This window comes from Equus przewalskii, chromosome 30 (assembly GCF_037783145.1).
Source record: "Equus przewalskii isolate Varuska chromosome 30, EquPr2, whole genome shotgun sequence".
In the NCBI taxonomy this organism is placed as follows: Eukaryota; Metazoa; Chordata; class Mammalia; order Perissodactyla; family Equidae; genus Equus; species Equus przewalskii.
The window spans coordinates 3,908,018-3,980,106 of record NC_091860.1 but is presented as its reverse complement, the minus strand read 5'-3'; the positions used below and the strand labels follow the sequence as shown (position 1 = coordinate 3,980,106).

Sequence of the window (72,089 nt, the reverse complement as noted above, 5' to 3'; positions counted from 1 at the left end):
GTGAAATGGATGTCTTAGCAATTAAAAGCTTAATGTCAGGCACTTACATTACATCCCTCCTAACAAATCTAAGAACAAGACTTAAAAGTATCAAACTGTTTACAAGGAACTAAACTGCAACCCTTTAGCTCAAGAATACTTCAAGATTAAAAAAATCCAGCACCCAAAACGGTAAAATTCACAAACTCCAGCATCCAAAAATAGACCCACACAAATATGCCCAACTGGCATTTAACAAAGGTGCAAAAGCAATTCCACAGAGGAAAGTTACCTTTTCAAAAATGGCATGGAGCAACTGGAAATCTATAGGCACAAATACAACACTTCATTTAAACATCATGTTATACATAAATTAGCTCAAAATGAATCACAGCTTTAAATGCAAAATGTAAAACTGTAGGAGAAAATCTTTAGGACTTAGAACAAGGCAAAGTGTTCTGAGGTTTGACATCAGAAGCATGTTTGTAAGTGGAAAAAATTGTTAAACTTGGCCTCATCAAAATTAAAAACTTTTGTTCTTCAAAAGACTCTATATGAAGAGAATGAAAAGATAAGCTACAAGCTGAGGGAACATATTTGCCAACCACATATTCGAAAAAGGACTTGTATCTAGAATATATACAGAACTCTGAAAACTCAAGAATGATAAAAAATCTGATTAGAATGTGGGAAAAAGACAGGAAAACATGTTTCATCAAGAACACACAGATGGCGGGCCGGCCCAGTGGCGCAGTGGTTAAGTTCGCACGTTCCGTTTCTCGGCAGCCTGGGGTTGGCTGGTTCAGATCCCAGGTGCAGACATGGCACCGCCTGGCAAAAGCCATGTTGTGGTAGGCGTCCCACGTATAAAGTAGAGGAAGATGGGCATGGATGTTAGCTCAGGGCCAGTCTTCCTCAGCAAAAAGAGGAGGATTGGCAGTAGTTAGCTCAGGGTTAATCTTCCTCAAAAAAAAGAACACATAGATGGCAAATAAGCATGTGAAAAGGTGTTCAACATCATTTCTACTAGGGGAATACAAATAAAAACCACAATGAGATATCAATATACATGTATGAGAATGGCTAAATGAAAATAATAATAACATCAAATGCTGGGGAGGGGAAGAAACAATCACTCATATTTTGCTGGTTGGTATGCAAAAGAGCACAGCCACTATGAAAAGTACTGTCACAGCTTCTGACACAAATTAAACGTGGATTTCCCATATGACCAGCAATTGGAGTCTTGGGCATGTCTTCCAGAGGAATGAAAACTTACATCTTCATAAAAATCTGTACATTAATATTAATAGCAATTGTGTTTATAATATCCCCAAACTGGAAACAATCAATATGTCCTTTAATATGAGTGCTTAAACAAACTACACCATACCCTACCATGGAATACTAGTCAGCAATAAAAAATAATAAACGATTGATAAACACAACTTATATGGAACTCAAGAGAATGATGATAAGAGAAAGGGCAAATATCAAAAGGTTATATACTGTATGATTCTATTTGTAAACATCATGAAATAAGACTATAGAGATCAAGAACAGATTAGTGGTTGGCAGGGTACAGGGGAAAGTGTGGTCAGTGTGGCTATAAATGGGCAGCATGAGAGCACCTCATGGTGATGAATTATTTCTGTATCTTGACTGGGGTTGTGATTGCACAAATCTACACACATGATAAAACTGCACAGAACCATTCACAGACACACACACAAATAAGTACACACAAAACTGGTGAAATCTGAATAAGCTCTATGGTTGTACTAAGTTCAACTCCTTGATTTTTGGTATTGTACCAGTTATATAAGAGGTCATCTTTAGGGGAAACTGGATGAAGAGTGCATGGGACCTCCCTGAATACATGTTTGCAACTTTCAATGAATCTATAACTATTTCAAAATAAAAAGCATTTTTAAAATGTAAACTGTATGACAAAAATAACATAAAGGCAGGGAGGGCAGAAATGGAAATATGTTTTTAAAGAATACACAGAGATCTAATATCTTTTGAAAACAGATTGTGTCCAGATGCATATTTATAAATCTTTAAGCAACCAAAAAACTGAAAACCAAGTTAGAGCTAATAATCCATTAAAGAGATAAAATGGAATAAAAAATATTCAATTAATCAAGACAATGCAGAAAAAAGGAAAAAGGATAAGATGGGACACATACAAAATAAATACAAAATGAAAGGCTAAAACCTACCTTACCAATAATCACATTAAGTATGACACTTGTCCTCCCAATCTGTTTATTTTTTTCAAGAATGTCTTGGCTATTTGGGGACCTTTGCAATTTCATATTAATTTGAGGATTGACTTTTCCATTCCTGCAAAAAACATCAGTGGGATTTTGATAGGAGTTGCATTGAATCTGCAGATCACTTTGGGTGGTACTGATGTTGTAACACCATTAAACCTTACAATCCATGAACACAGATGTCTTTCCATTTACTGGTGTGTTCTTTAATTCCTTTCGGCAATGTTTTGTGATTTTCAGTGTACAAGTCTCCTTGATTAAGTTTATTCTTAAGTACTTTATCATTTTTGATGCTATTGTAAATGGAATTGCTATCTTAATTTCCTTTTCAGATTGCTCATTGCTGGTGTTTATAAACACTGCTTAGTTTTGAGTGATCTTGAAACACAACTTCACTGAATTAATTTATTAGCTCTTGTAGTTTTCTAGTGGGTTCTTCGGGATTTTCTATATATATAGAATCAGGTCATCTATGAGCAGATAGTTTATTATTCCTTTCCCATTTAGATACCTTTTCTTTTTTTTTTTTTTTTGTACACTTTTATCTGGCTGAAACTTCCAATACACAGTTGAATAGCAGTGGTTAAAACGAGCATTCTTGTCTTGTTACTGATCTTAGGAGAAAACTTTGTCTTTCATCATTGAGGATGATGTTAGCTGTGATTTATTGATAAATATTCTTTATTATGTTGAGAATTTTCCCTCCTATTCCGTTTTCTGAGTGTTTTTATCATGAAAGGGTGTTGCATCTTGTCAAATACCCTTTCTACTTCAATTTACCTAATCTTGTGGTAATTTTACTAATCATGTTTTTCCCCTTGATTCTACTAAAATGGGTTATTACATTAATTTTTGTGTGTGTGGAACCACTTTTGCCTTCTTGGGATAAATCACATTTGATCATGGAAACAATCCTTTTAATAGGCTTTTGGTTCTGGTTTGCTAGTATTTTGTTGAGGATTTTTATATCTATATTCATAAGGGTTATGGGTCTACAATATTTTTTCTTGTGATGACGTTACCAGACTTTGGTACCAGGGTAATGCCGGACTCTAAGAATGAGTTAGAAAGTGTTCCTTCCACTTCTATTTTTTGGAAGATTTTGAGAAAGATCAGTGTTAATTTTTCTATAAATATTTGGTAGAATTCACCAGTGATGCATCTGGTCCTGGACTTTTCTTTGTTGGAAAGTTTTGATTACTGATTCAATCTCTTAACTGGTTATGGGTCTGTTCAAATTCTCTATTTCTTCTTGAATCTGTTTAATTAATGTTTATAAGAATTTATCCATTTCATTTAGGTTACCTAATTTGTTGGTATATAATTGTTCAAAGTATCTTCTTACAATAATTTTTATTTCTGTAAAGTTGATACTAATATCTCCCCTTGTGTCATTTCTTTTTTTCTTTGTCATTCTATCTAAAGTTTTTGTTGACCTTGTTCAAAGAATGAACTTTTTATTTCATTGATTCTGTTTTTCTGTTCTTATTTATCTCTGCTCTAATCTTTACTATATCCTTCCTTCTGCTAGATTTGAGTTCAGTTTGCTCTTCTTTTTCTAGTTTTTCAAGGTATAAAGTTAGGTGATTGATTTGAGATTACTCTTTTTTGATATAGGTGTTTATAGGTATAAACTTATCTCTGTGTACTGCCTAGCTGCATCCCATAAGTTTTGGTATGTGGGTTTTTCATTTTCATCAATGCCTAAGTACTTTCTAATTTCCCTTATTTCTTCTTTGACCCCTTGGTGTTTAAAAGTGTGCTGTTTCACAGGTATAAGAAAGTGCCCCTTGCCCTGCCCGGCACCCCAGTCCTGTGACCGCTCAGAGCTCTATACAGATAGAGAAGCAGAGGCTGGGGGAAGCACAGGTGAAGGAGAGCACTCTTCCTGCTGGTGCTCCAGATTGGCCGCCAGCCAGAGCGGCACACAGAGAGAAAAGCAGTCAGTGGTCGGAGCTGGGGTGCCCCTAACCATGCTGGGCCAAGAATAAACAGTCCCTGATCGCCACTCAGCTGCAGCACGTAGCAGCTATGACCAGATAACACCACCATGCGGAGGCAAAAACCCACACCACCAAGCAGTATGAGAAAGTATGTTAAATCTCCAGACCAGAAGGAAAATGACAAGTACCCAGAAACCAACCCTGAAGACACATAAATCCATAAGCTAAAAGAAAAAGAATTCAAAATAGCTATCATTAAAAAACTCAATGAGTTACAAGAAAACATAGAAAGACAAATTAACGAGTTCAGGAGTTTCTTCGCAAAAGAGATTGAAACTATAAAGAAGAAACAATCAGAATCGTTGGAGATGAAAAACACAATGGATGAGATAAGGACAAATCTGGACTCACTAAACAGCAGAACTGACAGTATGGAGGACAAATTAGCAATTTAGAGGGCAATACCATAGAAATGCTTCAGAGGGAAAAGAGAGAACTAAGACTAAAAAGAAATGAAGAAGCTCTCAGAAAAGTATCTGACTTAATTAGGAAATACAACATAAGGATTATAGGTATTCCAGAGAGGGGAAGAGGAGAATGGAGGAGAAAGCTTGTTCAAAGGAATAACAGTGGAGAACTTCCCAAACCTGGGGAGAAGATGGAAATCCACATGGAAGAGGCTATCAGATCTCCTAACTATGTCAATATAAAACGACCTACTTCAAGGCATATCGTAGTAAAGCTGGCAAAAGTCAATGACAAAGAAAAAATATTAAGGGCACCAAGGCAGAAGAAATTAACTTATGAAGGAACCCTTCTCAGGCTTTCACCAGATTTCTCAGCAGAAAGCTTACAGGCTAGGAGATAGTGGAATGATATATTCAAAATCCTGAAAGACAAAAACTTTCAGCCAAGAATACTTTATCCAGCAAAATCTCCTTCAGATATGATGGAGAAATAAAAACTTTCCCAAATAAACAAAAGCTAAAGGAGTTCATCACCACAAGACCCCCCCACTACAAGAAATCCTCAAGAAGGGCCTGCATACCTGAAAAGAAAAAAAAATAGGAAAGGGGCTACAAAGCCCTGAGCAAGGTGATGAACAGGTAGGCAATAATCAGAAAATGGCAGCTCTCTATCAGATCAAGTTGGTAAACACTTAACTTTTACATCAAGGATGAAGAAAAGGAGAACACTAAAATGAAAATAATCTCATCATTTTAATCACAAACTGACAACACAAGAAGGAACAAGATGTGATAAAAATAACATAGAGGGGGAAGAGGAAAGGGATGAAATCAGTACATTATAAGGAAATAAGAGGCTATCAGAAACTGGACTATCTCATCTATCAGGTTTTTTATACAAACCTAATGGTAACTACTAAACAAATCATTAGAACAGAGATATATATAAACAAGGAGAAAATGAAGAAAACCAACATAGAAAACTACCTAATCAAATTGGTATTTCGAAATACACAGGACAGTAAACAAAGGAAATGCAGAAGAACCAGAAAATGTGCAATAAGATGGCAGTATTAAGCCCTCATATATCAATAATCACTCTAAATGTAAATGGGTTGAATTCTACAATCAAAAAACAGAGAGTGGCAAGATGGACTAAAGAACAAGATCCAACAATATGCTGCCTCCAGGAAACATATATCAGCTCTAAAGACAAGCATAGGCTCAGAGTGAAGACAATACTCCAAGCTAATGGCAAACAAAAGAAAGCAGGTGTTGCCATACTTATATCAGACAAAGTAGACTTCAAGATAAAACGGGTAAAGAGAGACATAGAGGGGCAGTATATAATGATACAAGGGACTCTCCACCAAGAAGACATAACACTTATAAACATATATGCACCCAACACAGGGGCACCAAAGGACATAAAGCAACTATTAACAAACCTAAAAGGGGATATTATCAATAACACGATAAGAGTAGGGGACCTCAACACACCACTTACATCAATGGACAGATCATCCAGAGAAAAAGCCAACAAGGAAATAGTGGATTTAAGTGAAACACTTGATAAGATGGACTTAATAGATATATAGAGAGCATTCCATCCAAAAAAAGCAGAATATACATTCTTCTCAAGCACACATGGAACATTCTCAAGGATAAACCATATATTGGAAAACAAGGCAAACCTCAATATATTTAAGAAGATTGAAATCATATCTACTATCTTTTCCGACCATAATGCTATGAAACTAGAAATCAATTAGAAGAAAAAAGCTGGGAAGAGAACAAGTACATGGAGACTAAACAACATGCTGCTGAAAACCAATGGGTCATGGAAGAAATAAAGGGAGGAAAAAAAAATTTTGGGAGACAAATGAGAACGAAAACACACCATACCAACTCATATGGGATGCAGCAAAAGCGGTCCTAAGAAGGAAATGTATACCATTACAGGCACATGTTAACAAACAAGAGAAAGCTCAAATAAACAATCTTAAACTACACCTAACAGAATTAGAAAAAGAAGAACAAACAAAGCCCAAACTCAGCGGGAGGGAAATAAAAAAATTAGAGCAGAAATAAATGAAATTGAAACAAAAAAAGAGTGTAGAAAGGATCAATGAAACAAGGAGCTGGTTCTTTGAGAAGATAAACAAAACTGACAAACTCTTAGCCAGGTTCATTAAGAAAAAAAGCAAGAGGGCTCAATAAAATTAGAAATGAAAGAGGAGAAATTAGAATAGATACCACAGAAATACAAAAGATTATAAGAGAATATTATAATCAGACTTCAGAATCAGAATCAGAATTCTCTTATATATAAGAGAATATTATAATCAGAAAGCAGATGGGATCTCTGGAGAATTATAACAAACATTCAAAGATTTATTACCTATGCTTCCCAAACCATTCCAAAAAAATTGAGGAAGACAGAAATATTCCTAACACATTCTATAAGGCCAACATCACCCTGATACCAAGCTAGACAAGGACAACACCATAAAGGAAAATTACAGGCCAATACTGCTGATGAACATAGATGCAAAAATCCTCAACAAAACATCGGCAACCTGATTAAACGTATTAAAAAGATCATAAACCATGATCAAGTGGGATTCATACCAGGGACACAGGAATGGTTCAACATCCGCAAATCAATCAGTGTGATACACCACATTAACAAAATCCAAGTGATAATCTCAATAGACTCAGAGAAAGCATTTGACAAGATCCAACATCCATTCATGATAAAAAAAAAAAACTCTCAATAAAATGGGTATAGAAGGAAAGTACCTCAACATAATAAAGGCCATATATGACAAACCCACAGCCAACATCATACTCAATGGGGAAAAACTGAAAGTCATCCTTGAGAACAGGAACAAAATAAAGGTACCCATTCTCACCACTTTTATTCGACATACTACAGGAGGCTTTAGCTAGAGCAATTAGGCAAGAAAAAGAAATAAAAGAAATCCAAATAGGCAATTAAGAAATGAAACTCTCGCTGTTTGCAGACGACATGATTTTATATACAGAAAACCCTAAAGAATCCATCAGAAAGCTATTAGAAGAAATCAACAACCACAGCAAAGTTGCAGGGTACAAAGTCAACTTACAAAAATCAGTGGCATTTCTATACTCTAATAACGAAATAATTGAACAAGCACTCAAGAATACAATCCCATTTACAATTGCAACAAGAAGAATAAAATATCTAGGAATAAATTTAACCAAGGAGGTGAAAGACCTATACAAGGAAAACTATAAGACATTAGGGAAAGAAATCGTTAATGCATAAAGACATGGAAAGATATTCCACGAACATGGAACAGAAGAATAAACATAGTTAAAACATCCACACTACCTAAAGTAATCTACAGATTAAATGCAATCCCTATCAGAATCCCAATGACATTCTTCACAGAAATAAAACAAAGAATCTTAAAATTCATATGGGGCAACAAAACCCCCAAATACCCAAAGCAATCCTGAGAAACAAGAACAAAGCTGGTGGCATCGCAATCCCTGACTTCAAAATATATCACAAAGCTCTAGTAATCAAAACAGCATGGTACTGGTACAAAAATAGGCACATAGATCAAGGGAACAGAATTGAAAGCCCAGAAATAAAACCACACATCTACGGACAGCTAATCATTGACAAAGAAGCCAAGAACATACAACGGAGAAAGGAAAGCCTCTTCAATAAATGGTACTGGGAAAACTGGATAGCCACATGTAACAGAATGAAAGTAGACCATTATCTTTCTCCACATACAAAAATAGACCCAAAATGGACCAAAGAATTGAAGGTAAGACCTGAAGCCATAAATCTTCTGGAAGAAAATATAGGCAGTACACTCTTTGACATCAGACTTAAAAGGATCTTTTTGAATACCATGTCTACTCAGACAAGGGAAACAAAAGAAAAAATAAAGAAGTGGGACTTCATCAGACTAAACAGCGTCTGAAAGGCAAAGGAAACCAAGATCAAAATGAAAAAACAACCCAGCAAGTGGGGGAAAATATATGCAAATCTTATATCCAACAAGGGATTAATCTTCGTAATATATAAAGAACTCACACAAATGAACTACAAAAAAAAAAAAAAAAACCCACCCAATCAGAAAGTAGGCAAAGGATATGAGCAGACATTTTTCCAAAGATGATATACAGATGGCCAATAGGCACATGAAAAGATACTCAACATCTCTAATCATCAGGGCAATGCAAATCAAAACTACACTTAGATATCATCTTACACCCATTAGAATGTCTATAATCACCAAGACAAAAATCAGCCAATGTTGGAAAGGGTGAGGAGAAAAGGGAACCCTCATACACTGCTGGTGGGAATGCAAACTGGTGCAGCCACTGTGGAAACTATTATGGAGATTTCTGAAAAAATTAAAAATAGAAATACCATATGACCCAGCTATCCCACTACTGGGTATTTATCCAAAGAAACTGAAATCAACAATACATAGAAACTTATGCACCCCCATGTTCATTGCAGCATTATTCATGATAGCCAAGACATGGAAGCAACCCAAATGCTCATCGACTGATGACTGGATAAAGAGGACGTGGTGTGTGTGTGTGTGTATATATATAACACACACACACACAATGGAATACTACTCAACCATAAAAAGACAAAATTGCCCCATTTGCAACCACATGGATGGACCCTGAAGGCATTATGTTAAGAGAAATAAGCCAGACAAAGACCAACACTGTATGATTTCCACTCGTGGAATATAAACAAACTTATGGACAAAGAGAACAATTTAGTGGTTACCATGGGGAAGGGAGGTGAAGGATAGGCAGAAGGGGTAAAGGAGCACACAACAGTATCTGACAAGCATTAACGTACAACTGAAATTTCAGTGTTATAAACTATTGACACGCCCCCCCCCAAAAATGAATGGAAAAAAAGTGTGCTGTTTAATTTCCACATATTTGCGAATTTTCCAGTTTTCCTTTTATTATTTTTAGCTTCATTCCATTGTGGTCAGAGAAAATACTTTGCATGATTTCATTCATTTTGCATAATATTAAGATTTGTTTTGTGATGTCACATACAGTGTATCCTGGATAATGTTTCACGTGCACTTGAAAAGAATATATATTCTGCTGTTATTGGGTAGAATGTTCTATATATATGACGTCTACTGGGTGTATAGTGTCATTTAAGTTCTCCATTTCTTTACTGGTCTTCTGTCTAGATGTTCTATTCATTATTCAAATTGGGATATTATTGTACAACTGTCCATTTCTCCCTTCAATTCTGTCAATGTTTGCTCCATATATTTTGGGGATCCGTTACTGGTATACATATGTTTATAACTGTTATGTCTTCTTGATTAATGGACACTTTTTTCAATATATAATGTCCTTCTTTGTCCCCTGTAACAGTTTTTGAATTAAAGCCTATTTTGTCTGGTATTAGTGGTCACCTGTGCTCCCTTTTGGTTACTGTTTGATTGGAATATCTTTTCTCATCCTTTCACTTTCACCTATTTCTTTCTCTGGATTTAAAGTAACTTCTTTTGTAGAGAGCATATAGTTGGTTATGGATTATGTTTTTTGTTTTATTTTTATCCATTCTGCCAATCTCTGCATTTTGATTCATAGTTTAATACACTGACATTTAAAGTAATTAATGACAAGGAAGGACTTACTTTTGCCATTTAGCTATTTTTCTCTGCATGTCTTAGAATTATTTGTCACTCATTTTCTCCATTACTGCCTTCTTTTGTGTTTAGTTGACCTTTTTGTATTGAACCATTTTGATTCCCTTCTCATTTCCACTTGAGCATTTAAAATACAGAAAGAGGGGCTGGCCCAATGGCCAAGCGGTTAAGTTCACACGCTCCACTTTGGCGGCCAAGGGTTTCACCAGTTTGGATCCTGGGTGTGGACATGGCACAGCTTATCAGGCCATGCTGAAGTGGCGTCCCACATGCCACTAGAAGGACCCACAACTAGAATACACAACTATGTACTGGGGGACTTTGGGGAGAAGGAAAAAGTTTTTAAATTTAAAATAAAATATAAAGAAAGAGAGGTTATCATGGATATTACATCTAATATCTTAAATTTATAACAATCTAATTTGAATTGATGTAACTTCAACAGCATACAAAAACTGCTTCTACACAGCTCTACCCTCCACCTTTATTGTCACAGATTATATCTTTATATATTGTGTGCTCAATAACATATATAATTATTTGTATGCATGTCTTTTAATCTAGATAACAAAAAGTGGAGTTACCACCCCAAAATACAGTAATACTGATATTTATATTTTGCCCATGTTTACCTTTACCAGAGATCTTTATCTCTTCATACACTCTTCCTCATCAACTAAATAAAAAAACATTTTAGTGACAAAGTTCTATGTGGCTTCGATCAAAACTAATTATCAGTCTCTCAGACTGTAGTTTGAAACAGCCAGCTTCAAATCTAAAATTATTCAAATGTCAATGCCCCTAAAGTCAGCATGAGAAATGAACTCTATACAATTCCTCTACCTTCTAAAAAAAGAATTTCTATTGTCAGAAAATCTGTTTATAAGTTGTAATATAAAATCTAAAAATTCACTATACTTCAGCCTCAAGGACATATGTCAGGAAAAAAAAGTCATATATACATAGAAAGTAGACTTCATTCCTATAGTATTTTTAGAAAACCTCATTATAAAAGCAAACTTGTAGAGCAGAAATACGTAATTCAATTCAACTGATTATGCCTAAGGCACAAGGAAACGAGCTGAAGCAGGAACATGGGTGGTGGGTGATGGAAAATGAAGCGGATGAAATGGGGTAATAAATGAACAAGATAATTTTTCTCATGGAGCTCACAAATTAGTAAAAATGTATCATTCTCAACTGAAAAATGATTTAGTCTAAGCTAGGAAATACGTTTAAGTGGAATAAAAAGGATACTAATATTTTTAAATGGGAGGAGCACTGTAAATGTGAAAGGCTGGTAAAGTTGAAACTTTTTTTTTTTTTTTTTTTAAAGATTTTATTTTTTCCTTTTTCTCCCCAAAGCCCCCCAGTACATAGCTGTATATTCTTCGTTGTGGGTCCCTCTAGTTGTGGCATGTGGGACGCCGCCTCAGCGTGGTCTGATGAGCAGTGCCATGTCTGCGCCCAGGATTCGAACCAACGAAACACTGGGCCGCCTGCAGCGGAGCGCGCGAACTTAACCACTCGGCCACGGGGCCAGCCCCTAAAGTTGAAACTTTTAACACAGTCCTCTCCCCGACATCATTCTGATATTTGTTGTATGCTCTAGGAAGGAATATATTTCTTTTAATAAGCTTTACACAAGTATTTTTATCAATATATATACTTTCTAACATAAATAAATCAAAAACCTAAGGAAAATCTTATTTTCCTTATCAAAAAAGTAACAATGCCCTATCTGTACCTTGAGTAAAATGATACAATTCCAGCTTCTAACGAACAGCTCTAAGATGATATTCACAAAGAGTTAACTCTGCTCAATGCAGGGATGAGACCCATCTCCTAGTCTGGGGGAGGGGAGGTGCGTGGAATGAGGATTTATACAACATTATTTAGAGAGTCCAAAGATAGTCTGAAAGTCTGCTTTACCATATAACTTTCCTTATTGGCCCTAGCACATCTTTTCTTCTTCTTTTTTCTTTTTTTAAGAAATACATTTTAGCTTCTTAAGTGAAATACCCATCAACCAGAATGTTTTTTGTCAACCTCTTTAAGCTATAAAAATTTCATGCACACAAATTGACAAAAGATATCAATACAGAGCAAAAACATCCAATTTAAATATTTTAGGCAGTTTTATTTAATAAATAACTTCAGTAAACAGCATTGTAAAAAGTGAACTGTTAAAATTAAAAGGCACTTAAAACAAGGATGTGACTGGTATGAAACAAAATGGGCAGCTCTGACAGTGAGAAGTAACTATACAGCGGTCTATTACGGCACTGCCTGAAAGTAAGAGTCACTTAAGTGAGAGCTGTTGCGTAAGCCACAGTACAACTTCACACGTTCACTAAGAGGCGAATTTACAGAAAAAACATCAAAGAAAAAAAGTGATTAAAAAAAGCCTTACCCCCAAATTGCAAACAAATACATTAAATGATTAGAAGAGGTGGTAAAAAGCACCAGGCTTCAAACAAAATAAAATGAATAAAACAAATTCACCCAAAGGTCCCCAATTCAGCAAGTACTATGGAAATTAAGGCCTTTATGTAAATAATGCTAAATCAAGGACTTTTTTGCAGAAAATTTCCCAATACTTTTCCTGAAGGCTTGAATTTATAAAAAGAAGGCATAAAAGTTACCAAGATTAAGTAACTCTCAAAATGGCACACAGGTTTTAAAGCTATGGTTTCCCTTTCTAACTCTCTGACTTTGTCCCATGGCCTCTGTAGATCAAATATTTCAAAACTATTTTACACCAGTAACTCCCGACACTTGTCTTTCAGATATGTCATCAGTCATGTCTACTAGGCAAATAGCAAAGTAATAAATTTAAAACAATTCTAAACTAGCTAGCAGAAATTTACTGTGGATTCTGTATAACTGAAAACTGACATATCTGTAAAGCTAAAGATCAGTTTTAATACATGATTAATAGAAACTCTCATCATACTCATTATTTTAACTACTGCCCTTCCATCACTGTAGACACACCACTCGATCCAATAAGAACTTGATTTCAACAGCCCAGGAGTAAAAGGTCAAAAAGGCACCACGTGACCTTATGATGAGGACAACCATCCTGTCTCAAGTCTCTGGTCAGTCCCTGGCATTGATGATAACATTGTTTTCAAAATAATAACAAATTTTTAAAATTATACATATTGTACACTTTCAAAACTGGCACATGAGTAACCCCATGGCGGTACAGCCCTACAGCTACCTTACTGTGACTAGGAAAAGTACTGCTTTGCATTCAGTGTTGTGAAATTTGCATAGCGAGTGCTCATTTTCCCTCGTACTTCGGATTGACAACAGTTGTCACAGCACTCTTATAAATAGGATTTTCACCCTAAAAAAAAAGTGAGAAAAATGCCCAGTTACTCTACTAAAATCATGTAATATTATTTCATAAAACAATCCTGAAAGTTAGTCATTTTCATAAGTCATTTCCATTTTATCTGTCCAGATATCACACTCAATTTTTTTAAAGGCATTAATATAAGTTTACACAAAAATGAAAGCTTTGCTCTACAAACAATCTAAAGGTGCCCCTGTAGTCTGGCGTTATTCATTCTTGAGCCCTTTCTTCATTGGATTTAAGAAAGTCCTCCACAGCAGAGAATGTGCTGTTACGGTTTCTCTCCTTTGAACTAGTTTTGAATGCCTGTTTTAAGGAAGAATACCTCTCCTGAAGAATTAGCTTTTCTGCCATCAACTGCCTGATTCTTAAGCCTTTATTGCACACAGAAGGTGCTTGATAATTACTGGGAACCCTTGGCTTTCATCTCTGTGAGGCAGGTGTTCTCTTGAGGCTCTTCCACAAAAGTTAGTGACTTAGAGAGTTCTTGGGTAAGGCTGTCAGCGTCACTGAAGGCACTGTGGAGTCCGCCAAGTCATCACATGGCCAAATTTGCTTAGCATGTTAACAAAAATAATTACTATTCTTCATGAAATAATTGTTATCCTTCAATATCATATTGGTGAAATGTTTAATTTTTATTGGGATACTATATTTTAGTAAAGAGTACTGAAATCAAACCTAGTAAATGACTCCAAAACATAACCACAGAGATCTTTCAAGATCCACAAATATACTGACAGGGATGTTTTCAAGTAGAAAAATAACACACAACCCCACACTACCAGTTTCTTAAAAAATTCTCTTATGCTAGGTGCTACATTTAAATATCTGCTACAGCTTTCTTTTGTCTCCTGTTTTTATAAACTGAAAATAGACCAGGGCCAAATAATCCTGTATCAGAGGAAATTACAGTGAGTACAAATCAAATAAATATTAAATAAAAACTTAAATCATTAAGTTTTTAGGCAAAAATTAAGATTTTGAAATGCTGTTTAGGTTTATATCTCACTATAGAACCATTTGCAGTGATTTTTAAAAATATACAAAGCATATAAACTAATTTTTGCTTTTAAATTTTATTCACACTTCATCGCAGATTCTGTTTGGATCTGGCTTTCACTGCCACAATTTCTGCTCTCTAGAAGGGTACCGTTTGGTGGATGACAAATATTAACATAAATTTAGGCACTTGGATGTAGTACAATATAGAATTATGTACATAATATGGAAACAGTGTAAGAAAAAAGGAAGTGACTCTGGGATGATTAGAAATATTTTCATAGACTATAGATAAAATATTGAAAGGTTAATAGAAACATATGCAAAGTCAAAGTTCATACGCAAAGTCAAGGTGTAGGGAAAAGAATGGCACATTTATGTAGAAATATATACAGTTCAGAAGTCTTCTAGGGGGCATGTGTGAGTGCGTGTTTTGAGGTGTGGGGAAGGAAGAGGAGAGAAGAAAGAGGCCAGTGCCAAGTCACCAACCGTCCTGTGTGCCATGCTAAAAAGACTGGAAATCACTGAGGGGAAGCATAGTACATGAGGGCTGGGTCCTGAAGACACAAAATAAACCACTGTGACTTCACCTCAGCAGGTAGTCTGAATACCAATGAAAACATGACAACATGCCTTAGTGCTCCCTCACTCCACCCCACCCCACAAAATACAACTTGACCAGTCATTTCAGAAACATGGAAGAACTCAGGATCCCTCAGACACAAACATTATATAATCTGGATGATAAAAATCATATAGGATATCAACTTCTGAGTTCTAACCCCAAATGGAGCTAATACATTATTATACGGACATTACAGCAGACATTTTATAATGGACAAAGGAAACTGGATCCTAGCAATTGATTCTTGACCAGTTATATAGTACACATAAGTTACACTCTTTATTTCCATCTTCCTATCTGCATATGAGGCTAGTACTGCCCATTCTTTCAAATATGCCTGGAAAACAAATTACCGTTTAAATTAAGCTTCTTTAAAATAATGTATTAAATACATCTAATATTTAAGACTTAAGAAGTGTAAGGGAAGTACAAAAAAACTCAGAAGACAAAAAACAAAAGAGAAAAACACCTAAGTCACTGATGAGTCCAAAGTACAATTTTCATGGCAGAACTTACCTTTGGAGAAAAGTTTGCCTTTTCATATACACAAACATTTACACTTATTATTTCAAAGTCCATCCAAACAAAAGCTGAACATGCAAGGTTAGAGGTAAAATTAAACTATCCATGTTAGGCACCATTTTAAACGGAGGTAAACTACAGTAACCCATATTAGTTTCCATCGTTCAGAGTGCAACCCCACCCCATCCCAAAAAAAAGCAAAGCCTATTTAAAGGAAGAGAACAGGGTTATATTCAGAAATGAAGTCCTCAGTACTCAGTAAAATGTCATCCCTGTGCTCACAGTGGAATGGCTGACAGTAGTGGCTACAGAATCATCTCTCTAATGTAATATAAATAGATACACAATGCACAACTGTGGAAGACCAGGGATTCACATTTAAATTTGCCTAACAGCAGGGGAGGATAAACTAGACAATTTTTTCAATCGACTTTAACAACCATAAAGTCGATAATTTGATTTTTTTAAATGTACCCACATGGTAGTCTTATGTGCTGAAAGAATTAACAGTGCTTGCCCATTATCTGAAATATGTTAATGACATAATTAATTGATGGGCAAACCTTGGTCCCATATCAGAAAAGTCCTCTACTGGCCATGATTTGTTTTAATTTCCTGATGGTCGTTCATTAATTTCTATTGTTTATTTCTACTTTAATTTTTCTTGAGAAAACATCTAATAACCTGTAGCCATTACTTTGCCTGGATTTCACTAAGGAATAAAGAAATTTTTACTAAACTTTTTCTTCTTGAATTATCCAAAATTTTTATTTTAGCTAAAGAAGTAACATTTTATCCAAAAATTAAGTTAACAATGTAAACATTGTTTCACGATTAATTATTGATAATTCCCTTCAAAGTATAATTTAAAGTACAGCAAAGGTGAAAATTTCACCTTTTCGTAGGACGCAGAAATTTCTCTCATATGAGAAGTAACCATATGGAATTGTCAATTTTGACTGTTTTTGACCTACCAAAAAAAGAAAGAAAAAAATCCCAGCAAATCACTTTCTTTCTAAAAGTGATATTCTGGACAGTACTAGGTGAGAAAGAGAAGATGCGTCCAGTCTGAGACCAACACAAAGTGTAGCAGCCTGCCCATTACGGAGCTGACTAGGATTTTCTGCCATCAAATATAACTTTGCCATTTCGAAAGTCTTAAAATCTTAGAAACAAAAGAAAAATCTGACAAGTAATGGTTTCTAATGTTATGGGTACTTCCTATATCTCTTAAAAATATTAAACATTCCTGTATTTTAAGATCTCATTAGTTATTATTTTATAAGTACACTCCCATTGGAATCAATAAGCAAAACTGTGGGGCTGGTTTCCACGCAATAAAGTGATTTCCCTGTTACAGTGCTTGCCCAGAGCAGCAGGGTCACTCTAAGTTACTACAAACGTCAAAAAGCTGTAATTCTCAGGAGGAGTGAGCCACTCTCCCCGACGGAGTCTCCTGAAGGCATGTGGTAGCTACGGCAAATGGCAGGTAAGACGCGGATCCCAGCCCAGCTGCTGGGTCTGAATCCCAGCTCCTCCACCGACCAGCCATGTGAACTGGTCAAGTCACCGAACCTTCTGGGCCTCACTCCTCTCACGTGAGAAATAAGGATAAAAGTAGCTGGGAAAGGAAAGACAAGTTCTGGATCCACCAGTCAGGAGGATGTGCTCTAATCATGACCTTTTTATCAGTGAGTTTTAGGGGCTTACATGATTATATTAAAATACGCTAGAAGCACATCATGACAATTCAGACATAAGGAAGAATCCTGTCCACTACTGATAAGAGAGAAAATAATAAGTTTGTCATGTAGGTAAAACATACATTCTCCAAAATAACTTATCCTAGCTTAAAGAATATGATAAGTAAGCCTTATTACAACTATGAAATTTTCAACTAAGTTTTTATTTAAAACTGTAATAGCATTTTTCTTTTTAAAGTCTTTCTTATCTTTAAAAAAGTTCAATGTTAGCTTTGAACATGAGAACCACTCAATAACTAAAAAGAAAAAAACATGTATAAATAAAAGGCCTTCTGGTTTTTAACGGTATTTCAAGTTACAATCAACAAACTAAGGATCTCAAAATATGTCTAGAACTAATAACAATAATATTGTTGTTATATATTGTATACTATATAAATGTTACATCAAGTTACATTTTTCTATTTTGCAATTTAGATTTGACATTCACTTTCCACTATTTAACCCTAAAATTTACATATAGAAATTATTATATAAGGATAATACCACCTAAGGCATAAGGCTGTAGTGAGGGTGATAGCTGACAGGGTGATGTCATACACTGCAGTTCATTAGCCAAAGCAACCACGGCACACGACAGATAGAGGGCTATGGACGGCCTGTGAAAGAGGAAACGCTGACGTGCTGGGCGTGACGGCCTCACGACGTGGCAGAGCTGGGATTTGACCGGGGGCCTGTCTGACCACAAAGCACATTCTCTTTTCCCTACAGCACAGCTGCTGCTTCTGTATCATAAAGCTTATTTTAAAGCACTTCTTAAACACTAACTAACACACAAAAAGAAAAGCTGTAATACAGCCATATAAATAAAGCCAGACTTTTAAAAGAACAGCAACAGTGGTAGAGGACACACAGTGCAGTAAAAAGGGATAACAGCTCACATGCAAAGACGGAAATGAAAGGAAATACGAACGGCTACTTAGAGACCAGCTTTACGTCCATAGTTTGGATTCTTGAAATTATTAATAGGACTCTTGTAAATCGGATTTTCTTGCTAAAGTAAAAGAAATAGTTTCTAATGATTTCATCAGAAAAAAAATTGACATGTATAGTGTTTAAACACTGTAAAAGAATTTTTACTATTTCTACAGTTCAGAAATTTACTAATTTTTTAAAAAACCCAAGTAAAATGCAAATGATTACAATTCATTTACAACTTAAAAATACTGAAGACTGTCACTGCCTTCTTGTGTCAAAAGATGAATACACGAGGGCCAATACTCGCCCGTCTGACTCTTTTCAAAGCATTTCAAAGCAGTAAATGCTAGCACAAATTTTCAGTAATTTATAGCTTTAAAATTTTTTATAAAGCAAGGTTTATTGAGTTATAATTTGCAGAAAGTAAATTATACCCTTTTTAAGTATAGAGTTCCATGAATTCTCAAATGTATAAACACGCCCACAATTAAGATCATCCCAAGAAGACCCCTCGTGCCCCTTCCCCCACTCCAGCCCCCAGAAACCACTGATCTGACTTCTGCCCCTACAGTTTTGCCTTTTCCAAAATGTCACATAAATGGAATCATACAGCATGTAGCCTTTTAAGTCTGGCTGCTTTCCACTCAAGGTTCTTTGTTGGGGAAAAAAAAGAAGCTTTCCATTGACCAGTCTGCTACACAGATAATGCTATTTGGGATTCTATTTTACATGAGATGAAAAGGCAAAAGAGTAGATTTAAGATAAAAATTATTAAAGAAATAAAAACAGTGACCACAGTAACCAAAAGACACATTCTTATAATGTTTTGTTTTAATGGGATGTATTTAAGATGTTTTCAGTTTTTCACTAAATCCAAGTTCTCTGAATAATGAACTTTAAAATAGTTAAAGAGGACTGTAACAATCGGTTTTAGAGTTAACAAATCTTAGAAGTATTACATTTACTTTACGAACCACCTTACTTTTTAGATGTTTTGCAACTTACCGTGTCCCATTTGGCATTCATTTTTTCCTTCTCAAATTTGGCAAATTCCCTTCTGTCATGAATTATCATTAAAAGCTTCCAAATCAGCAGCAATGCAAGGCCAATAAGAACAATTCCAGCAACCACACCAGCTACAATTGGAATGATGTCTGGACCAGTGGGGCACTCTGTCAATAAGGAGGAAAGAATGAGCACACAAGGGATTAATATGTGCAAATTACAGCCCAAACTACAGAGAGCTGGGCAGTCTCATAAAACCATATCGGAAAAAAAATACAAGACAAGTGAATGTACACTCTCAAAGACGCTAGAACTAACAAGTGAGTTTATAAGAGCACAGGATTACAGTCAATAAACAAAAAGCATATGTATCTCCATATGTTATATGGAAATTTATTTTTACATAATGGAAATTTAAATTTAGAAAATAGCATCTTCTACTATAGCATCAAAAATCAGGAATACTTATGCATAATCTAACAAAACATGTGCAATACTAAACACTGATGAAAGAAATCAAAGAAGATCTGAGTAAATGGAGAGAGATTTCATGTTCATGTATTGGAAGACTCAATATTGTTAAGCTGTCAAATTCTCCCCCAGTTTGATAGATAAACTCAATGCAATCTCCATCAAAATCCTAGCAGGAGTTTTGTAGATATCAGCAAGTTAATTTTAAAATTTACAAGGAAGGAAGAGAACCAGAAAAGTGTTTCAAAAACACTCTTAGAAAAGAACAAAGTTGCACAACTCACATTACCAGATTTCAAGACCAGCTATAAAGCGACAGTAATTGAGAAGAGTGGTACTGGCTAGAGGACAGACGCGCAGATTAAGGGAACAGGATAAAGAGTCAGAAATAGGTCCACACACATCAGGTCATCTGATGTTCAACAAAGGTGGAGAAAGTTCAGTCTTTCAACAAATGGTACTAGAACTACTGGACATCCACAAGCAAAGAACTGCACCTCACTCCATATGCTACCATTAACTCAAAATGGGTTATAGACCTAAATGAAAAATCAGAAACTATAAAACTTCTAGAAGAAAACACAGGAGAAAAATTCTTATGAGTCTGTGTTAGGCAAAGCATTCTTAAATACAATAGTAAAAGCAAGATCCATAAAAGAAAAACTTGGTAAAGTGTAGTTCATCAAAATTAAAGGTTATGGTCCTCAAAAAATACTATTAAGAAAATGAAAGACAAGGAAGCACAGACTATGAGATAATATTTGCAAAACACTTATCTGAAAATGCAAAACAGGACAGAGATTTTGAAAACGTTTGGCTGTCTCTTAGAAAGCTAAATATATGCTTACTATATGTCCCCCAAATCCACTCCAAATATCTATCCAAAAGAAAAGAAAACGTACATTCTCACAAAAACCTATATACAAATGTAGAAAATTTCAAAGAATATACAAAAAAGCACCTCAAAAAACCAAGATAAAAATATTGTCTCTTCTGAGAGGCTGAACAATTCACATTTTATAATATATTTTAACCAATTACCTTTCTCAGAGTCCACACCTAACTCATGCTCAGATTTAAATACTGCCAACAACGCCCTGGTTCATACGGGAACCTGCTGAGTGCAGACACGTTCTGAGAGCTTTTCTGTGGATTACCGCACTCAGTCTTCAAACTCTCCAATGATAACACCTAACACTTGCTTTCTCTTTTCATTTCTTACTTAGTTAGTTAAATACTATTTTACGCTTTGAGAGATCAAAAATATCCCAACTTGGACCTAAAGTAACCAAGCTGGATATTAGGGAAACTGCCAATAGGCCCAAGTAGTAGAAACAAGACATAAAATGAAAAACATTTTGAAATGATCAAACCTGGAGTCTCCACAACGTGAACAATGGCCTCATTGTTCCCATTCACTGAATACGTGAAATAGAACCAGCAGTCATCCACATCCTTCTCCTTACAGTGAGACAGGGGATCAACCTGGCCTGGCTGAGGTAACTTGTCCCGATTTTCAACCTTGGTAATGTTGAAATGTGAACATTCCTGGGCGCATGTGTCTTTCTTTTCTCCTTTATTAAAGGCTCTGCACTGAACACATTCTCTGTTAAAACAAAAATTATTACACTTCAAATTTATTACCTAAAATAAATATATGCTTAAAGGTTATTGCATGTGCTACACTCAAAATGTGACCAAATGAAACCAAGAGCTATGAAAGATCTGAATAAATGGAGAGGAGAAGTACACTACATTTCTAGATGGGAAAACTAAATATAAAGATACTAGTTTCCCAAGTGAAATAATAGGTTTATTACACTTTAAACTAAAATTACAAAAAAGAAAGAAATGAGTAGTAAAATAAAATAGTCAGCCCTGGTGGTCAAGATCTGGCACTCTCGTGGCCACGGCCTGGGTTCTTGTCCCAGTCAGAGAGCCACACCACCCGTCAGTTGGGTGTCATACTGTGGTGGCTGCATGTGGCTGGGATACTGAAAGCTCTGCCACCAGGATTTCAAACACCGGCAGGGTCCCCCATGGTGGACAGGTTTCAGTGGAGCTTCCAGACTGAGACAGACTAGGAAGAGGGACCTGGCCACCCACTTCCAAAAACCACAGCCATGAAAACCCCGTGAATAGCAGTGGAGCACGTATCATAGACAGCCCGGAAGGTGAGAGGATGATGCAGAAAGGAGGGCAGGGTTCTGCTCTGCTGTCCACACAGTGCTAGGAGTCAGAATCCACTCTATGGCGCTAACAACAAATAAAACTACCCCTATCAGATATTACATACACAGAACATCAAACCAAAATAACGTAAACAATGTGTTGCTGGTACAATAACAGTCCTTTCAAGGTGCAGACCTTCAATTTTTCTTAGTTTAGTCAAAAGATAGTAATTAAGCAATTGGTAATGCTAATTTAACAAAGGTTACCACATGGATTCAATTATATAGCAAATTCAGATCAAAATAATGGTACCAGTCTCATATAACACATTTCAATATCATGCGACAGATGGTAACTACTGAGACAGAGTTTTAAGGTGCAGGCTTCAGTGTGGCAGATATCTGGTTTACAGTGTAACCAAATGTCAGCACTGCTCCAGTGGTAGCGATAATACATTGTTAGGTGAACAGCCAGCAAATACCAACTATTGCAAGCAATTAGAAAATACTTACTTATGCTCAGCACAGACACCAAGGCACGTCTGACACATCTCACAGGTTGGCCCCTGAAACTTGGGATCTGTGCACTTGCAGGCCCCACACTCACAGATGCCCCGGCCATTGCAGATCTGGCCGTTGGTGGCCATGCATGAAGTAGTGTCCAGAGAACAGTCACACGCACTGCCAGTGTAGTTGGGGTTGCATTCGCACACACGACACTTGCAAACACCATTTCCTGCAATTAAAAATATCATTTCTCATAACAGTGGTAAAAATAGAAAATCACAGTACTGATTTAGAAGTAAAAATAAGCAATAACGTGGAAGAAAGTGTATCAAAGGGATGGACTGATCCTCAGCGCTGCCCTTTTTCTACGTATTCTCCAAGCAAACAACATTTTTTATGGTATTAGATGGGATCATATTTTATAACCATTTTCAGACCCCTTTCTCACCTCCGCAAATTAAGCCATTGGATCTATCACAGTTGAAATTATCACACTCGCAGAATTTGCCAGAATAAATTTCATTTGTATTATCCCTCTTCCTACAAACACACTGTCCACAGACACACTCTCCATTGTTACTGCAGATTTCTGAACTGTTTTCCTTCCGGCAGTAAGCATCCATATCCTCACTGTTCACTTCGTCTGTGCTACATTCACAGTGTCTGCCAACACGCCCCTCGTTGCACCTAAAGAAAGAGTCCAAAATTTCAATCACATAAAATAAAAATAATTTAAAACAAGTCATGCTGTGAGAAAGACTGGGAGAGAAAATAAGACTATGAACAATCCCTTCAAACGACAATTATATTACATGGAGTGTTCATGCCACACATCACAGACGTACAAAAGTGTACACACACACACCAGTCATTCAAGTTCATGTGGAATATATGCAAGGGGCTTGGAAAACAATCTTCTGATCAAGATGAAAATATAATCTGGCAATGAACAGGTGGACAAAACATTGGAAACATAGGCTAAACTTATTTTTAGAGTACGTTAATTACATGCAATTGTACTGGAGATGATTTCACTTAAAAAGAAAAAAAGAGTATGGTAGCTATGTTTTCAAATAATATGCTATTATATTTGCTATTATAGGTGAAGTATCTCTAAATTTAAAGGAACGGTCCAACTGTTAGTCTAAAAAAGTGTACAATAAATATACCCCAAAAAGTGTATAGAAGTTGAAGAAAAACATAGTGAGCATTAACATTTGAAAATATAATTAACACACTGTTTAAAAATAAATTTATCCGATGAGTCCAGACTTTTCAGACACACTGTCTATTTTTATAACACCTCACGCTCACAGACACTGGCTCACTAATTCTGGTAAATACACAGCAGGAATGAAGGCAAAACACTTTCAAGACAATCATTTTGGTTAAAAGATGTTTTACTAAAAATGGATCTAAATGACTCAGTCAAGATACGTACAACATAGAGAGTAAAAATGTAACATTTTAATTGTTATTTGGAATAGACAGCTAATAACCGATGGCAAAATGTAGTCATTTATTTTTCTCATGATTAAAGACCCTTCAAAGTCTAGTCATTTGGGGCTAACATTTAGATCAAAATACTCTCCCCTCCTCCTATCCCTTTAAGGAGAAAGCTGTATTCAGAGTATCTTTAGTTTTACTTTTTAATTGACAGTAACCAGAACGTGAAAATAAAATTTAAAATAATTTGATTAAAGTTTTGTGAGTAGTAGATTCTATGTTCTGAAAATAGTTTTCTTTTTAATTTTACAAAATAACTTATTTTTAAAAAATTATTACAATGTACATGTGGTATAAGGTGAACATCCTTTATTACTTCCTAATCCATTTCCCAGATAAAATCACCATTATAAATTTGATATATCTTTCCAAAACATCTTTCTACAGACATATTTTACATAAGCTCATTTAGCTCTAGAGAATTCAGATTGCTATTATATGAGAGAAAATCTCAAATGCTACCTCAACAGTTAGTTAAATATACGTCTTGGATGGCTACAAAAGTTTTTGAGTAAACAGCAGTTTTCTTAGGGAAAAAAGGCAGGGAAGAACTTTCTATAAATATCACACACAAGATCATCAAATTGATTTTGTGGTGAGCCACAACTGCTGGAACAAATGATTTATTTGTTCCAAATAGAAAGATTTTCTCTGGATGTCCCAAAAGATGGCCTGCCCGTCAGTGTCCAAGCCCACGCGCCCCTCCGTGCTCCTGCAGCCTCACGCACCTGCAGGCCCCACACTCGAACGTGCCGTTGCCCTCGTGACACCGGGGGCTGCTGGGGACGCCCTCGCTCTGGCACTCACACTCACAGATGAACTGAAGCACAACCTCCACCTCTTCAGTGAAGCCCAGAGGCTTGATTTTAATGGTTTCAGAATTCTTATTTGGACATTTATTTGAAGTTATGCTGATTTCAAACTGAACCTTGAAGGAAAAAACCAAGAAAGTATGCAATTTAAATGTACTAAAAAGTATTCTGAAAAGCTATTCATTTCTTCTACTGTTTCCCAAATTACAAACTAAGTCGCTTAAAACAAGTCATTTTTTTCCTTCAGAAAATGTTTATACAACATACCTCATCTCCAATGGAAATATTGGAGCATTTCCTTCCATTTTCCCCTGTTCCATTTACCCCATTCTTGCAGTAAGATTTGTAATTTATTGTTACTCCTTCTGGCAATTTACTGTTTTCCAAGATGACTTCTGAGGAAAGGGACTAAAAGAAAGACTAATTTATACAAAAAAAGGCAAGCAAAGTACTACTACAAAATAAGCTGAATGCATAAAACCAGTGGGTAAAATGAAGTGTTAAGAAAACAATATGATTTACATAATATTTGAAGCCAAATCCTGAGTGACAAGAAAACACAGAACCCAGAGAAACAGGCTCTAATTAACAAGGATCAATTCTTCAAAATAATGTACATGATTGAAAAAGTTAAGAGCATTTGTGTTTTAATTACTGGGCTAAAACATTACTGATCACACAGCGGAGGCCATATGAGGAATCCTGAGAACTCAGAACAAACATGCTCCCTGCGCTCTGGAGACCTGGCTCTGCTCCCACCATGTCCAGCTGACGAGCTGAGGTCAACAATCCACCACACAATCTGGGAACAACATGCTTCGGAGCCACTGTAGCCCCGGGCAAAAAACAAATCCCAAATCCCAAGTAGGAAGGATTGAGGCGAGTGCTTTTTCAGGATGAGACCACTGCGGACACATGGAGAAAGCTGCAGCAGCGAGCTCTCTCTGTCCACTAATCTCGTGGATGGGAGTTAGGAAAACATTAAGATATTCTGTTAAGAGGGAGAACAGCTATGGGGAAGACATGGAACAACTGGAATCTTGAAAATCTCTGTAAAAACCTCTCTCTTTCAAGTATGATCTTTCTAAAACATTTTGGGAACCCCTGACATGAGGTAAAAAATATCTAAAATTCAACCTGTCAAAGGGTTGAGGGGTGGAGGCAGTGTACGCAGCATAAAATGGTTACCACAATATTACAAATGCTACAGATTACTTGAAATGATTATTAACCAATGCTTAATGAGTATCACTAAAGGTACTCTGAATTAAGCTCCAGATGGAGAACACAATTCCTCTTTAATTTCAATTCAACTTCCTTCCATGTGCGGGGAGAAAAAATCTTACAAATCTTTTTAAAATACATAAGTCATAGATATATATATATATATATATATACACATTTGCATATATTTTATGGTACATGTACACGAGCATGTGTGTACCTCTTGAGAATAGAAAACCATATCCTCTACATATATGGCAAGAGAATTGGCAAGAAACCTTTTCCAGCACAATTCATCAAAATAGATGAATCTATAAGACACTTTGGACAGGAAAAAAAAGATTGAGGTAATCCTTAATCTAAACGTAAGTTATGTTTCACACTTGCTTTCCAACAAGGAGACCTATTGCTTAGTGACATTCAAACAGATATTTAGAAATTTTCTCCATATGCCTTTATCTCATTTTTGCTTTGTTTAGGCTAAGCAAATAATTATGCTTTTGTAAGAAAAGATAAGAGTTTTTCCTCCAGATATATAGGATTTAAGTTTCATGTTGTCCTCTGGGCTTGCGTATCAATGGAGTTTTACTTTTTCAACAGGTTGTTGTCCAGAACAGATCTTATTTAAAATGTACTCACATTGTATGCATCAATGATCAACTGAATTACATTGCTGGAATTAGCAGATAATGTTCCTACTGCTGACTTAGGGATCAAATTTTTCAGTTCCTGCAATTAAAAGATAAAACATACAAAATACAAATATATTCATTCAACCAATTAGCATCTACCAAGTATCTAATATTTATTTAAGTACCAGTTCCCTATACGTTTCCTAAATAACTTAAGGAATCAGATCTAAGAAAGACTAGTTTTATAATATGTGATTAAAATGTAACATAAATCACTTTCATAAAATCCAGTCTGTCTAACTGATGCCATTGTCCCATATTTCAATTCAAACATGATTCTGCCTCTAATGACTAAACAAAAGGGTCTAGAAATTTATTCCTCTTTTTATCTCACCACATATATTTACCTTGTAAACAGGCTGAAATTCTTCAGTAACTGCAAAAATCGTCTGTATGTTATTTTCACTTAGTTTCTGGACAAGGTGAGCAATAGAAGGATAATCCTACGAAATTAAGTAGTCAAATTTAGTTATGTAAGTACATCCAATCCATTCCAGTTTTTCAGTATGTGCTACAGGCTGTCAGGTTGGCTCCGACTCCTGGCCACCCTATGAATGAGGGATGTCCACAATGTCCTGTCCTCAACAGCCCTGCTCAGCTTCTGTAGACTCAGGTCTATGGCTTCCTTTACGGGCTCATCCATCTCATATTTGCTCTTCCTCTTTTCCTGCTGCATCTGCTTTTCCCAGCATCACTGTCATTTCCAAAGACTCCTGCCTTCTCATGATGTGCCCCAAGTAGGACAGCCTCCGTTTTATCATTTTTACCTCCAGTGATGGTTCAAGTTTAACTTTCTCTAGGACCCACTCGTTCATCTTTCTGGCAGTCCAGGGTATCCACAGAGCTCTCCTCCATCACCATATTCCCAATGAGTCCATTTTTTTTCCTGTCAGCCTTCCTTACTGCCCAGCTTTCACACCCATACACAGTAATTGAGAATAAAAGGGTGTGGACAATCTTGGCCTTGGTCTCTAATTACCCTTGATGATCTTTCCTAATTCTTTCATTGCTGCCCTTCCAAGTCCCCGTCTTCTCGATTTCTTGGCTGCAGTCTCCATTTAAATTGTTGACTGAACCAAGGTAAACAAAATCTCTAACAATTTCAGTGTCTTCATTGTCTACATTAAAGTTATGTGGTCCTTCTGTAGTCATGTTTTTTGTCTTTTCAATACTTTTCGAAAATAATGATTTGCATATATAACTGGATTACTTATACAAGACTGCTTTAAATAACACAAATAATTGCTGAAATGGATGGTGTGTACATGTGGGTTTATAATCCTCTTCTATCTTTATGTGTATAAAAATTTCCATAATAAAACAGTTCCAAGAAACAAGATTATCTATGTATATGTCAGAACAATGAAATTAAAGAATTGCCAGTAATTACAGGTTGTATTATCTATCACTTAAGAAAAAGACCAAGATTCATCAAGGTTTATTTCCTCTAGAACTTGAATAATTTGCCAACCTTTATTTTCAGTAGAGACAGGGTATAGACTTTTAAAAACCATCTATAAATAAAGAGTGTAAGACTATACAAATTACTTGTTTACAAATAATATCAAATTTGCTAACCAAATGACACACGCAAGCGAGAGGAAACACAGCTCTGGGTCGAGGCAGGGAGGAAAGGCATCTGAGAAGCTCCTTTCACCTAACTGGGGCCTTTGTCGAAGCGGAAGGAAGCAAGCACAAAGCCACATCTTCAGAAACAGCAACACCAGCTTTCCTGCACAGTGGGTTAGGGCCCATACTTACCAAAATAACAAAACCCCAAACCCTGAAAAATCCACAAGCCAGGCACCGACAACACTCTTAGTATTAAACACTAAAATTCAGCACAAATCCATTTAACATGTAAGAAATTAAGCACTTACATAATAATGGCTCATTGTGTACACATCATTTTCCAAGTGACACTGTCCATCATTTGGTAAAACAATGCCACCAAGTTTCCCATCTCCAGCAAAGTGAAACCCAGCATCCGTGGAAAATACCAGCAGCCGAGTAACATTCCTCCAGCCAATCAATGACTTGAAAAGAAAAGGATTTCAATTTCAAAATACTACTCACAATAACTCAACATAAATCTCTTATCTTCACATAGGCTACCACTGTACTTTTACCCTAATTCTGTCTCTTTTCTTTATCTTCTCTTTTCACACAGCTAATAATCTTGCTGATAATGCTAATAACCCTGCATACAGCCTACTGAATAAAGCTCCTCCATCCCATGGTAAAAGTGTATCTTGCCTGGTTGCCCATTTCTTTCAGCTCCTTTAAAAAATGGACTCTTTTAAAATCAATGTCTCTCTCCCCACTAGACAGTAAGCTAACTCCCTCCCTGTGGGGCAGGGACCACACCTGGTTTTGCTCATCATCGAATCTCCAGTAGCTGGCACAGCGCTACACAGTAGGCGCTTGCTGAGTATGTGCTGAGCACATAAAAATGCCTCAGCCCGTCCCCTCCTTTACCCGACTACTGCTGTCTTGTTCATATCCCTTCTTCCATCCTTGTTCTATCTTCTATAGCATATACCTCCTTTATCGACCCTTCACATTAGGCCTTCCTTTTTAACTACGGAAAAAATTATCTTCTCCAAAGACCTGACCTACTTAATTCCACCCATTCTAACTCATCAGTACTTTTTATTTGTTCATTTATTTTATTCTGCACCTTATTAAACAAAGAATTTAAAGCAGCAGTAAAATTCTCTTCTCTCAATGGTAAATTTATAATTATATTTGTCTAAATTTACTCAATACATCTGTGTATCTCCTCATAAGACTGCAAACTCCTTGAAGGCAGGAATGAAGTTTAGTAATGCTGGCAATCCAAGTTGAACGTCTCTCTTTTTTGCATCTAGAGAAGTAGGCGGAACAGGTCCTCTCAGTCAGCCTGATGAACAGAGAAGGACGGGAGTGGCCAGGATGCTCCAGCCCACTGGAATCCACAGGTGGAGGTGTGGAAGGCAGCCCCGAGAACACTCTCCACATGAGCTGCTAAGAGGATCAGACGAATGGCTGGACAGAAGCGGGTCAGGCTGGGCTCCACCTGGAATATTACTCTTTCTTCAGCTTTAAAAGCAGAGACTGTCCTTAAACTGCAACTACCCCAGTGAGATGTCAGAAGTAACGAGAACGTAGCAGCTAACGTTTGCTGAGGGCTATGGGCACTTTACGTGGATTACTGCGTTTAAGCTTCACAACAGCTCTGTGAGGTCGACCTATTATCATCCCTTCTGGAGGAGAAGGAAGAGCCCCTAGAGTGGCTAAGGAAGCTGCCTAGGATTAGTGCTGGCGGGAAAATTTGAAGCCAGGTCATAACAATCTAAAGACTGTTCTCTTCACCACTGTACCAGATCACTATACCCTATTATTATCTTGGATATCGGTTAGCACCTTAGCAAAGACTGGTGGAAAAATAACTATTAAGAAGCATCTGGGGGCCAGCCATGTGGCATAGTGGTTAAGTTTGGCATGCTCCGCTTCACTGGCCCACGTTTGCAGGTTCAGATCCCAGGTGCAGACCTGCACCACTTAGCCACACTGTGGGGGTGTCCCACATACAAAATAGAGGAAGACAGGCAGCAGATGTTAACTCAGGGCCAATCTTCCTCAGGGAAAAAAAAAAAGCATCTGGAATCAAGGAAGGTCTTCTAGGAATAGGGGTACTATAAGGGAAAAAGGGTGGCGGGGAATGGGACAGCAGTAGGTAATTAAGAGAAACTTTATCTACCTCACAACGTTTTCTAGTTTCAGCTCCAGCTATATTATTAAAAGGTCATTTCAAAATCCTCAACTGGTAAACAGGTCATAAAATTCTAATCACTAGTCCAATGGAGACAAGCTTACCACTGAAAATCCTGCAATTAAAATTATGAATATTATATGACTCCTAAATGTTCTCATATAGTTTACAAACTAGCACTTAAAAAGTTCTTTCTTTTTGAATTACTAAGACACAGGGAAAGACATCTTTCAAAGACAATGAGCAGAAGAAAACTGACCAAAGGAAAATGGTGAGACACTGTTTCATCTGAGCACTTTTAACGTTCCCGGTGATAACCTGGGATAACCTCACCTCTGGCACAAAGCCAGAGAGCCAGGCCACCTGGGCCTCTCCTAAAAACCCAGAACACCAGCTAAAGTACAGCTAAATTGCCCTGCTCTTTCAAATGGTGAGCATTCTTGGCTTTTAAAGCTCCATATAAATGAACTAACTAACTGCCTTGGCTTATATAGGGACAAAATGATTAAATATACTTTTATAAAACACTAATTGGGGCTAGCTCCATGGCGTTGTGGTTGAGTTTGGTGCACTCTGCTTTGGTGGCCCAGGTTTGTAGGTTTGGATCCCGGGTGTGGACCTACACTTGTCCACATCTTGTTGGCCACTTGTTGGCCATCTTGTGGTGGCGTCCCACATACGAAATATAGGAGGACTGGCACAGATGCTAGCTCAGGACTAATCTTCCTCAAGCAAAAAAAGAGGAAAACAGGCAACAGATATTATCTCAGGGTGAACGTTCCACACCAAAAAGAAAAAAATAAACAAAAACAAAACACTTGTAGTTGGAGGGAATTTAAGGGATTAAATTCTGTATTTCTCTAGAATAATCAAATATGACATGGTAATTAAGGCAATTTTTTCTATTAACTGATAGTACAGTCATACTTAAAATTTACACAAATAATATCCCTTTATAGAAAATGAATGCACTTACTCCACAAACTGCAACTTGCATGATTGCATCAAAGCCACCTTCTGGAGAATCCAAATTTCCAGATATGCGCTGTTTACCAACCAGCTCATTAAATACTTCCCCTTTATCAGTAAGACTGAGCACATTTTTGTAGCTAAATGGGCTGGTGCAGTTCTGTTCACTTGTGCAAGGGTTTCTGAGCTTGGCTGGTGTTGTACTAATGTAAGGCATCACAGTTTTCTCCACAAATGAGCCAAACCCTGTGAAGGAAAAATGCATAGAGAGATGGATAGATGGATGGTGGATGGATAGACAGACTTGCATTAAAAAAAAAAAATCAAGTATGATACCCCATGTAAGTCAATCTTTATCTTTAATAATAAGGTTTGGAAAGGAAATCATTATAATATGAAAAATTCAGGTCTAAAGTGAGAACAGGCTATACAGGCAAATGTGGTCATATTAATGAGTAATAAAATAGAATCTGAGTACTCAACATGTTTATAAAATAAATCCACAAGTGAATGAATAAATTCCTGTGAAAACAAGCATGCATTTCCCTATATCTGTGTGGTATAATCTGTGTCAAGTAACCTAGTAGCATACAGTACCAGAGGAACAAGGAGGCAGAAACATTATTAGACATGTGACAGGAGTATCATTCCCTTCAAGAAAGAAAAGGCTAAAAAACAGGCCTATTTATCTTGCAAGTATGTGGTGAAGAACAAAACTGTCATGGCTCCTACAAAGGAAAATCATTAATTTTCTCAATATTCCTACCAATTCGGAAGTCTGAAGTAATCCTCCTCATTTCATTCATCAGATCGGTTCCAAGACTTTTTACATTCTCCAAATCATCTTTCATAGAGTAAGAGAGGTCCATAAGGTAGTAGAGATCAATGGGATAGTCTTCAGCTCTCTTGAATTTTAATGCAAATGTTTGTGGCTCCCCTAATTAAAGAGAGATTAGAAAACAAAATTAGCTTGCCAGCAATTAAAAGTAAACGAGAAAAAACAAGTACATCAGATTTACAAGGTAAACACTATAAAATAAAATGTACTATTGCCATAATTTTTACAAAAGCTTGGACATTCCATAGGTAACTCAACGGTTCTGTGTACTCAATTTCAGTCACAAATACTTAAAATGCCAGGCCCTGGGGATGCAACACGAAAAGACAACAGTCCCAGTCCACAGGGGGCAAGACAGACAAAAGTCGATTTATAACTATGACAGAGGAAAACAAATAGACGGAACGACATATATTAGACTGGCGAGGGTAGGTCAGGGCCCGCTGCAGGGTACACCCAACTGCTTAGAGACTGAGGTTTTACGGGAAGATTGTTCTCTATTTAATGGGAAACCACTATATGCAAGTGAATAACATAATCATATCTTTACTCTAGAGCCTGGCAAAAAGTTTTAAAAATGAATTATAGAGACAAAGAAACTTGTTAAGAAACTATAGCAAGAATCTAAGAGGGAGATGATGAAGATTGAAACAATGAGGAAGGAGAAGAGGAGAGATGCACAAGAGGTGTTAGGTGTAACTCACTGAGGAAATACAGGATAAAGAGAAGGTTTGGGTGAAAAATCATGAAATTTTTAACTTGCAGATTTTCTAAAGACTTCTAAAAGGCAGTTGGATAAATGGGTTTGGAGCTTAAAAGTCTGTTACAGCATACAGATGGTTTTAAATCCACAAGAGAACGACCAGCAATTAAGTGGACTGCAAAGAAGAAGGAAGAAAAGACACAAAAAGAACACTGGAAAGCAACGTTAAGAGAGATGGAGAAAAACCAGGAGTGATATTGTAGAAGCCAAGAGGAAAGCCTTCCAAGAAGTTCAAAGGTGTCACTTGGTACAGAAAGGCTAAAGAAAAAAAGGCCCTGAGAAGGGTCCACGAGGCTTTGTGGTTCAAGGGGAAGGCAGAGCTGTGCCAGCACAGGTTTAGAGCAGGAGCCTGGCCGCGGGTGAAGGAGGACGGGAGGGCAGCCACGGAGGCAAGGAGCCTGGCCACGGGTGAAGGAGGACGGGAGGGCAGGCATGGAGGCGAGGAGGCTAGGAGCCTGGCCGCGGGGTGAAGGAGGACGGGAGGGCAGACATGGAGGCGAGGAGGCTAGGAGCCTGGCCGCGGGGTGAAGGAGGACGGGAGGGCAGACATGGAGGCGAGGAGGCTAGGAGCCTGGCCGCGGGGTGAAGGAGGACGGGAGGACAGGCACGGAGGCGAGGAGGCTGGCCGTGGGTGAAGGAGGACGGGAGGGCAGGCACGGAGGCGAGGAGGCTGGCCGTGGGTGAAGGAGGACGGCAGGGCAGCCATGGAGGCGGGAGTCTGCACCCCTCCTCTGAGAGAAAGGGGATGGAAACTGGAAAGACTAGGAAGAGGGCTTGTGTTTTCTTCTTTTTCTTTTTGTTTGCAGATGTGGGACTGTCATAGATTATCACAAAAACCTTAATATTTTAACAATACTAAACAAGTACAAAGGAAAAAATAGGTTAAAATGTTTTCTTTATATGATGTAATCATAAGAGAGGATGGACTTATTTTCAAAGTTCACTAAATCTAAAACTTTCTGAATCTTTAACAGAATTTACTTTGGACATTAGGCAACATTTATTATCATTTCAAATATATGCGACTTACAAATATCTGCAAAAAATTTCTAAACTTTAACGTATTTCACATTTGTTTGGCAGCCGGTCCAGTGTGAGAACGAGCTGTCAGCAGAAACTGGCAAGAGGCTCATATCAAGTTGTTGTGGAAAAGCTCAGGTAGAAACAAAGGCTTCCACAGGATTGGATTTTTGTACCTGATCGTAACTGCAAAACCAACTGCTGGGGCTGGATCTGGGTGATGTCTTCTGGCTGGAGCTTCTCTGCCGTCCCTTTGCTCCGGTTGGTTACATTTTTATTTTTCTTTATATCTTTGGAGCCTCTGGGATTTTCTATGTCATCTGGATGGCAACCCTTCTTTTTTAAGGCTTCTAAATCATCACATCGTGCAGAGGTAGGCATCCCTTCTTGTAAAAATGTCTAAATGACATATAAAATACACGGAGAAATAAAAAGTATAATGCTCAAACCTTTACATAATCATAATTGCAAATACGCAAGTAAATTGCAAAAATCAAGCGACACATCTAATGGGCTTCATTTCTCATTTTTAAGCAAAATACTACCTTTCTCCAAACCATAATAAGTGCTCTTGTTTAAAAACAAAATTTTTTCCTTGAAAGTAATACCTTTATTACTAATATATTGCTAGTAATTTATTACTTTAGTAATACTTAGGACTGACCTAGGTATACATTTCAAATGTCCCACCTTCAAATTCATAGGATCTAATCAAAGAAATTTCTTCCATGAAATCACTTATTCAGCATGGTTAACAGCCACTAATAACATACACACCCAAATATCGGACAAATATTTTTTCCCAAAATTTCCCTTAGAAATATCCTTAAAAGTCTCTCACATTATGTAGCATTCTACATCACAAGATTTTCAACAACTCAATGTTTAAGCAAAACATTTTAGCCTAAAAGCATCTCAATTAACTATGCTATTTTTAAAAAGGGGACCAAGAAATTTAGCACAAATTTAGTAAGTATTCAGGGAGGTTCGAAAAAATTCCAAGTCTTGGCTATTATTGTAAACGAAACTTTGAAAATTTATTTTAAAAAACAATACAGGGGCCAGCACGGTGGCCGAGTGGTTAAGTTCCTGTGCTCCACTTCGGCGGCCCAGGGTTTCGCCGGTTTGGATCCTGGGCGAGGACACGGCACCGCTCATCAAGCCACACTGCGGACCCACAACTAAAAATACACAACTATGTACGGGGGGCGGGGCGCTTTGGGGAGAAAAAGGAAAAATAAAAAAATTAAATCTTTAAAAAAAACAACAATACAGTGATTATACAACAATGGTCATATTTCCACAGCGTGATTTAAAAAAATAAAGTAAAAAAGGCCCTAATGGTATGTAAACAGTACTTGTGGCTTAGGGTAAAATTTCCGGTAGTAACATGATTTCAAAATGTGTTATACCTCAAACAACTTAGATGGAAATAAAAAGTTTATCAGAGGACTGAAGAAGTACCTTAGTGAAAGCAAAAACACTGCTGGTAAGATGTATGTAAAGATTCTGAATGAAAGTTTTTCACAAAATGTGAGAGTGGGGGGAAAAACAACGACTGTGTGTGTGTGTATCATTTTGAAATGTGTATACGTAACTAATCAAGTAACTAACTTGACTACTCCACGTATAGCACTAAAAGTTTTGTATTTAGTTGGCCAAAAATCTTTTTATTTTTTAATGTTGACATTGGGAAAACGAGGGAATGCCTTTTACTTGGGGTCACTTCCTTTTCAGTTTTATATGGTATTTATTATCTACCCATTTCATAGTGCTGGATAAAGTGAGGATATTTAAAAACAAAGAATACACAATGATCCAGAGTAGTTATTCTTTAAGGCAAAGAGAACACTAAATGAGAGCATTTGCGTAATTAGACAAACAATGGGACGTGAATACCGGGCGTCAGATGGTTCAGAGCTGCACCACTTTTATGTATTATCAACCCTAAAATATCACCAAAGCACAGGAGCCTAGAACATCACACACTTCCCAACAGCCAAGCCAGGAAATCCTAGTATCATGACACTCAAGTAAAATTTCACTAAACATATTCCAAAATAGCCTTTAATAATTTAGGAATTATGCCACAAAGATCAAAGGCTAAATTATTTAAAGGATAGTTTGGCTATGTAACCCTCAACTGCAGATAAACTATAACCTTCATAAAATGGATGCTCCTGTTGGTAATAGCAGCTACCACTTACTTAGGACCTTCTAACTGAAACTGCTTTAGGTTCCATCAATTCTAATTCTTGTAGCAACAGAGATAAAGCAGGCATTTCCACACTCATGTTCCAGCTAAGACAACCGACAGCCGTGGGGAAGTGAGCCTTGCTGAGACAAACTCACAGCAATCCCTATTTCCTCCACTGTCTCCAGTTTAATTCCAGAATACCACTTTTAGGAGAACAGAAAGTGCTATTAGAAAAAACTTGATATAATAAAACAACAACTTATTTTGTCTTTCATATGGTCAAACTATATGAAATATCTGATATTTGACCAGTTACGCCTACAAACAGGCACTGGAAATGTGGAGTCAAATGCCTGAGTAAAAACAGACAGTAAGCCTTTGACCTCCTGACATTATTCACTCTGTGAATACATGAGATATCCTCAAAATGACTTCCCTTTATCTCCTGTTCTGACTTACTCACTCCTTCCTTCCTTCATTCATTCACCCATTCAACATTTAGTAAGCTTTGTGGAAGGCACCAACCAGGTTAAGCAATGTATACAGATGACAAAAGTGAATAAAATGTAAACCCTAACCTCAATGGGCTTTTATTAGGATGCAAACCAATTCTAGACAACTTTAACTCAAATAAAATTCGGAAGATTAATTTATACTTCTCCCATTAAAAGAGGGGGGAAATCTAAAACAGTCAAATTAAACGGTTAGAGTTTTTTGGGAAGATGTCCAATAGAAATATAATGCATGTCACAAAAGTGAGCTAAAATATGTACTTTTAAATTGTCTAGTAGTCACACTAAAAGAAAAAAAATTGAAACTAGGGAAATTAATTCTAACAATACATACAAAATATTAGCATTTCAACATTATTAATAACTTTTTTCATCATTAAATGTTCAAACTTTAGTATGTATCTGAGGCTTGCAACAATTCTCAATGTGGACCACCCATATTTCAAGTGCTCAAAAGCCACATGTGCCAGCAGCTACTGTGTTGAACAGCATGGCTCTAGACCATCACACGGTACCATACATAGAGTTGATGCTTATTCAGTATTCATATCCAGTACTTCCCAAGGATATAACACTAAATGACTAGGGAATAAATGGAAAGGACTTGAGCAATCTTACCGAGTTTGTGCACCATCCACAATTTGGCCCTGCTTGTATACATTCTCCACATGATTTGGCATTTGCTTTTAAACATCTATTTTCATCTGTCAGGAGAAAGAAAGAATAGATCACTTTAAGTTTTACGAGAGAAAATAATGAAAAATCAGGATCAAAATGACAAATAAGGCAATACATTTAAATGTTAAATATGAATACTACGAACCTAGTTACTAAGCTGACCCAAACCTATCCCCAGAGGTGTTTGAGGATCACCCTGGCACAGACAGCCATAAAAAGACAGTTATCTTTCTCGTCTTCTATAGCAAAGACTAGGCACTATTAACCTATACAGTTATCCTTCTTTTCAACGGCATAATTTCAGGATCTATCATGTTGGATGGTCATAACTGTCAGGAGTTTTCTTAGAACTGGGTGAAGTATGATTTCTTTTCATTTAACTCATATGACCACACTCATACCACCTCAAGCATCTTGAGCGGCTTTCCCTTCATTTTCAGTAAGTTAAACACCTAAAAAGTCCGTATCACCCAATCCATAATCCCATGATTTTTCAGGCTCTGTGTTCACAATGTCTTACGTTTCTTGAATTCACCTCAGGGTAAGCGTGCCTTTCATGTGGTAGGCACTAATACAGGCTGTCTCCAATGCATCTCTTCTGATTGTAAACCTAACGCATGCTCATCACAGGAAATTTGGAAAATACATACAAGCATAAAAAAACAAACTAAAAATCACCCATAACCCACTAAGAGATAACTACTGCTAACATTTCTGTATATTTCTTTCCAGTCTCTTTTCTATGCAGATAGATAAAAAATAGCAAGGAAGCATGCAAATATAGACATTATTTAAATGAAATTGAGGATATACATTTTGTATACTACTTTTTATACTTTATCCTAAGTGTTTTACTACAAATTCTTCAAAAATATGGCTTTTACTGACTACATATTTCATTATCGTACCTTATTTAAAGTTGCACAAATGTAGATGGTTTCCAATTGCATGTGTGCCTAGTTCACACGTGCTTGCTCACATGCACACACAAACCCTCCAAACACATATACATACACACGCACATATATTCTGAGGAACAGTCTTATAATGTAAAACTATTTCTTTATCACAAATTCAAAGAAATGAAAATACTGAGTTGAAGAGTATTCATGTTTTTAAGATTCTCAATACACACTAATTCCTATCCAGAAATAATATTCAAATTTATACTCCCACAAGCTGTACGCAAATACCATTTCACCACACCTTCAACCATGCTAACTACTTTTTCAATATAAAAAACCTTTTACTCATTTAACAGGAATAAATTAGAATATCAATTCAACTGTCAGTTACTTAAGGTTTCATTTTTTTCGTATTTTTACTGGCCATTTCTTTTGTAAATTTTCTGTTATGTCTTCTGCAAATTTTTCTGTCATCATGTTCATCTGTTTTTACCAGATCTCTACACATGTTAATGAAATTAAACCGCTTTTCAGTTTCTCATCTTGTTGATGGTGTTTCGACATATAGATAATTTTGGGTTTTATATGTTGCTGTTGGCTTTATGTAATTCAAACTTATGAATAATGTCTTTTATGGTTTCTTTCTTCATGTTTCCATGTAGTAAGTCTGTCCTATCCTGATATCAAATAACTATTCTATGCAGTGTCTTTTTTGAGATCTGGAGAACAGAACTGCATATCCTTCCAGATGCGGATGCACCATGGTTTCTAAGAGGATTAAATACATTTTCAGCTTTATTTTTCATTCCTCTTCTAGATGATGCCAACAATTTGTAAGAATTTTTGATTAAAGAGCAAGAACATCTAGAAAGTCAATGGTTCCTGGTTTCATTTTTTTATATAGGGAAGGACAGTTTATAATCCACCATCTACACATTTACTTTATTTTCTTCTAAATATATTACATGCTTTTGCTTTCTCTATGCTCACTTAGACACTCTAAAAAGATCTTTCTGTAGCATACTCTTTTTTGCCCTATCATTTTAGCATTTTACTAGCCAAACTGCTGGTCATCACTCTTGGTGGCAGAGGAGAGGGGAGCCTGAGGAAGGACCCTGCAGGCCACTGTAAGGACGCTGACCTTTATCTGAGTGACACGGGGCCACTGCAGGGCTTCAAAGGAGCAGCAAGAGCGAACTGAGGTTTTCCCAGGAGTCTAACTGGTCAAAAGCAATACAAGAGACTGAAATGAAAAGACAACTAAAGCAGTTTTTTTTTTTTTACCTGCTTGGCCAAACACATAACAAATTGAACTGATCAGTCCAATCCAGAAAACCAGTTGTAAATTCATCTGAAACATAAAATGTATATCATATTAAGAAAATGAAAAACAAGAAAACACATTAAACATAAAACATTCCCACTCACCTTATCTTCTGTCGATTTTATAAAAATCATACATCTCAAGCCATTTCTTCTCCAGCCCTCTCCACAACCCTGTCGCCCCCTCTCCGCCCTGGTTACCTCGCCCTTCACCCGACAGCACTAAAGCAGCTTCTGTACCAGACCCCCGAATCCATTCTCGCTTCTCCAGATCAAATACAGTTTAACACTGAATTACAGTCCTCAAAAAAGAACAACAGTGTCAAGTATTCTCTGACGCCATAAAAGCGATGAGCATCTTCATCGCAGGGACTCTCTCTCAGTATCTCCTGTGGCTCCAGGCTCCAAACATGCGGAGCCAGAGGCCTCCGCGACCTAAACACGGGAGCGTTCACGTTCAGCCGGGGCGAACCTGTCCAAGTCCTGATGGCGCCATCCCTTTGCTGACAACTTTTCAATAGCTTTTATTTCTCCACAGGCTAAGATCAACATCCTACACAAGACCCCAACTCAGTTTTTGAGTTTGAGCTCTTGTAATTATTTCTAAGGTAATCACCTTCTATGCATGGATAGTAAAATATTCAGTTCAATTCCTACAATTTCTAGATATACAAACTAAACCAAAAGAAAGTGGGGGAGGGGGACATAAGAAGATCCAAAAGAGGGCTGAGTGTCTTCTAGAATCTCTAAAGAAAAATTAAGTAATATTCTGTATATTAAGCAGAATACTTCATACTCCAACCATTAGGTATATAACTATTTTCTGTGAATCAAAATTTTAACAATATTAATCTATACCTTACCAGAGTTGGTCGAAGATGGCTACAGCCACAGGTCACTGACCCTGTCCCTTAACTACCTACTGCTCTTGACTAGTAGCCAGTCTAGTAAATATGCATAAATATCTGCCCCTCCCACAAGAGTACAATACAAAACAAATATCAACCAAAAAGAGGTTAGCCTTACTAGTTATCAAACAAATATAAATTAAAGCCATATAAGGTAAATTAGCAAGCCAAAAAAATGGGGGGGGGGGGTAATTTAATCCCCAACAAACCTTACTGCAGATGGCTGAAAGAAATCAGAGATGGCTCTGTAAACTGGTATAATTAATGGAGGGAAATAATAATCTATATCAAAAACCACAAAAAATGTTTCTACCCTCTGACTTAGTAATCTAGGTACTGGAAATTCATCATAAGAAAATAACTAAAAATATAAAAGGTGATACACACACACATGCACATTCAGTATAGAACTCTAGTATATTTACAACAGGCAAAAATGCAAACATTCTCTACCCAATAATAGGGAAACGGCTAGCTGCATCAACTTGATGGACTATTAGAGTCATAACAGTAATAAAATGTAGCAACATCATAAGGTTTATAGAATAATTTTGGATAGAAAGAAGACATCAAGATGTAAAAATAACGGTGTATGAATATATAAAGTAACCAAAGTGACCTAAAGATGAGAAAGAGTTACAAGCCTAACATAAAGACAATGTTTTGTTTGTTTTAAATTGTTATAATGCTTTCTTTTCGTTTTCTTAATAACAATTATGGCAGGGTAACTGTGTGGGATTTTTTTTCTTTCTTGATAAATTTCCTTTCATAAGAAAAGAAACAATTCTTTTAAAACCCTCTGTGTCTTCCAGAGTTTGCATCCTGGGATGCTAGTCCCACAGCTGCGAGAGGGTGCTTTCACCCAGGGACAGGTGCTCAGAGCACCCTGGGACACTTGCGTTTCCCCTGCTATTAAATGCTGTTTGCATTTTCTCTGTTGACTTCCCAGAGAAAAGCAGTAAGAATAATTTGCATACTCATCCACTTTGCAACTGTGCTCAGACCAGCAAGTTCTGTTATGCCACAAGCGCACAATTTTGCTTACATGTCACTTATGACCGCATCCAAAAGACCAACAAAAGCTGAGTGTCACAGAAGTGTCAAATGCCTGACAGTTCACCTTTTAAGGCCTTCCTCAAAGGTTTAATGTGTAATAAATCCAGACAGACTATAATTCTAAGCCATTCAAATAATGTTATCAATTCCAAAGCTATGACTAAAAAGGACCTGGAATGTTAAGGCTTCCGAGGAAATGCATGACTGTGATGAATGGAGCATCTGGGCAGTTTCTACACAAAGTGAAGAGAACAAATAATTGTTCCATATATGGACTGATATGTGTTTCTTCAAGATACTACTCAGACTACTTTAGGGACCACTAGGCTACCTTGAGAAACCTTTTAAAAGACACAATTCAGAGACTCATCACTACGATAAGTTTATTGGATAGAAATGTTCCCTAACATTCTTAGGCTACGTAGCTTTAAACTATGACTTAAATGCTACTGTCCTTTTCCTTCTACAAACTTGACAAGCCAAAGATCAGCCTTCTGAAACCCTCATGCCTCTGGAAGAGCTCCAAACCCAGAAGGAGGCAAAACAAGGCTCTCGTGTTGAAGAACAGCTGAGAGAACAAGGACAACCGCTGAGAACTGCTCAAGGACAGATGTCAGCTTTCCTGTGACTGGTCAGTGCACCGGCAAGAAAGAGAGAGACACTCATTGGCTAGTGATGTTGATAACAGGCCAAGCTTTCTCTCAGGGAAACAGAGAAGCCACAGGAGACAGAAGAGGACAGCAAGTAAAAATAAAGAAGAGCCATGAGGACAATGAGGCTTAGAAGATACAGTTAGAAGTGTCCTTGGGGAAAGCAAGCAGCAGAGAGCTGGATAGTAAAGAGGAAGTGGCAGAGAGGACTCAACAGCCTCCCCTATTGATCCTGACGGCCTCTGAATGTCCTGGATCCTCCTGCATGCGTGTGGGGAAGGACACACCAAGAGCTTCCTGTATTTCAAAACCTCCTAAGGCAGCACTTCTCAAAGTTGGTCTAGGTGACAACTGCACCAGATTTACCTGGCTGCCCACCCCAGGCCTAAGAACCAGTCTCAGGGAGTGGGGCCTGTATTCCAGGTGATTCTATGGCTGAGAAAAGGGGCCCTAAGGAGCTTCCTACCAAGAGCATTCCACATACAACGGTTCACTATGAGGGGCCAGCAGAGAGGGACGCCTTCAGGTACTGTCTTACTCCTATCTTGTGTCTCCTCTTCAGAATCAAAGGTCAAGGAATAGTTGTCCACACTGGTCTCCATTTCATAACCTCCTATTCCCTCCTCAACCGCTGTCATTGGCATCCACCTCCTACCATGCATGTGAAAGCACTCTTGCAAAAGCAACTTTCCAGGCATTATCTTACTCTCTGTGTTCATTCATTCATTCAAAAGTTTCTTAACTGCCTACAACATGCACTTGGGGAATACATCAGTTTACTCCAAAAAATGAACACAAAGCAGCACTTAACACATTTCACCATCTTTCTCGACACACTCCACTCCCTGGGACCTCACTGGTTTCTCCAGACCTCTCTGCAAGTTCCCCTCAGCTGACCATGGCATGTTTTGTGCCCTATCTGGAGACAGAAAGGTCACTGTTTCGAGGAATTTTCAGTTCAAAGACAGAAATACAAATAGTTACAATACGATGTGATGGTTTCTACAATGTAGACAAGGACAAAGTGCAATGAGGACATCAAACTCTGCCTGGGCAAGTTCAGAGACTTCATGGAGATGGCCACATTGCCCCTAGAAATGCAGACAAATAGGAACTGGGCAGGCAAATGGAGAGGAATATTCCAGGCAAAAGGTTTGCACATGCAAAGCCACGGAGTCCTGAGAACAATTACAGTAACTTCTTTTCAACCTTATTTCTAAATGTATACATCTGGGTGACTCCTCTCCCTCCTCCTCCAACTGGAATTGTCTCGTTCTTTCTATCTTTACAGAAAAAAGACTAGAAAAAATATATTTATATGTTATCTGTAGTTAAATCTGGTCGGTGGGATGAGTGATTATTTTATCCTTCTAATTTTCTACAATAAGTATAAATTATATTATGTTAAAATCTTAAAATATCATAAAGGCCAAAAAGAATCTTAAAGTACTTAGGAATTTCTGAGACTTAAATTCTAAGTTGGAAAATAACAGAAACCGAGACCAGCAGGCCAGGAGGAGTTAGGTTACAGAGCCTTAAATGCCATCCACACTGAAAGAGTTCAGATTCTATTCTATACATAGTAGGGAAATTGAAAAAATTGGGGCATAGTAGTAACATGACAACATACATATGGCAGAAAACTAATGAGGTAGAGGATGAGTGGCAAGACAGGAGCTACAAGAAGTAGAAAATTTACTGCCAAGGTTCAAGTAAGAGGCAACAAACGTCTGAATTCAGACAGTAGCAATGGAGAAGTGAACACACAACTGAGTGACCAGGAGGCAGCAACGCAGCGTCTGACGTTGCTGAGATAAGGAGACTGAGAGAGGGAAAGGAAGCATCGCTAAAGAAGACAGAAGGAAAAGGAAGCTGGGGGAAAATAATGACTTTTGGTTCAGAAATGTGGAATGTGAAATGCCTGTGTGAAATCTAAGGAAGATACCTACTGAGAAGTGAAGACATACGCATCTGGATCTCAGGAGGTAAGTCAGGGTTAGAGATAACATTATGTAGGTGGCAAGTGAAATTATGAAAATGGATGAGACTGTGAAGAAAAGACAACTTAGAAGAGAGAAGAGCTGAGGGCAGATTTGAAGAGGTGAAGACAGAGGAGAGAAAGAGCACTGGATGGAGCCAGGCCTCCAGAGCTCAGGGAGTGTACTTCCCTGAAGAGAGGGGCAGCGTCTTTTCTCTAAGTCAGGCAGGGGTAAGAAGCTGAGAGTTCACGCCTGACAGCCCATGGTTTTTTTCTGAAACAGGAAGTAAGGACAAGTGCTGGGAGAAAAGGAGGTGGGAATGGGGGTTGAAGAAAATATGGAAGATGCAATAGGATTACAGAGCACTGCCAAGGGCCCTGCAGGTGAGGGATACCCTAGTTTATAAAGGCACGTTCAAAACACTCACCTTACCTGAAACTCCCTGTTAGCCATCTGTTAACCACAGACCAGGTCTTGGTGTGTCTTACTCAGCTACAGCATCTAGAAGTGCTTGGTACAAAGTCAATACTCAAAAATTTTTGCTGAACGACGTTAATTTGTATGACATTTCTCTCCCACATTACTCAGAAGCCCAGGAAAGAAGAGGTTCTCAGAATTAGTTAATATGCAGATCCTCTTTAAATAGAAAACAGTCACTGTAGATACCCTAGTGGTAACAATTTTCAATTCATTTTAAGTATATACAAGCCGCCTTAAAGCTAGATTTAAAATGCCTCATGCTCCTGGCTCTAAAACAGTATGAACTGAAATTAATTTACACATACAAACAAATACGATCATAGGCACTGAAATAATTATTACTCAGTTATAAGGTGGTCAATCAGATAATCCAGTTGGTTGTTTATTATTACAATTATTAGCACAAAAACACAAAATTAAAAAAAATTTCTTGTAGAACTGCTCAAATCGCTGAGACTACCTCGCATGGTCCTTCGACTCAAACTTGAAATCGCTGCATTAATCCCTGTTCACAGAGCAAGTGCAGAAGGAAGAAGGCGGGGCAAAGAAGTGGTGGTGCTGACAAGAGTTAACAACAAAGGGGACAAAGTCCAGGCCTCGAGAGGACGTGGTGAGCGGAAAGGGGCTTGTGCGAACCAGGGAGGGAAAGAGCTGGGAGGTAAGACAGTCGGGTTGAAACTTCAGAGCCTCGCAGCCTTGGGTAAAAAGGTCTCAGTGAGGATGTAGCTATGGTAACTGTTTTAGCCAGGGTTCTTCCCCAAAGCAGAGCCCAAGACAAGAACAGGTGTGCAGGCAGGTTATTCGGAAGGTGACCCAGGGAAAGAGAGAGGTACTGAAGACACTGAACCAAGAAAAAGGGAAAAAGCCAGTATCAGGGTACTCCGCTTACCACAGGGGGCGGCTGGGGGTGTGACCTTTCTGAGAAGGTTTGACAAGTGTACAGAAAGTCTGTTCACAGGAGGGTCAGCGGGGAGAAGCAGGTTTACCAATTCCAGTCCCGGCAGGTAAAAGTTTGCCCCAGGGGCATTAACTCCGGCACACTTCCAGGAACTACAGTGCGTCCGCCCAGAGGCTGCCACCAGCCTCCGCACCCCAGGGACAGAAAAGAGGGCCTGCTGGAGAAGCCCCGGGGTGAAAAGAGGAGGCACTCGGGGCAAGATGCCGTCAGCCAGAAGTGAGTCAGGCTGGAATCAAGGGGAGGCCAAGAGAACGTGAGCGGGACGGAAGAGGTCCAATCAGTGCTCTCAATGGCCACTGGGGCTGGAAAGAGTCGAGGAAACCGCTGGAGCAGAGCGTGAAAAATATCATCTGCACGGATGCTCGAGGCCCCCGAATGAAGGCAAGAATTGGGGAGGTGATATAAGCCAGGTGACTCACATAAAGACACATACACATATTTTAAAACAAATGTAAAGAACCCTTATTTCAAAGATTTAGTATTTAAGACCCATGTAGCTCTTACTCATCTACCACAGATGTGTACAGTTGACTTGCCATATGGTCATCTTCTAGAAGTCATTTCTTCACGTCCTCTGTATCTAGCACAGTCACAGTATCTCAATATTTAATACAAAATAAAGAAACTAAAGATAAAGATAACTGGAGATATTCTGAGGTATCCAAAAAAACAGTAAGCCTAACAATGGGTCGTCCCACCACTGTACCATAACACGGACCACAGAGGTAGAGCCTGGACCATGGAGTTGGAGTCCTGCATTCCACCCTCTGATCAACCACTAACCAGGCAGGTGACCCTGGCAAGTTATGTAATCTGTGCCTCAATTTCCTTATCTTTAAAATGGAGACAGTAGTACTTACCCTATAGGGGTTATGTGAAGATTAAACAAACTGGTAAATATAGAACACTTAAAAGGACATCTGGCACATTGACGGCACTCCCTAAGTGCTGCTTGTTACCATTATTAAGACACATTATAGCTGGAGCTCAATAACGACTTGACTGAATAAAGAGGTAACTATATTTGAAAGTTTCATTTTCCATAAGAAAATTTTGGACTGATCTGCCTGAGGGAGACACAAGATATGGAAGAAAGGATAAGGTGTAAGGGTTAGAAATAACATGCCTACAAACACTAGGTTAATGCAGATTATGACAGCCATTCAGATACAGCAAAACCCTATTTTACTGTATAGTAAGGTTTAATCAGATACTATCATATTAATAACATAAGTATAATTAGGTACTTATTTTAGGTTCCGCAACTGGGTAGGATTATTCTATTTAATGTGCTTTCTATCAATGAGATTCCTAGTAATTTGTATGTAAAATAATAAAAGCAGCAAAACCTCAGTGTTTTGTATTACCACATTAGACAAAATACAGATATTTCTGAAGGCTAATACCACAGAGCACCTCAAAAAAAGATCAGGGTGTGGACAGCATATCTAATACAAACAGAAATAAGGAAGAATGACTTGAGGCTTCTCTCAGGGGGAAGCAAACCTAGGAAAGGCTAAAAGAAACTGCCCTGAAAAGACATCTTACTAGTGGAAACTTGAATCAAAATGCCGCGTACAGTCTAAGTTCATCCAGGGACTGCTGCCCAATGAGGACCACCAAAAAGAGGCGGACCCACTTCTTCAATTACAGGGCCAGACTAGGCACACACGAGGCACAGACAAGAATAATACAATACACTGCATTTTGATGATTTAAGATAACTTGTAACAAAGTTATCTTGCTTTTATCTCAATACCTTCAAATGACTATAATACTGATAACAGCTAGCTATCTCCTCCAAGCAACTCTAAGAGGTTGGGAATACTATCTTTGCTTTACAGATGAGGAAACCAAACCACAGAGAGGTTAAATAACTCACAGATGGAAAATGAAACCAGGCCATCTGATCCAGAAGCTGTGATCTGATTCTGTCCTTCTTTAAACTGTAACCTTTGGAAGCGTACTTAGTCACTATTTTGAAAGAAAGAACATCTTCCAGTGTTAGAAATGACTCAGAGCATAGATATGGAAAGGACCTAGAATGTTCTGTGAGTTTATTTCTTAGGCCTTCAAAGCGAATGGAGGCCAAGAAAAGTTATGTCAATTGTCAGATTTCATGAGCATACCTACAGGTTTTGTGTGTCATTCCCACAAAAGCATTTCACCCTAATACCATTTTTTACCATGTTCAATTTTATCTAAGAGGTCATAATTCATTCCTTGAACAACAAATAACCTTAAACACCGCCCCCCCGCAAACAATCTCATTTTAGTGATTAAAATCCCAATATGTGCAATTGTTCCCACTGACAAAAAGTGTACATAATTGTTTTAATCTCCACTGTAATCTCATCTTTATTCATCAAGGCTAAGTGTGGTTTTATGTTCTGTTCAAACTTAAACATACACTCATTATTTTTTTTTTTTTTTTGGAGGAAGACTAGCCCTGAGCTAACATCTGCCACCAACACTCCTCTTTTTGCTGAGGAAGATTGGTCCTGAGCTAACATCTGTGCCCATCTTCCTCTACTTTATATGCGGGATGCCTGCTACAGCATGGCTTGATAAGCAGTGCGTAGGTCCGCATCTGGGATCTGAACCAGTAAACCTCGGCCCACAGAAGCAGAACACACAAACTTAACCACTATGCCACCAGGCCGGCTCCCATTTATTAATGTTTTTAACAATGTCACAACTCATTTGGCATTTCCTTTGACATTTATAGACAAAAATCTTTAAAAACTTTATATGTACTATATTTATAGAAATTAAACAATTACACTTTAGAGAAAAATTACTTGAAAAAAAAGAGGTGAGTTACATTTACTTCAAGTTTTAAAATAAGCTGCCCAAAAGCTAAGTAGTACAAAAAGAAGTCATCCACAAGAGATTTCTTCCTATAAAATCTTTGCAGAAGGGCATATTTTTATTCAAGACAACTAATTCAATTAAAGTCAGCAGATATTTATTGCATATCTATCATGTGCCAGCCAACGAGTGACAAAGCTGGGATGTGAACCCACAGCCCAATTCAAAAGCCCAAGCTTTCAATAGAAGTAGGTTTCTAATAAGAAAGGCTAAGGGTTCTCACCTTCAGATACTCTCTTCAGGAGAAGAGAATCTGATTCCTTCCCTTTCTATGTCCTAACCTTTTAAAATCTTTTCAGCCTAATGGTGAAAAAGATTTGGATACCCACAACTGAGGAATAACATAATACTCCCCTAAAAATATAGTAAAGTTGGATTCACCCCAAGTCTGTCCCACCATCATTATTTTCTGTACCTGCTTTTGAAAGGGTAAAAATAAACAGGCCATTAACAAATCAGTATTTTAAAATTAATGTAGCGGCCGGCCCCGCGGTCGAGTGCTTGAGTTCGCGCGCTCTGCTTCGGTGGCCCAGGGTTTCACCGGTTCGGATCCTCAGCGCGGACGTGGCACCGCTCATCAGGCCACGCTGAGGTGGCATCCCACATGCCACAACTAGAAGGAGCCACAGCTAAAAATATACAACTATGTACTGGGGGGCTTTGGGGAGAAAAAGGAAAAATAAAATCTTAAAAAATAATAAAATAAAATAAAATTAATGTAGTCCAGAAAAAGAACCAGAGCCAGACGGAAAGCCTCAGTGATGAACACGCAGTTCACCCCAGCTGAGAGCAACCAGAAGGGAGCGCATAAATGGAAGGAGCTCGGAGAAGCGCTCCTCCCCTCTACTCCATCAAGTCTGAGGGTGAGTTAGGCATGGTTCAGCCAGGACAACAGCACCTTCCCCCTCACAAGAACAACAAGTAACACTCAACATTTTTTTCTCTGTCTGGCAGGAAGAGGTGTGTGGTGGTGATCACGGAGGTGTTTAATGGCCCAAATAATAAGCTAGAATGAATGATTAACAAAAACTTGGAACACAGATATGGAAAGATGAAGATAAGAAAAGATGAAGGGAAAAAGAAAAATGGAGGTAACGGGAAAAAGAAGAGGCTAAAAACTCCAAGGCAGAGACACAGCTAACGCCTCCTTTGAAGTCCTTTCCACCCACTGCGCACGCACACAGAACAGTGGTCTCCACTGGAAAACCTCCTAAAATTCACTACTCCCACCCAGGAGAAAAAAAGGCTTTTCACGAGCACCGCCTCTTCTTGCCCAGTTGCATATCAGCCTGGGGCTAACAGGCTCCAACAACAAAGGTCTGGATGCTCCAAAGCTATAGGCTCACCAATCTGAAACCTGAGAACAGCTCACAACAGGGCTAGGTACTTTAAGAAAATGACAGAACAACAGACCGAAGACAAACTTCATCATTAGTGACTACTCCATCCTCCTTCTCCAGGAAAATGAGAGTACGGACGATCAATCGTGATGACCCACCACCCAGTCCACAAATGCGAGGGAAAGATAAAGAATGGATGCACCGCATGCTGTCACCAGAAAGCCTTGAAGATAAACAAGCCGGAAGTGGGAGGAGGCAAGGGTGTGGAACTGAACAACTAGGAAAACCTCTACAGGACAAAAAGTGAAAGGAGGGGAAGAATCTTCTCTGGAAATAGCAGAAAATCTAGAAAAAGTCATTATGCTCTTCAAGGAATTTAGAAAAATATCAAATAGAGCTTATCTTAGAGCAATCACAAACAGCAAGACCACAAAACTACAGGAAAAGTGTGCAGAACAAAGGAAGGAAATTTAAGTCGAAATCCTCTGCAGAACTCACAAACACAAGGAACAGAATCAACAGGACAGGAAGAGCAGGCTTAAGAAAAACCACATAGGATTCAAAATAATAAGTCAAGCCAATCAGAAACATGATGACACAGCCAACAGTGATCCATTAAGTAGATAACTGGTGTATCACCCCCATCCCCCAAAAAAGGTTGGCCTTATGTGAGAATTAAGAAAAAAATGAATAATGCATTAAATTCAAAAAATTGGGGAGGGAGCACAAAATAAACTCAAAGACTGCAGAAGAACGGACTTAAAATACAAGCAGAAGAATAAACACTTTAAAGGAAGCTATTAAGCGATAATATTAAGGGCTGATCCACGATGAGCACGAAACGTTGCCTGGACTTGATCCTTCCCAGCTCCTCCTGCCACTCAAAACATAAGACGTTACCTAACAATTAATAGTTTTCAAACCAGCCTAGTGAGCTGTGTCACAGATTTTGCCTTTCCCTGCGAGGGGAAAAGAAGAAATTAGCAACTGTTTTGGTTGAGAAATTTTACTTTGGGGCAAGTTTACAAAGATAACTGTGAATGGAGCTGGCAAAGAAAAGTAACTATCTTGTTTAATGGTATCGATAAGCTCTTGAAAGCAAGATTTGTTCCATGTAATTCCAATTAAGGAGAACTGTAAGCTATGTTCCTAAACTGTGCAAGTTTATCTACTTTTTAGGTGAATCACTCCAAAATTCTTACTTGATCAAAACTTTAACAAATTTCAACCATATCTTTTGTCTCATCTCCTCTCGGCCCTGTAGTGCAGTCAAACAAACACAGTGCTGGGTATATTTTAAATATAAAATAAATGTTTTAAAACCTAACTAAACACGGGGAGAAATCAATTAATTTCTCATTTCACTAGCAGTAAGCTGGGAATAACATCTACCTCAGAATTGTTGCAAGGATAAAATATGACCATGAATATGAATGCTCTTAGCAACAAATATCCTTATAGTAATCCACAGATCAGTTCACTTGATCATGGCATTCTCTTCTCCCTTTCCAACACATTCACTGGTCGTAGGCTTCTAAACATAAGAACCTGAGTGACTACTTAATAAATGGGTCTCCATCCTTTTACATCCATGTTTCTTTAATAAGCACAAATCCATTCCCTATTGTGTTTTTTGTTGTGTTTTCCTAACATAACATAATACTAAATGTGCTTTTTCAACCTATAACCTCCTCCTCCAATAATCAAATATAAGCTACCATCACCCCTTTAGAGAAGGACTGAAATCACAATATGAAATAAATCATAACATATAAGATATTGGGGAACTAATAAATTACTATTCCTAATTTCATAAAGAGTATGAAAGTTATTTACATATTCATTCAATAAACATTTATACACTGAAATGTGACAACCATAATTCAAATGGTACTTTCCCCATAAATTTTTCATGTAAATACTTTCTTCATCACTCCACTGAAACTACATTCATTACGACAAAATAAAATACTAATTTATCTTTTAGTTTTCTGACTTTTTTTTGGGCCTTCATTGGCTCTTCATCTCTTCGCCAACCATAATAAAGAATTAACTACTCCTTTCATTGTGGTCCCATAACATATTCTTGATAGTGTCCAGCAAAGTAAATGACAACCTCAGTTATGGTCAAAATATGGTGCCCATCTCTCATCCACATCTTTGCTCATACCATTCCAAGCTCCTCTACAAGGCCTTCCAAAACCACTTAAGCCAATGCTGATCTTTTCCTAAAAACCCATCAGAGAATATTATCTGGAATGGTACATTCTGTAAAAATAGTCTCTGGTATTTGTTGTTTCCCTAGATTGAAGGCAACTCGTCCCAACCAGGCAATACACTCAACAGCAAGGTCCACATCAACCTCTTGATCTACACCCACTCAGCACAGCACTTCTCAGGTCACGGGCACTCAACACACTGAAGGATTAAACGTCACTACAACAGAACTACTTCCTGACAAGGAGATAACAGTAATAGTTGTGTCTGGTTAGCACTGGCAGGTTTTCGTAAAGCAATAATTTCACACAGCACTGATCCTCTTTGGCAATGATATAAGAAAACGGTTGCTCATGAGAGAAAGAGAAGAGCTGCACTCGACAGTTTGGGTCAAGCAGCGGCTATCCTTCAGCTCAGACTGAGAGCATGAGGGACGCTTCTTGATGGTGCAGATGCAGAAACCAAAGCCCTGGAAGGTGAAATATTCCAACAGGGACCACAGAGAGATTCAGGGGCAGAGCTCACACTGAAACCCAGGTTTCCCACCTCCAAATCCAGAAGCCGTAACTACATCAAACCGCTTCTCTAATAATGCATTTAAAAAGACTGAAGTGTTTTTGTCTTTACCTCAAACATGCCAATCACAGGAAGAACCCGCAAATATCCAAGTCACTCACTAAACTGTCACAAAAGGAATCAGAAATTCAGAGCAGAAATTGGGGAAGGGAAATGCTTTTCTAGATTCTTTTTCGTCCACCCAGCCCCTGACTGTTAAGTGTTCCCAGATTCTCTCTCTGGCCCCTTTTCACTCCACACACTCTCCTTTGGGATTTCCGTCTGCAGCCTATAGCTTCAACTAGCACTTAGAGACGAAGGATTCCCAAATCTAAATCTCCCAACCAACCTTCTTGTTTTGAGCTCCCAATCGTATCCAACTGCACTCGTAGACATCTCCACCTGTGTCCATGGTCACCTTAAAAACTCAGCATTATAAATGCATCCTCTCCTCTCCCTCCAGTCAACCAGCACCACCCCTTCCGGTCATATTACCCACCCGGGCAAATGGCACCACCTAACCAGAATCCTGGTCACTTTGAGTTTCTTTCATCTCTCTTACCTCAGACACCAAGTTTTAGCAACCTCTCCCTCCTAAATATACAGCAGTTCTTTTACCACCAACCCAAATCATCCCTGAAACCACTGATCATCAAATATTTTTGATCACTCACCTTTATTACTAAAAAAAATTGGGGGCATACATGGACCCAAAATATATGCATATTTATTTATAAATTAAAATATATGTACTTCTACAGCAATATAGTAAGACATAATAAATCATAATAAAAATTTTAAACTTTAGAGCCAGCCCTGGTGGCCTAGTGGTTAAGTTTGGAGTGGTCTGCTTTGGTGGCCCGGGTTCAGTTCCTGCGTGCAGACCTACACCACTAGTCTGTCAGTGGTCATGCTATGGTGGCAGCTCACACACAAAAAGAGGAAGACTGGCAAAAGATGTTAGCTCAGGGTGAATCTTCCTCAGCCAAAAAAAAAAAAAATTTAAACTTTAAAACAATGAGATTAAAAAATATGTATCATATTAAGTCATACTTTCTTTCTACACTCCAGTGAGTCATTTTATACAACCCTGGGGGCCAGGAACTTGCACTTTGGAGACTGTGTAATGAGGCTGGTCCTGTAAGTAAGAAACAGATGTACACGCAAGTGCTTGTGTGTGTCTACACACGTCCTACGGATATTTGAAGCAGTTTCTTTTTACTCACACACACAGCTCATGATGAGATAATATATACATGTTTTAGCATATTACTAAATAGTTAACCTTCTCATCTAAAGCCACAAACCGAAAATACAGTTTTAAGGTACCTGACTTCTAAAAATCCACATTATATTATCTTATAAATAAAACTTAACTCTGTGAGTCTTATAACTAGTCATCTTTTAAAAAAGAAGAGAAATTTACAAGTATAGTTTGGCTCCTTTTGCACACAGCTCCTAAAAAAGAGAGACTTCTTTTCAACTAAGACTGAACTATTCCAAGGCTGCTAATGTCAGTTCCACAGACGCAGCTCCTTTCACCTAGGTACATACTGTAACTTTTTTCAGTTTTCTACAGCTATAGACACTGCCACCATTTCAGGACCCTGAAGACTAATGTGCTCTTCCCTACCCTTATTCCTGTCAACCCATCCTCCCTACTCCAACACTCCCACTTCCGCAACATAAAAGGACAGCAAGCCTATAACATATAATCAAAGTCAGAACAGACCTGCTAACACGACAAGAGAGACTGACATATTGGCACAGGATAATCCTCTAGGATTCTACCCAAAACCTGACAGATCCTAACTCTCCATGCAGACTGCAGAAATCTAAAATTTAACAGGCCATAGGAAGCCTCTCAGAAAATTTAGCTTGTCATACGTTTAGAAATTTAAATTCTCAGAACTCAAAAGTTCTGAAATTTTTACCAGTTACAAGATGTTTCATCTCATCACTCTAGAGGGTAGGTAAGAGCAAAACAGTGCACTTACAGGATATTAAAGAAAAATATTTTCTTCAGATAGAATATTATGCTATACTCCCCCTGTGCTGAGAGTCAGTTTATCTGGCAAGAAGCCAAACAATAAAGCTATTGAGTGGCAAGCATTTCACAAAAACTAGCACCACATTCAACTGTTGGATTAATTTCCACTATTTTATAAAGTGACCAGATGTCCCCAGAGTTCCTCCTGGGGTGAAGAATTTATCAACACCAATATAGAATTGCATTTTCACTCAGTGATGGTAATTTGGGGCAGATTTTAATTATACTGATCAGAAAGCTAAGAAAGCCACCTGAATGTTAAAATTACTAAATCCAGTGATTTTCAATATCGTTGCTGCTATACTTTTCATGTGCACCATGGTGAGGGCATTAGAAAATAATCAATATATAACTTAACATTCTTTTTAAAAGAATCAACATTACAAAAACAAAAGTTTAGGTCCGTGAAGTCAAGAGAGATGACTTAAGTTGGAGTTTATTCGCTTTCTATTTACAGAAGTAAAGTATTAACCATATCCCCTGTCTTTTTTTTTTTTTTTTAAAGATTTTATTTTTTCCTTTTTCTCCCCAAAGCCCCCCGGTACATAGTTGTATGTTCTTCGTTGTGGGTCCTTCTAGTTGTGGCATGTGGGACGCTGCCTCAGCGTGGTTTGATGAGCAGTGCCATGTCTGCGCCCAGGATTCGAACCAACGAAACACTGGGCCGCCTGCAGCGGAGCGCGCGAACTTAACCACTCGGCCGCGGGGCCAGCCCCTCCCCTGTCTTTTTTTTTAATAATTTATTTTTAATTGTAGCAAAATACACATAACGTAAAATTCACCATCTTAACTGTTTCTAAGTGTACAATTCATCGACATGAAGTACATTCACACTGCTGTGCAACCATCACCAGCATCCATCTCCAGACTCTCCATCTTGCAAAGCTGAGTCTGTACTCACCAACAGCAACTTCCATACCCCTTTCCTCCAGCCCCTGGCAACCACCCTTGCCCTTTGTCTTTCTGACTCTGGCTGCTCAGGAGCCTCACATGAGTGGAGGGGTACAGTACTCACCTCCTGGGCCCAGCTCCTCTCACTCAGCATAGTGCACTCCCCTTACTTTTACACAGCAGAAAAGTGGGAGCAATGGAGTCGGGCTTCTTTTTAAAAAGCCCTTTCTTGAAATGTGGTGTCCTCTAACTCAAGTCGAGCTCACCATCGCAGACAAAAGCTTTGGACTTCATCCTCAAGCATCCCATCTTTTTAACTAGCATTCTAATAACATCTTCCATTTTATACTGAATTTTAGGAGAAGTAAAATGGGTTTTCCTCAAATGCCTGTAACCAAAATATCGATTTGTTTCAACTTTTTTCTATTTATCACTTCATCATCTTCAGTCCCTCACTTAATATTGATCGTGGAACCAAAATTACTTAAAAATATGAACATTATAGTGGGACTCTTAAGTCAGTCCTATCCCCCGGGCCTTGATGTCCACAAATGTAGAATGAATAACTTCCAACTAAAATTCCTTAATCATTTCTAAAAGCAGTCTATTACACAACCTCTTGCAAAAGCTTATTTAGTTTAAGAAAGATATCTAATCAAAGTTCATTTTGCATTTGCTATTTTTGTACCATCAAAACAAGAAAAAATAACAACCCAGTAATTCCACCCACCTAAGTAGCTATGTGGATGCAACCCAAAGAAACTTTACTAATGATGTTATCAATTACATGCGACTTTTTTTATTTTTTTTCGCTTTTTGGTGAGGAAGATTGGCCCTGAACTAACATCTGTTGCCAATCTTTCTCTCTTTTTTTTTTCTCCCCAAAGTCCCAGCACATAGTTGTATATCCTACTTGTAAATCATTCTAGTTCTTCTATGTGGGACATAGCACGGCTTGATGAGCGGTGCTAGGTGGGCCCCAAGGATGCAAACTGGCAAACCCAGGTGGCCAATGCAGAGCGGGAGAAGTTAACCGTTCACGCACGGGGCGGGTCCCAAATTTTTCTAAACCATTTTAATATACCAAGAAGGAATGAAAAGGAGTCAGTATTTATTGAGCATCTACTCTAAACTGTTTGATATTTTGCATTTGCTTTTCACAAGTATACTGTAGCAAAGGAGGGTTACCTGTGTTCAAACACAGGCTCGACCCTAGCTCTCCACTTACCAGCTGGATGGCCACAGGCAGATTACTTATGCTCCCTTTGCCCCAGTTTCTTCACAAACAGCACCTACCTCATGGATCGGTTCCAGGATTAAATGACAAAACAATACATGTAAAGTGCCTAGAGCTACGCAGAGCCCTCATTGTCACTCCTATAATAATTATTACTTTTACTATTAGTGTAGGTATTCTTGTTCCCATTTTACAGGATGAGGAAATGGGAGGTTAAAGAGTGTACTGTACTAGGGATCGGAAGAGCCAGTACTAGGTTTTGACTCAAAAGCACAAAATTAACAAAATAAAAATTGCTTAGGCATTACATACTGGTATTCTTAAAAAAACTTGTTATGAAGCGTGAAGAAATGGCCCGCGGTGAAGCCGCGTCAGGAACAGGTCGGGCACTAGCTGCGGGGACGCCGGGAGCCGGGCCTGCGTGCCCAGGGCGCCGGCGCGCCAGTGCGGCTCTTAGAAATATTAAGTGAAACAAATAAAACACGGGATGCCAACCCTGCGCCTTCTTCTCGAAGCGGCTCTCCGACGCCCCCTCTCGTTCGGGCCCACCCCGCGGCCCCGGCGCCGAGAGCCAGCCCCTGCCTTCTGCAAGTTGGAAGCATGAACAGTTTTCCTTATGTGGAAGCTAATGACTAAGCTCAGCGCTGCTCAGGGCAAAGGCAGCCCGCGCTCGAGACGGAGACAAAGAGCACCGTCCAGGCCGGTCCCCAGGGCCGAGACGGCGCGTCCTGGGAGGCCTGCGTCCGCTCCCTCCCCGCTCGCCGGCGGGGGGCACCCCGGGCGCGGCGCGGGCCGAGCGCCTGTCCCGTCTCCGTCCCCGTCCCCGGCCCCACAGCCGGCCAGGGCGCTCCGAATGGCAGGTGTCTGAGCGGCCGGTCGCGGCGGGTCCTCCGCACGCCCCCGCCCCCAACGTGACAGCGCCCAGGCCGGCGAGCCTCCGCTCGGCGCGCGGGGCGGGCTCTGGGCGCTGCGGCCGCGCGTGCGGCGAGGGAGAGGGCGGCGGCAGGGGGACGAGGTCCGGCAGAGAGGCCTGGCCGCGGGCGCGGGCCCGGACTTCCTCTCCTGCCCGAAGGCTGGAGGCCGCCTCCCCCACCCGCCCCAACGCCCGCCGAGGTCCCGGCCTGGCCGCGCCGGGCGGCCCGAGGTCCAGCCGCGCCCCGGAGCCCGGAGGCCGCCGCCCGCCCCGCCCGAGCCCCGAGCCCTAAGCCCTGAGCCCCGACCTTCTCCAGGCGGCGTCCGGGCCCCGCCGGTCGCTCGGGCCTGCTGCTCCGCGGCTCCCGCTCGGCCTCTCCCGGGGGCTGGCGCGGCGTCCCGGCTCTCGGGCGCGGCGGGCGGTGGCGGCTCCTCCTCCTGGGGGCGGGGGAGGAGACTCGGCGGCCGGGGCCACCTCCCCGCAGGAAACGACCCCCGGCACCGCCTCCTCGGCGCTGCCCAGCCCGCTCCTCCGGCCGCCGCCGCCCTCTCCCCCCGGAAACGCATTCCTGGCCCGCCGCGTCAGCCGCGCCCCGGGCGAGGAGGCGGCGGCGGCGGAGGGAAGGCCCAGGCCCGGACAAAGGAGCGGGCCCGCGGGGCGCGGAGGGCGGGGCGCGCGACTCGGCCGGGGCCTTCGCGGTGCCTCAGTTTCCTTTTCTGCTAAGGGAGAGAGGTGTAAGGCCCTGGCGAGCTGTCATAGTATCCTCCCGTAAGAGAGGACCGGACGGGCCATAGGGAACCTGGGGTGGACTCTCCTTGTCCGCCTGTCTGAGCTTCTGCTCCCCCAAAGCCGTACGTCTGTTTGCCTGACCAACCGCCCCGTGTGTCCGAGACTGTCCCGGAGCCCCTGCAGTCCCAGGCACATCGAGACAGTCACCCACCCGCAGGGCTTCATGGCGGCCAAAAACGTTTTCCTTTTGGAAGGGAGCTGGCTAAAGCCAATACTGCTTTTCGGTAGTGATAGTTTGCTTGGCTTGTATCTAGGACGAAGGTGAAGACTTAGGAAGAAGGTGGATGCCAACAAAGATGGGGACGAGGAAAATTGGAGAGAAAAACTGATGAGATGGGGAACTGCTTTTGTTAGATTAATCTGGAGGTCAATTTATGGGAACAGGGATGAGAAGGAAAAGTTTCATGCTTAAGAATACAACTTCTGTTGGTCCTCACTTTTTTTAGTAGGTGGAGATGGGGGCTGGAAAAGGAACATTTAAAAAAGAAGAGAAACATTCATTATGAGAATGGCTAGCCACATTTTGATAAGAGAATCGAAACCTGTGCCAACCAACATCATACTGAAACCCAGTGATTCAGAATATGCTGCTGACAAGCTGCCATTCTGTTAGCAGAAAAAGTTCTGCATTGCCACCTGGCGAGCTGCAACTCTGTGGGGAATAGAGCTCAAATTATAAGATTTGTGAAACTGAGAAGTGTTTCACTTGGAGATTAGAAGCTGGGATGCCTATTGAGTGCCAGTCTTAAATAAGAGAAAATAAAATAATCCAATCTATGGAAAATTTGCACATTGCTCACCAGCAAAAGCAAATCTGTTGATTAGGTAATCTGAAAACCTGTAAAGAAATGAGCATGGTTTTTCCTTCTTAATGGTTAACAGGCTAAATGATGTTTCTGTATTAGTAACCCGATTGTAAAGCTGCCATTAGCCCTTAACATTCTTGAATTTAAAGATACTGGTCATACTACTATTCAAAATTAATCAGAATTGGCCTGGTGTCACCTAGGAGATTATAGTTCTAAAGGGAAAGCAGAATTGATCCAGGCTTGATTTGCGCCACATTTCCCAGAATTTTCTTCCGTGTATAAGATTTGAGGAGGCAATCTTTGCCACAAGAATGTTAGGAAGTTTACATTTGCACAGACGTAAACTAAATTAGGTCAATGGCGTTTTAATCATCTTTTTAATCCCAGTGTCAAACACTGTTCCAGGACACATAATTGGGGCTCAGCTAATATTTGATAAATGAATAAAGAGGTCGTTTTGCTCCACCTCGGGCAGGCCAGAGCATTTGGCTAAACTGAAGTGTAAGAGTTTACGTGTGGAAGTCATGAGCTCTGAGGAAAAGAGAAATTAAAGAAATATGTTCTTTAAGATAAGCAGTGATTGGTCAGCAGTATGACTCTACTTGCAATTTCATATTACATATTAATCGATGGACAGTTCGCTAATTATGAAATTTATGAACTCTCCAAACAAGGGTTGGTCAGTCTTACCATGCGAAACAGGAAATCCTAGTAAGTGGGAATAGTGCAAATCACATCGCTAAATCATATCATGATAGAACAGCTATTAATATTTCGAATTTAAGACAAATCATACTTTACCTACACTGTCTCCCGATTATTATAAATTGTCTTCTGACATCTCATCATAAGTCCTTATGTCAAATAATTAAAAGTGGGCCTTTCCTTTAGTTTTGGCACCGTAGTACTATGTGCTCTTCAAAATGGGTCTATTCACCTACTGTTTTCTAAAGTAGTTTCAGAGTTGCTCACCAACAAAGACTTGATTGGATGCCCAAGTTCATTTCAATCAGTGTTTAATCTTTATTTCTATTTATAATTAAAGGCTAGGCTTACATAAATGAAAGGAGCCATTAATATTAAGTCAGGTACAAAAGAGCCTAAAGGGTTCTTGAGAAACCTGATTATTTTTTCCGGACAGTGGGATCAGTTTGATTATTGCCCTTTAGACCTAGTAGGTTGTATTTAATCACGTGATTATGGAATACAGGATTGGGAATACGAATGAGTCAATGTTGGCTTCAGGAGTGGAGAGCTGTCTTTTTCTTGTAGTTGAGCACTCTCGGGAATATTACTTAGCCTTTCAAATATTACTCCATCCAGTAAGTCACAAACCATCCCGTGCTAACTCTTCAATCTTTGAGAGTGGAAACAACCCTAAACGGTATAAACTTTTATGGACAAATAGTTCAGTATGCATTGATTTATAAATCATTTACCAAGTGCAATAATCATCAGAGGGTAAGATCCCATGGGGTTTGAACAAAGGATGAATACCTGCATTGTGAGAATAGAAGTACACCCAAGGCCAAATTTTTTTTTCGTGTTGGGCATTGACTGAAACATTCTGGCATAATCCATACCAGATCATTTTTAAATAAGCAAGGTCACTTTGTGTCCCAGTAAGCCCAAGATAGCCCCAGTTTGTCTGTTGTCCAAGCATAATTATTAATAGCACCCCTCTTCATTCTCAAAAGTACGTACATCCTGATATGGGTGATAGATTGTGTGGTCGGTCACCCTATAAATTAGACTGTCCAGACAATGAGGAGTGAGAAGAGTAGTTTTCGAAATTCAAAGGGGGTGCACAGGACACACTGCAAATCAGATTCCAGGTTGATAGGTGAAGACTAATGCTAACGTCGATGATAAGGAAAAAAGTTGTGTGGGGAGAAGTGTGCTGAATTACACAGTTCCTATGTGATGAAAATGCCCTACTAGGACATTTAATTAAGGAAAATCCTTGGAAGTAGCCTGGCTGATCAATTAGACTTAGGTTTTAAGTACCATTGTAAATGTGTGTAGTGGCTTCCAGAGCAAATTGGTTGACAGTAGCTAGGTGAGACTTCAGCTACTTGGCTAAGAACTGTTTCTGCAGAGTGACCAAGATATTTTTTTCTCATCTGCCACCTCCAGCTACTTAGAGTGTAACTCCTTTAAAACATTAGAAAAAGAAAAAGATGAGTGAATGGGGATAGAAGGAATAGAAGTCTGATAATGCCCTATAATACCAATGTGGAAGTGCTTCTGAATCATAAATAACCTCATTCCTTTTTCTAAGAAACTAAACTCCCTCTATTAACAAGTGAATCTGTGTGCATTGGTTAAAAATAAAGCAGCCCTGGGAATTACTGGCATCTTGAAAAACAAGAAAAGGCGAGACAGTCCTTCTAGTGCTCCTTTTTCTGTCTCCAAATATATAAATAATATGCAAATAATCACATAGTATAGAAAAACTGAAAGTTTATTTATTTTGCAACTTTTTGGTTTTGGCTTGAAGGTTTTGATTTAGAGAACATTCCTCAATACCCTGCTGTAATTGCTGGAGGAAGCATGAAAAATTCAGTTTGCTGCAAGGCAGCCACCAACCATGTATGTATGGTATGTGTCAGTGTGTTTGACTAGCCTGTCCTGAGGCCTTAGTTAGTGCTTTATTCCTTTGCTTATTTAAAAAGAAGGTAGAAAATGTCAGAACAGTCTGGCCTGAATTGCAATGTGTCCCTTATAGCTTAGGCTAGCCATGAAGTCTTTTCCTTTTCTAAATAGTTAACAGTTGCTGGATATGGGTCACGGATGAATAAGGCTGCCTCAACTGGTTCTGCTTCCTGTTTTCCATATATAGCATCCTCGTTTTTTCTCTTGCTCAGTCCATAGAGTATTGCCTCCACTGGGTGTGAGCATTCCCTGCCAGCGTTTAGATGCTGAACATTTTTAAGAGCCCAGAGGGGAACAGTGTTTTTAGGCAGCTCTTTTCAAACACTGGGTTTCTTCAGCTGGGGAAGGGAATGTGCCTTCCCAAATAAGAATGAAGAATATGCCAAATATAAGCAGTTGAATAGCACTGGAGTTATTTTTAGGAACCAGGGTCACTCAGAACAGGAAATGATGGTGCTACTAACAAGTTATGGCTAGTGACTATAAAACAACATTAATCTCTTTCCTCTTTTAACTACTTTTGAGTATCTTGAGAAAATTTCGCAATGTGAATTAGGAGCAGCTTGATTTTAGGCCAGATTCATTAGGGAGTCTGAAGGCTAAGTTAGTTAAAATATATATTTGTTTGGTAAGTAAAAGCACCATCTTTCCCCAAATTAATCCCCATAATATTAATTTGGGGATTAATAGAGTTCTTGCTGTGTACCAATGTATCAGAAATCATGAGTCCATGAACCCCCTGTAATTGTAGACAAAATTTAATTTGTATATATAGATCTGCATTTCTGCAGATATTTCTGATTTCAATGGTATATTAACCCCAAAACATTAAGAATCACTATTTGAAGCCCAGATATGATCAGTCCCTTTTATAGACCAAGAGCCTAAACAAATTTTTGTTCTTGTCCTGGAATTTTGAGTTATACATTAATTAATCTTATCTAAAACAATTTTTTAAACATCAGATAAACATGTAAATATTTTGTTATAGGAAGATTTTCACTGCAGTGTTGTTTAACCTGTAGGAGGTAGAATAGAAAAAGTACAATCATTTGTGATCAAACTTCATAACTAAAGAGTGTGCTGTTTGTGTTTGCTTTGCAAGGTAAAATAAATTTCAAAGGGAAATAGAACTTCTTCTTTCAAATTTCCAACTTACATATTAGGGTTTCAATGCCTTCAAATTATATCTAAAAATCACTCCTGGGGCCGGCGCCGTGGCCAAGTGGTTAAGTTCTCACGCTCCACTTCAGTGGCCCAGGGTTTCGCCGGTTCGGATCCTGGGCGCAGACACGACACCGCTCATCAAGCCATGCTGAGGCGGCATCCCACGTGCCACAACTAGGGGGACCCACAACTAAAAATATACAGCTATGTACAGAGGGGCTTTGAGGAGAAAAAGGAGAAAATAAAATCTTAAAAATCACTCCTGTTAAAAACTCTTGTAAATTTTTAATTACGTTGAGAACAATTCTACATAAATTTTAAGTATTATTTCCTATGAAGATTTTACGTATAGCATTTGGAAGAACAAGTCCAGTGGCTCTTCTAGTTTTGGATTTCTGCATTGTTGTTGGCTGATGTCATAGGCTTTTTGCTCTATGATCACAAGAATTCTCTATTTAGAACTACTATGGCTGCCACATGCCTAAAATGTCAACTAAACGGTTCTTCTCTATAGTCAGAACACTGGCTTGAAACACTTCAATTAAAATCTCACCAATAGGGAAAAAATATTTGCAAAAAACATATCTGATAAAGGACTATGATCCAAAATATATAAAGAACTCTTAAAGCTTAAGAAAACAACCTGATTAAAAAATGGACCAAAGACCTTAACAGATACCTCCGCAAAGGAGATATACAGAGGGCAAATAAGCATAGGAAAAGGTGCTCCACGTCATATGTCACTAGGGAACTGCAAATTAAAAAGACAATGAGGCACCGCTCTACACCTGTTAGAATGGCCAAAATCCAGAACACTGACAACACCAAATGCTGGTTGAGGATATGGAGCAATGGGAACACTCATTCATTGCTGGTGGGAATGCAAAATGGTCTAGCCACTTTGGAAAACAGTTTGGCAATTTCTTACAAAACTAAATATAACTTTACCACATGACCTAGCAATCGCTCCTTGGTATCTACCCGAAAGAGTCGAAAACTTATGTACACACAGAAACCTGCACATGGATGTGTACAGTAGTTTTATTTATAATTGCCAAAACCTAGACGCAACCAAGAAGTCCTTCAGTAGGTGAATGGGTAAATAAACTGTGATACATCCAGACATGGAATGTTATTCAGTGCTGGAAAGAAATGAGCTATCAAGCCATGAAAAGACATAGAAGAAGCTTAAATGCATATTAGTAAGTGAAAGAAGCCAATCTGAAAAGGTGACATCCTATACAATTAGAACTATATGACATTCAGGAAAAGGCAAAATTGATTAATTTAATTCTAATACACCTATGGAATATAATAATCAGCAGCTTTAAAAAAGAATGAGTTACACCTGACTGCACTTATATGAAAAGATATTTAATATATATTAAGTGTGCATAATGAACAAGATGCAGAACACATTATGGTATAATACCTTACATGAAGTAGTATTAATATTATCCGTATTTTATAGGTAAGGAAACAGCAATGAGAGATTGCATTGAAAAACTAGTAAGTTACAGAGCCCAGATGGAACCCAGGTGGTCTGGCTCTAGAGTCCAGATGTTTATTCTTTGCATTTTACTGTCTCTGATTCCTTGTGTAGTTTTACAGAGACATCATCTGCCCTATGCCACCTCTACTGTGACTAGGCAGGTAAGTCTGTCATTCTGATGTTCAAGAAGAAATCAATCTGTCTGTAGCTCTAAGCCCTGTTCTTCAATACAACTATTTTCAATAATAATAAGGTGACATTTTCATCTCCATCTACTTACTCCTTGTCTATCACTTAATTTATGTATATTTAAATATATAAAATATATAATTTAATGAATATATATATAATTTATACATATATTCGTATATATCTCTCTCAAAAAAGAAAGGATGACGTGAAATTATAATTGTTGTATATCAATGTAAACAAGCATACAAGTATGGCTAAGGTTGTTCAAACAAATCATTCTAAAGTTGGTCAGCTACATATTTTTTATTAGACACTTCATAAGATTCTATCTTTCTACAGGGCAGTGACCATATCTTATGTGTTTATATGTCTAACACAATGCTTTAGATAAATGATTATATTGCTTCTCCTTACATTTAAAATAAAATCACCACCCCTCTTCTTTGACTTCATCTTAAACCATCTTCCCTTTGCCCAGTATACTTTAGCCACATTGACCTTCTCTCTGTTCCATAACTTCATCAAGCATGTTCCTATCTTGGAGTTTTTGTCCTTGTCCTTCCCTCTGCCTGTAATGCTCTTCTCATGTCTACTTCCTTCTTGTCAATCAGATCTCAGCTTAACTATCACCTCTGTAGAAGGCTTTCTCTACCGTCAATCTGCTATAGTACCTCGAGCCTCTCCATCACATTGCCATATTTTAATTCTCTGGATGGCACCAGTCACTTTCTGATATTTTTCTATTTATTTTATCTTTGATTATTTTCTGTCTTTTTCCACTAAAGTGTAAACTCCATGAGAGCAGCTACTTTGTCTTCCTAACCCAGCTTCCAGAAGTGCCTGGCATATACAGAGAGCAAAGAAAGTTATTGAATGAATGAGTAAGCATGTGTTCATGATTTGTTACAAAGCTGTAGTAATCAAGACAGTGTATTACTGGCATAAAGACAGGCGTGTAGACCAATGGAACATAATTAGAGAGCCTATAAATCTTCATATATATGGTCAAATGATTTTTGACCAGGTTGCCAACACTATTCAATGGGGAAAGAACAATGTCTTCAACAAATGCTAGTATTTGGAAAACTGGATATCCACATGCAAAAGAATGAAATTGGATTCTTACCTTACCCTATATAAAAAATTAACCCAAAGTGGATCAAAGACCTAAATGTAAGATCAAAAACTATAAAAACTCTTAGAACGAAAAAATAGAGAAAAGCTTCATGACACTGGATTTGGCAAGGACTTTTTGAATATGGCAAGAAAAACAAAAATAAATAAATTGGGCTACATCAATTTTAAAGACTTCTGTGCATCAAAGGACACCATCAACAGAGTGAAAAGGCAACCTATGGATTGAGAGGAAACATTTGCAAATCATATATCTGATAAGGGGGTAATATCTAGAATATTTAAAGAACTTCTACAACTCAACAACAACAAAAAACTCAATAAAAAATGGGCAAAGAACTTGAATAGACATTTCTCCAAAGAAGATATTCAAATGACCAAGAAGCATGTGAAAAGACGCTCAACATCGCTAATGATTAGATAAATGCAAATCAAAACCACAATGAGATACCATCTTATGTCCATTAGAATGGCTACTATTTAAAAGAAAGAAAAGAAGAAGTGTCGGTGAGGATGTAGAGAAATTAGAAACTTTGTGACTGTTGACAGGGCTATATAATGGTGCAGCTACTATGGAAAAAGTATGATGGGTCCTAAAAAAGTTGAAAATAGAATTACCATATCCGGTAATTCCACTGCTGGGTATATACCTAAAAAGATTGAAATCAGGGTCTCCAAAAGGTGTTTGTACACCCATGTTCATAGCAGCATTATTTATAATAGCCAAATGATGGAAGCAACCTGTGTTCATCAGTGGATGAATGGATAAACAAAATGTGGTATATATATACAATAGGAATGTTATTCAGTCTCAAAAAGGAAGTAATTTCTGACACATGGTACAACATGGATGAATCTGAGGATATTATGCTAAGTGAAATAAGCCAGTCACAAATAAAATATTGTATGATTCCACTTATATGAGGTACCTAGAATAGTCAAATTCACAGAGACAGAAAGTGGAAATATGGTTGTCAGAGGCTAGGGGGCTGGGAGAATGGGGAATTGTAAACAAAGACAAATATGTATAGAGTTTCAGTTTTGCAAGAAAGAGAGTGTTCTGGAGATTGGTTGCATAACAATTGAATGTACTTAATACCACTGAACTGTACACTTAAAAATAGTTAAGATGGGGGCTGACCCGGCAGCATAGTGGTTAAATTGGTGCACTCTCCTTTGGCATCCCAGGATTCGCAGGTTCAGATCCCAGGCACAGACCCACACACCACTCATCAAGCCATGCTGTGGCTGCATCCCACATACAAAAAGTAGAGGAAGATTGGCATAGATGTTAGTTCAGGGACAGTCTTTCTCAAGAAAAAAGAGGAAGATTGGCAACAGATGTTAGCTCAGGAACAATCTTCCTCACCAAAAAGAGTTAAGATGGTAAATTCTTGTTATGTGTCTTTTACCACACGCAAATGCAAACACTGAAAGTTCCAATCTTTCAGTTCCGAACTAGTTCCAAACACTGAAAAGACTTAGAAACAATGGTAACCTAGAAGCAATGAGCACCCCTGGTGTCTCAATTGTGGTTTACTGGAAATTGCCCACCAATTAGGTGCTTGGGAAATGATTGATTCCAAACCTGAAATAAGAAATATGCAGGATGGATTGAGACTGTGTGTATGTGTGCCAGAAACCAAGGAAACCATCAAGGATTACCTGGATTATATCAAAAAGACATAGGAGCCAACTTGAAAAGACTCTTCCAACTATCCAAGATGGGACAATTTGAGCAGCAAAGAGGAAAAATGACTGCAATTGATGCAAACACATTGAATTTATAAAATTTCATGAGTTCATTATTTTTAAGAAAGGAAAATCAGAAAAGCTTTAAAAAAAAAAAAAAGAACAAACAATGATTTAAAAAGAAAGAAAGAAAGAAAGAAAACCCTCTTTGGTCACCATTGGACGTGGCCAGAGCACTAACTTCTTAGTCTGGAAACTGGTGATTAGAACAAAAGAATTAAGCATTTATCCTGCCTTTCTTGTATAAATTGATTGGCAAAGTATCTAAATTGATGTATCTGATTAAGCAAAGCTCTACTTTACAGAAGAATTATAGTTAATAACTATAGAAGGAATGATGAAAGTAGAAAAATTACTATTTGGCAATCTCTGTTGAAATCATTGGTTCTTCTAAAAACCATTAAGGTAATTTGATGATTAAGGTAATTTGATGGAGAGCTATACAACAGGAAGATTGCACTGCTCCCATCTGAACTCATCGATTCATCTTTGCATCACTGAAAGTCTATCAGCCAGATATGTCCTTCTTGATGGATGCTTTGTGAAGTACCAAGCAATACCTGTGAACTATCTGTGCAAAAAATATGAAGCAGAATCTAATCAAGCATTTAGATCTTACTTTAAGTTAATAGGAAATACAGGGGATAGAGGAACAGTTTAAATGACACCACAAGAAAGCATCAAAAAAACCCAGACTGTGGGATACTCTACAGGACTACTGACCTGGTTTATACAACAAGCAAAAATCGTAGAGAGAAAACCTGAAGAGAAGGGATTTAAGAGACATAACTGTTAAATGCAAAGAGTGGAACTTATTTGGATCCTGATTTGAACAAACCAAGTATAAAAAGACGTTTATGAGAAAATTGGGGGACACTTGAAGATAGATGGAGTTTTAGATTATATTAAGGAATTAATACTTCTTTTGATGGCATGACAGTGGTATTGTGATTATATAAGAAAACATCCTTATTTTTTAGAAAAATATTTAAGGGTGAAATGACATGAAAAAACGGTGAAATAACAAATCTCAGGAATTTGTTTTAAAATGCTATGAGGAAAAACAAGATGGATGAAGTAAGCAAACAAAAGATTGGGGCCAGCCCAGTGGCAGAGTGGTTAAGTTCGCGCACTCTGCTTTGGCGGCCCAGGCTTTTGCCGGTTGGGATCCTGGGCACGGATATGGCACTGCTCCTCAGGTCGTGTTGAAGTGGTGTCCCACATGCCACAACTAGAAGAACCCACAACTAAAATATACAACTATGTACGAGGGCCAGGGGGACTTTGGGGAGCAGAAGGAGGAGGGGGAGGGGGAGAGGAAGAAAAAGATTGGCAACAGATGTTAGCGCAGGTGCCAATCTTTAGAGAAAAAAAGGTTAATAATTATTGAAACTAGGTGGTAGACATATCACAGTTCATAATAATAGTCTCTGCTTTTGTGTGTGTTTATAAATTTTCATAAGATAGACTAAAAATTATTATATATTACAAATGCTGCTTTGTAAAATATACAGAAATTAAAACACGCTCTACAACTTCACCATTTCAACAAATAAAATTCCCTTTATATTCCTGGATTTACTTCTAATCTTACTCTAATTTTATGCCTTGAGTAGATTTGTCCACTGCACTTAATCTTTTCTATGTTTTTCTTTAAATTGATGGAAATACTAAAGAGTTCTAATCATAATTTAACCATAATACGAGTAAATAAATATTAATGAAAATAATAAGAAAGGCAATTTTCATACCTTAAATTTAGTCGTTAAAATTACACATTTGTAAAAATATAAATTGATTGCTTCAACTTGTTTTTTTCCCCTAAAAAACATAGCCTTTAATACCAGGAAAAAAATTGAAGGCTATTTCTGAAAGTAAGTACCTATCTCAAAATAAATCCCCTTTTCCGAGTGAGTAAACTCTGATGTTTCTGGGAAAAGACTTACTCTCCCAAATGCCCTGGCTTTTAGTATGCAGCAAATCTAGTTAAGCACTAATCGCAGTCTTATGGATATTAAGCAATATTTGGTGATTATAATTACATCCTTATAAAATACATTTTTTTGACAAAAGAGAAGATATTGTGTGGTGTACAGACTATGAAGCATGTTCATAACTTACTTAAAAATTGCTGAATTTTCTTCTTTAGGGGGTGGTTGTAAGTCAACCAGAGAGATGTAAATGTTTTTTACAAGAGTCAGTTCTAGGCAGTATGGAAGAGACTAACTAATTTATAGCTCATCAGTGTGGATAGCTAACATTGTGGAAAACAGGATTAATAAAATCATACTGGTGTATTGGAAAGTGAGTCAGGAAAAATAAAATAATGAAAATCCCAGAAAGAGTAAAAGACAATATTAACATAAGATAATTTGCATAAAGTCAAGATGGAGACCATTTGTCTACAGTTTTGACAGAAATGGATGAACAGAGACAGGGTAGAGCCATTGACAAATGCCACTCTGAAAATGGCATGTCTGTAGGCTCTGTCAATATAGAAATTGCAGGTAAAGCTTTCTATAATAATCAAGAAGATTCCTGGGACCAGCCCGGTGGCACAATGGTTAAGTTTGCATGCCCTGCTTTTGTGACCCCGGGTTCCCCAGTTGAGATCCTGGGCATAGACCTACACACCACTCATCAAGCCATGCTGTGGTAGGCTTCCCACATATAAAGTAGAGGAAGATGGGGCATGGATGGTAGCTCAGGGCCAATCTTCCTCAGCAAAAAGGGGAGGAGTGGCAGTGGATGTTAGCCCAGGGCTAATCTTCCTCAAAAAAAAAAAAAAAAGATTCCTAACTTTTAAAACTGCATAGATAAGTTATCATTAACTTGAATCTAGCCTCCTGGAAATCCCATTGATGCTTCTCAAAATCTATTTTCAAAAATAATTCTACATTATATCTTTGGCACCATATCAATTTTCTGTCTGCCTTTTCATACATTTCCACCTCCTTCTCCCACCCTCCAGAATGGTATTAAACTGGGGAAGGAGAGGTAAAATAGAAGCTGCTGCTTTCTGCAAAGTTATGGGGGTTAATATACCATTACGATAATTTGAGTAGTACCCCAAAGCACACTGGGGGGCTGTTTCTGGGGCAGCAAAATCTTTCCTTGCCCACTGTATTTTGCAAAACAGCATGATTTAGTATAAAAGCTTACACTCTGAAGTCAGAGTGGATCTCTCTCTCATTTTTATTTTTATTTATTTTTTGAGGAAGATTAGCCCTGAGCTAACATCTGCTGCCAATCCTCCTCTTTTTGCAGAGGAAGACTGGCCCTGAGCTAACATCTGTGCCCATCTTCCTCTACTTTGTACGTAGGACGCCTACCACAGCATGGCTTGCCCAGTGGTGCCATGTCCACACCGGGATCCGAACCCGGGAACCCCGGGCCGCGAAAGCAGAACGTGTGCACTTAACGGCGGCGCCACCGGGCCGGCCCCCTCTCTTATTTTTAAATCTTGTTCTGATTTTTAACACCTTTCTGAACTTTAGCTTTTTCATCTGTTAAATAGAGATAGTAATGACCTCCTTCTCAAGATTCTTATGGACAATAAATTAAATGAGACAATATATGTAATGTAAAAATTAAATGAAATACTATATGTAATGAAAATATTAGTTCTGGTATATATCTGAACTTCCTTCCTTTAAAACATCTTGTAATACCACACACAAATGTGAGACTTGGTTCCAGTCTCTCTGGCCTGGTTGGGCAGTGGCAACTATCCTGGGGCATTGCTTAGTACTCGTAACCCTCAAGAGGTCTTTATTTTCTTTGTCATGTAATTATGCGAATGGGCTGGTTAGATCCTTCTAAGAATGTCTGTATAGCACATTTGATTGCTTCAAAGTAATGGGATCCATTTAACGTGGTAAAAGTTTAGAGAGGAGCCACAAGGAAGATTAAAAGACAGGAGACTAAAAACTAAGAGAAAAATACAGAGCAAGTGGGATTATTGAACCAGGAGTGAAGGCTGGTTACTAACAATAGACTTCAAATGCCACTGGGCTCATATGTAAAGTAGAGCCACTCAACCATTTTCACTTTGGCACTCTGAAAAATGTTAACTAT

General features: G+C 38.5%; 1 protein-coding gene across 3 annotated transcripts; it reads right to left on the bottom strand.

Moving 5' to 3' along the window:
* Positions 1-12,495: 12,495 nt before the first annotated feature.
* ITGB1 (integrin subunit beta 1) lies at positions 12,496-58,572 on the bottom strand. 3 transcript variants are annotated; one of them, XM_070601725.1, is made up of 17 exons: positions 58,330-58,489; positions 39,879-39,945; positions 37,630-37,715; positions 34,479-34,701; positions 32,448-32,618; positions 31,689-31,927; positions 28,839-28,994; positions 27,306-27,401; positions 26,906-26,995; positions 25,310-25,450; positions 24,959-25,158; positions 23,173-23,411; positions 22,731-22,953; positions 21,420-21,652; positions 19,576-19,742; positions 18,566-18,646; positions 12,496-13,731 (listed from the first exon to the last, which is right to left on the bottom strand). In XM_070601725.1, the coding sequence occupies exons 2-16, from the start codon at positions 39,943-39,945 to the stop codon at positions 18,572-18,574; spliced, it is 2,406 nt and encodes an 801-aa protein (XP_070457826.1). In that variant the 5' UTR covers positions 58,330-58,489; the 3' UTR covers positions 12,496-13,731; positions 18,566-18,571. The 3 variants fall into 3 exon arrangements, with proteins under 3 accessions (XP_070457826.1, XP_070457824.1, XP_070457825.1); XM_070601723.1 differs by having other exon boundaries at positions 18,534-18,646; positions 58,330-58,475; XM_070601724.1 differs by lacking the exon at positions 18,566-18,646 and having other exon boundaries at positions 58,330-58,572.
* Between the last annotated feature and the right edge of the window lie 13,517 nt (positions 58,573-72,089).

Bases quoted from the DNA above. Each gene is read 5' to 3' on its own strand.
- ITGB1 (XM_070601725.1), bottom strand. From the start codon at position 39,945: ATGAATTTACAACTGGTTTTCTGGATTGGACTGATCAGTTCAATTTGT. The intron at 32,619-34,478 runs GTACAAAAATCC...CTCTTTAATTAG, and splicing joins GGTTTTGCAGTTACGATCAG to GGGAGCCACAAACATTTGCA. The intron at 26,996-27,305 runs GTAAATATATGT...TTTTAATTGCAG, and splicing joins AATTTCAGCCTGTTTACAAG to GAACTGAAAAATTTGATCCC.